Below are 56,761 nucleotides of genomic sequence, written 5' to 3'. Positions count from 1 at the left end.
CTTATTTTCTCATTGATGCTTTAGGCATACAAATCACATACGGCCCTACTGTCACATACACGTTCATTTCTGAATTTAAGTAATCTCAATTGTCATAAACCTCTGAAATTGCTAAATTCCCAGGTCCATTTTTTTACCCTCACTGGTAGAACAAGGAAAAGCCACACTATTTTTTTTTTTTAATTCCATCAATATCCTTTTTAATCACAAATAATTATTTTGTCAAATTAACTTGGATAATAATGTGGTTCAGATAACAATATTTTGAGTTTCTATTTATTAAACCAATCTCCTTTGTTCTATTAACTATGATTTATTATTTCAATGAACTCAGAATTTTAAGGCAACCAGGTAATTCCCTTTAAGATAAACCAACAATATATTTTTTATAATAATTTATATAATAAATATATATTTTTTTATAGTGTAGGCTTAAATAAGCTGGAGTAGATTTGGTCTTTCTCGTAGGTCTGTATTGACACCTTGATCTATTCGTTTATAATCGCCCTTTTGCTCAAATATTGACACTGCATATATGTGCATCTAGTCCAAAGTTTCTGACAGGACACATTCCACCAAGGCAAACTTTAAATCAATGTTGATACTGAAAGAGGCCGTGGTTCACTTTTGGAGGATGAAACTGACATTTTACACAAGGCACATATCCCGAATACAGTACAGTTTGCTGACCCATTAGCATTAGAGGCACAGATCTTATGCTTTTTTGTTGTGAGAACTATTGAATGCATTGAACTAGTGTCTAACACAAAACTTTTTACTGCCTTTAAATGGTGACTTTGGCCTGTCCCACCTCAGAGGTAACAGTATAGACTTTCTGGATTGTATCCAACAAACAAAATCATACAATATCAAAATTTGAGATTATGTGTAACTGATATTATTATTCAATGCAATTTATATAAACATTTTTTTTTAAATTATTAACTATTTAAATGCCAATTTTTTTATATAAATTGTCAATTGTGCTTCAGTTTTTTAAATTGTTCATTTCAAATTTTTTTTTTTGTTAAACATGCATAAAAACACTTTTCTTGACAAAAAACTACAAACAAAGATGGATGTGCTGAGCCCTTGAGCAATACTGCTGAAAAGTACAGAATGAGTATAAAATAATTATTGCTTGGGCCAGCAATTACCTTTCCTTAAAAAGACAAAAATGTACTTTAAAAAGGTTCTGAAACAAACAATCTCACAGCAAATGTTATGACTGAGAAAATGAGATCATCTTTATTTACAATTTCCAAAGGATCAGTTCAGTTAACAAATTTATCTATAATATGTACATGGAAGCAAAAGGAACCATGCCCATTTTCACAGCAATCTTCCATGAGTCCACTCACAGGAGATAGGCATCGACTCTATTTACATGGGTAAAACAATTTACAAGTCTTCAAGTGCACCTCTGTCACTCACAGTACATCATTATAAATACACATACACTTACGGGATGAAAAACATTTCTGTGACCTACCAATTTAAAAGTAGAAACTGATTATCAAACCATTTGTGCCACACAAATCCTAATTTTCCCATAGTTAAAAGTTTAAACTTAGCCAAAAAGACTATTAGTAGTAGCCTATTCGCGGAAAGAGGTAGAGATCTCCGTTACCTATTAGACGTGCTATTGGATGAGCGACTGATGCTGGGTATCAGAGACTCTGTTGCTGCATAGATGAAGTTTAACCCACTGACACGGCACAATACTCTAGATCTAACCTCACAGGTCACTAAAGACTACAGACTGGCTCAGAAAGTACAGCTTTAAGAGAGGTGAGACAGGGCTGGTTACAGCTAATTAAACATCTCAAGACACTATGATCATAGAATGTTTCTGATGAAACCAGGATTATTATGGGAGACTGATTTACAAACAAATATGTACATCACAGTATTTGTAGATAACAGTTTGGTTATAAAAACAAAATGGACGTGCTGAGCCCATGAGCAATTCCTCTGTAAGGTACACAATGTGTAAAACGCCTCCTTTAAAAGTAAACAAATGTGTCCTTGTGCCAGCGATAGTGAAACATTACCATTCATATTTCCTTAAAAAGACAAAAATGTACTTTAAAAAGGTTCTGATGATGGATACACACACAAAGTAAGGCTTTACTTCTTACACTATTAGAGGTTTGTCCAGCTATGAAGAAATAAGTTAAGACAAGATTAACGTCAAAGGGACCGTTATGACAAGTCAAAGGAAGGCTGGGAAAAGTCGCTCATGCATGAGCAAACATAACAATGGAGGCACTTAAAATGAATGGGATAAAAGGCAAATGTTGAGGCTAGAACCCAGCATGTCAGTGTTTAGCACAGTTAATGTATGTCAAATTTAATCTTTTGGCATCTAATAACCATAGCGTGTTGCCAATACAACATTGCTTGTAGGAGCAAAACAAAACCATTGCGAGAACAGTTTTCCTGTAACTTTCAAAAAGCAGTTAAATATCATTTGCATATTTTTGCATTCAACATTATCTTGCATCAAATCCCTTTACATTGTATTGCCATTTAAACATTCAAATTGTACTTATTGTGCTTAGTTCTGCAATTAATCATGTCAATGGTAAAATAATCTCTTTTCTTTACATACTTTCAAATGCTCCTTTTTTAAAATATAAATTAATAGGATTAAAAGAAAAAAAAAAACTTGCTATTATACAATCTAACTGGAGATAGAAACAAGTCTGTAAGTATTCAGGCCTGTCTTGATTTGATCTGACTCATTTGTATTTCATAAGACTTGAGAATGGCAGAGCCAGTTTTAGCAGCAATGATGAACAGACACAGTGTGGGGAATCTGGACCCAAACAGCTGCTACAATTAACACCGGAACACCAGGAGTGTTCATCAGACTTCCCGGATGAGAATGTGATTATCTCCACGACAAGTCAGACCTCTTGACAAGGTGTTATGGCCTTGAATCCTGAATCCACTATATGTCTTGTCATGGACTGCCCAAGCAGACTGAAAGGGAATTCCTCTCTAAATGTCCTTTTATGCCAAAGCCTGGATTTTAATGTTTAACCGAAGGTACCTAAAACTTTTCTCTGTACAGACGAGAGCATCATCAATGAGTTCTTTTGGACGACTTCTCTTGGATTTGGGTCAGAACGTCAGCCGTGTCTTTTAGCAAAGCATCAAAAATCCCATCAGCTAGCTGCATCTTCACAAAAAGTTCGTCTTCGTCATAGTTTACCCACTGGGATTCCTCCTCATGCAACTCCTGGACCTAGAAGTGGAAGAGTGATTATGGAGTTATGCATTTAGTATAAACTGCATACTATCCTTACCATAATTAAGCTTAAGTGGCAACATTAAAATAGATTTACTCCATGGTCAGCAAGTTTTTTGCAATTTGAGACACTAGCATTCTGAATGGGAAGTTAAAAAACACTTACCAGAATGTGGTCAACTCTGTCTCGCTTTTTCCGTCCAAATTTGATCATTTTCTGCCAGTCTGTTTTCTGGTTCTGCTCTTTCTTTAGACCACACAACTTTAATACCTCAGTGGTGACAAATTCCTGAAATAAAAAAATAATACATCAACACATTATATAATATAAATAAATGAAATAATATACAATTATGTAAGTAGGGTAACACTTGTGTCCTTGTAATATTACATGTAGTTACTATACAAGTAACTATAAATTATCCATAACTACAGCCAATTAACCCTAACACACACTGTGACAAGGACACCTTAAAATAAAGTGCAACTAAGTAGTATTGACAACTAAAAGCAGTATTGACATCTTGCATACCTGGACTGTTGTGATGTCATTGGGGCTTTTTACCCGATGGAAGTAGGTGGAATTAAGGCGACGTGGCTTCATCCATTGTGGCAGATCAACTTTCGGATCTTCTGCATAGATGTCTTGAATGACCTCCCATGATAAATCAAAGACGGTCTGTAAATAAATACAACAGCAAACATTTTTATTGATTTTCCTGGAAAAGTTCACAAAAACCTTCCCCAAGGCTAAACAAGCACAAAAATGTCAGAATCTCACTCCCTACCAGTCTGTAGCTTCGTTGACATTGAGCCTCCAGGTCATTGGCTTCGGCGTCTCCTTCCAGGAAACTATTAGAGGGTTGAGGTTTGGGTACTGCAGTCAGACTTGGTCGACCATGACCCAGTTTGCAGCTTTTCCAGATCTCTTGAGTAGCAGCGATGACCAGTTTCTCCACCTCCTGGACAGTGTGAGGAACAACCATGGCAGGCTCCTCTGGTTGCTTCATCTGAACAGGAAGTTCAGGCCTGGGTGGTGTTTTGACCTGTTCCCCTGCACCCAAACTCAGGGAGCTAGAATTCCCATCTTGCTGCTGTTGAAGTTTTTGCTTTTGCTGCTGTTTCCGTGAACTGAGACCAAAGTCCTCATCGAACCAGTCCTGCTCGTCACCAAGGACATCGAAGAGCTCTCGGCTCAGCTCCAGCTCTGCCAGACGTTTAGCTAACTCTTCCTGTCCACTTGTACCCAGGACAGGACTCTCCTGTTGAAGAGGCATAATTAACATTCATCAAGATCACCTCTTAACAAGCTTCATCAAGAGAAGATCTGATTTAACTTTACATGTTCTATTTGAACTTTGAAACACACTGCAGGCCTAAAAAGAAGGTTCCAAGGTAACATCAGTCTTTGTATATCTGTCAGTTCAGCTGGAAATGTCCACTTAAGCATTACACATCAGCAATGTTATCAGTTTGTTGGGTAAATCATTCACTTGTTTTGAATAACTTTAAAGACTGTTTTTCTTAACTAGTTTCTCATTTTATTGAGTTCTATAGGATCTTAAGATTAATCAAAATAGTCAAAGTCACTTACAGGTCTGTTGCAATGCTCTGGAGATGAAAGTTCTTCCTGATCATCATCAAAGAAGGTGCGGAAACTGTCCGTCTTTGTTTTGGATGCAGACCTGCTCTGAGACTTGAAGTTGTTACTTCTAAGTCCATCATCTTCATTGATGAAGTCTCTTTTCAACTGATTAGCAGCTGATAACTTCCCCTCTTTGTCTTTCTTGATCTTCTGAAATTGCTTCACCGCATCACTTAAGAAGTTTTCCACAAGTTTATCTGCGAGGGTAGTCAAAGCTCTTTTGTTATTCAAGTCTTCTCTATTGTCTAGACTGGCCTCCTCGATTGAGATGTCAGTGGATTTCTGAAGACCATCAATTCTGGATTTATCACCCTCAACCAAAAGGTCCAAAATGACTGCTGTTGGTTCCTCTTCCTGCTTTTGGTTTTTGGATGTCCCTTTATCCAAATTATTGAGCAATGGAACGACTTCAACAGATGCGTCCTCGAATTTGAGAATGACGTCCCTGTCTCCGCCGTTAGGCACTGTGTGCGGACCTTTGTCACAGTCCTTAATGATATTGCAGTCAATATCGTTAAAATCCAGGTTATGCTGAGATTTAATAAAGGTGCTTTGCCCAGTGGAAAGCTGTTTGATGTTGAGTTCCAATGGCTTTTCATGCTCATCTAAGGGCTCTCTGGCCTCAGGATGTAAATCTAGGTCAGATTTTTCTCCTTTCATTTTGTTTAGCAGATTTATGTGCTCCAACTGCTTCTCTGAGCTTTTGTTTTTTCTGTTTGGATGGTCATCACATGATGAATCTTCATCTTCTGTGTCTGGACTAGCCTCAAACTTCTCTGGAAGATGAGAGATCTTGTCCGGTGGGGCAAATAAACCATGTCTTTCTCTACACTCGAAGTACACCACCCCATCATACGTTCCATTGTTACTTCCCTCAGGGTTGTCCAGTTCAACCCCAGCCCAGAATCCATTGGCAAAGTTAGTTTGTCCCTTGAATCTCAGTGTCCCTGGTTGTATATTACTCACCAGAACCCGGTCACCAATGCAGAAGCTTGGCAATTCGTCCTTTATTGGCAAGATTGGCATTTGGGGCTGGGGTGAAGTTGGACATTTTGATGGGCTGGTGATGTCTTCTTTGGAGCCTTTACCAAGGCTATTCAGGTCTGCATGACTTTCAGTTTGGAAGCTAGAGTTAGAACTTCCTGATTGGACACTTAATTCTTCTTCAATTTCCTCTTCACTACTGTACATTGGAGACTTAAAAGATTTTTCTTTAGGCTCTGGGGCAGAAGGTGATGTAGGCTTTGATTCATGGTTATCCTCCTTGAATGACGACCCAAAGGAAGACTCAAAGTCATCGTTATAGCCATCACCTGGGGGTGACTGTGAATCTTTCATTTTTGGTAAATCCTCCCTCTTGGACAACAAGAAGTCAGGGGTATAAGAATGATCTATGACCGAAGGAGTCTTTTCAGCTGAAGGGTAGACTATATCTTCTGCAGAATCTCGAAATGCTGGCTTGTCATCAGCATCCTGCTCAGACAATCTTTCCTCTTCAAATTTGGAGTTCACATCCTTTAGAAATGGGATCTGAAGCCCAAGATCCAGTTTAAGCAGAGGATGGGAGTGCTGGTCAGATTGGTCATTCTCAGACCCCTCTGTCTTTGCATATTCCAGTTCCTCCATAATCCCAGACTTGTGGCAAGAGACCATACTCTCATCTCCTGAAAGGAGGTCTTTGACCTCTGGCCTAGCAGAATGCTCTTTGATTGAGGGGGCATCTTCTGACTGGTGGCTTGGATATTCTGGACTATGCAAGCTCCTCAAAACGTCCATATGTTCTGGACTTCCCATAACTGGGGTTGGAGTGACTGTAGGAGGATCTTCATCTGAGGAAATGTCATCATGTTCTGATGTATACTTATGAAGTCCTGATGGTGCAACATCATCTGCAAACAAAACCAGACACCATGCAAAATTATAACATTATGTATCCTTTTATTCTGTTTCGAAGCAATATTCTCAATTTCAGCATGTATGTGCTGTAGTCTAAAAGGCATTGCACCTTTTTCTGCTGACCCTTCCGTGGGCACAGTCTCTGATTTCTCGGTTTCTGTGACAATCTTCCAGTTCTTGCTAGTCTCGGGCCTGTGAAAGTAAACATGCATCAACCGTTATAAGCACAAAAGACAAAACAAATTTGAATGAAGAGTGAATTAAAAAGGACTGGTAAATGTCAAGGCTGACCTCTGAAGAGGAGGGGGTTTTATCCGAGGCTTTTCAGTGGCTGACGTGGGAGTTTTAATCTGGGGTTTGGTAGCTGGAGTGCTGTCAGGCTCTTTACTCAACTCAGCCTTGGTCTTCTGAATAAAGTCATTATATGACTGGGAAACCATAGGAAGAGACAGTCACAAACATTAACACATACAGCATAATAAGAAAGTTATAGTATAGCCAATTAAAATAATATTGAAAAATTGCAAGAAAAGTCATTTATTTTAAAGGAAACAGCATAATGTTCTACAGAAATAAGTGAATATGGAAGGTGCTGGTCGCTGACCTCCAACTGTTTCAGTAGACTCGCTTCCTGAGCTTTCAGACGCTCTTTTTGCCTCTTTTTTTGCTCTTTCTTCAGTTGGTACACCACTGATTTGCGCTTGCGGAGCTCGTCCTTGAGGGCACGAATGCGACTCTCAATATCACTCTGATCAGATGTGGTCTCTAAGGTAAAAGTACAAAAATATTACACAACCTCAGCTAAGAAATATGAAGTTAAACCATTGTCATCACCAAAAACATTGCCTCATGTGGCAATAAATATTTTATAGTCTCTATAAAGATTAGAGGCTAAATAAAATATTTAAATATTATAGATGGACAATGTTTGAACCATAAAAGGAGCACAGAGTCTCTTTCACACAGATAATCAGTGAAAGGCAGGTAGACTCATCTGTGCTTCTACAACATGACTAAGCTGTTTGAGCCAGAGAAGTGCACACACAGAGCTAAACTCTCCAATTTAGTATAGATGTAAAGAATAAACCGGACCTAATTAAACTAAACCTAAAACAGACGGGCCTTAATGAGTAATGAGAACTATGATTTGAAATGTAAATAAAGCACGGAAAAAGAAAGACCAAGTATTACAAGTAAATAAGAAGAGGTAGTCAATTTAAAAGATTAGGAGAGTCAAATGCTACATGAAACTGAGTATTCTGGAAGTTACAATCTACAAGGAAAACAGGCCTAGACAATAGAGCAAATCCTGATTATTTCAGAAGTCTGCTGGGTGAAGCAAGGATATTACCGGATGGAGTGGCCGAATGAGGGTCACAGGTGTGGGCCTCACTGGTCTTGGATTTGGAGCACACCTGCATCTTGCTGCTTCCACTAGTGCCAGGCTGGCTACTGTCTGAATGATGAAGAGAGCTGACTTTCCCTGGAGGAGACTGCCACACACACACACACACACACACACACACACACACACACACACACACACACACACACACACACACACACACACACACACACACACGAAGAGGGATCCAAGGTCAGGACATGTAAATCACACTCGCCAAAGAGAGCTATAATCAACCCTGTGTAATGTCACAACAGTCTGTCAGTCATATAATGCAGGTCTATGGTCACTGGCTCAAAACACAAGCACAGAGTCCAAATTAAAACAATTCCCCATCGTCCAAATTAAACAATTCCCCATCATAAGTACACATTGATGGCCTAAGACACGAAACGAGCGGTTTGTGTGAGAAAACGAACAGTATTTATATCGTTGTTATCTCTTGAAAACAGCACACGTCCAAATGATCTGATGGCGCGGGCGGGTATAGATATATACATAGATGTCGCCTTGGCTACTGCAGTTCATTGGAACGAAACCGTAGCCAAGCGACTTCTAGTGTATATACCGGGCGGGTATAGATGTATACACTAGATGTCACCTTCGCTACTGCAGTTCATTGGAACGAAACCGTAGCCAAGGCGACATCTATGTATATATCTATACCCGCCCGCGCCGTCAGATCATTTGGACGTGTGCTGTTTTCAAGAGATAACAACGATATAAATACTGTTCATTTTCTCACACAAACCGCTCGTTTCGTGTCTTAGGCCATCAATGTGTACTTATGATGGGGAATTGTTTCATTTGGATGACGGGGAATTGTTTTAATTTGGACTCTGTGCTTGTGTTTTGAGCCAGTGACCATCGACCTGCATTATATGGCTGACAGACAAGAACGGTTTGACCTAAAAATATCAAAATTGAAACTACTGCGGAAACAAAGACACCTACATCTTGGATGCCCTTGAGGTAAGCTAAAACATATCAAAAATTAATTTCAAAGTGAACTATCCCTTTAATGCCTTAATTTAAAAAATTAGGAAAAATCCAACCTTTAAGGACACCAATTTTCTTTGTGAATGAATAATGTATCGTAAATAAATAAATGTTCTTCCTTAAAATACAGGGTGCATAAGTTTGGACACCCCTATGTTAAATTCCCATAGAGGCAGGAAGAGTTTTATTTTTAAGTATTTTTTTTTATTTTATTTTTAGGATACTATGCATCCTGATAAAGTTCCCTTGGCCTTTGGAATTAAAATAGCCCCACATCATCACATAGTCTTCACCATACCTAGAGATTGGCATGGGGTACTTTCCATAAGATCATCTCTCAATGCAAATCAAACTAGCTATTAGGCTAACTGAAATAAAACCATGCCAATCTCTAGGTATGGTGAAGGCTATGTGATGATGTGGGGCTATTTTAATTCCAAAGGCCAAGGGAACTTTATCAGGATGCATAGTATCCTAAAAAAAAATAAAAAAAAAATACTTAAAAATAAAAATCTGCCTGCCTCTATGGGAATTTAACATAGGGGTGTCCAAACTTATGCACCCTGTATTTTAAGGAAGAACATTTATTTATTTACGATACATTATTCATTCACAAAGAAAATTGGTGTCCTTAAAGGTTGTATTTCTCCTAATTTTTTAAATTAAGGCATTAAGTTCAGTTTCCAAAAGATGATTTTTTATTCCTCTTTTTAGTCAACTTTAGTATGGGTGTCTAAACTTATGCATAGCACTGTAGGTGTAATCTAACTGAAGGAACAAAACAAACATTAAATTATACTATTTTGTATTCACTCAACTAACAGCTGAGCACTCTAAATAGACAATGTCACAAACATTGGAGGTAAATACTTTTATTTTTTATTTTATTTTTTAACAAAATTATTTGCTCTGCAGGTTCCATTCACCTGTTTGCTGTCTGTGGAATTAAACTCAGGTGAATAGAGGGTATCTGGGGCAGGGCTGCTTCCCGGCTGAGGAGAGTGGAGCTCAGAGACAGGCTGGTCTGAGGAAGGGCTTGCCAGCTGCTCTGGAACAGACAAATCAGTGTGCACACTGGACACAGACAGCGCTGGAGAGTCATCTTCACTGACTGCTTCTGTGAAAACATGGATGAAGATACAAGATGTACCAGGTGGTCAATTTATAATCTTTGCTTTGACGCTCTTAAACACCAACCTTCAAAACAAGTAAACAGAGTAAACAGAACACAGTGTGGAAAACCTTTCCAGGGGCTAAAAGAGCACATTACCGTATTTTCCGCACTATAAGGCGCACCGGATTATAAGGCGCACCTTCAATGAATGGCCTATTTTAGAACTGTTTTCATATATAGGGCGCACCGGATTATAAGGCGCATAGAATAGAAGATACTGCAGTCAAACGTTTGACTGGGTTTGCGTTATGCAGTGGTCACCAACCTTTTCAAGCCTAAGATCACATCCAAAGTCCAAATGTAAACCAAGATACCTTGTTTATACTAGACGCGTCCGCATGAGCGCGAAGTTAATAAAAAAAAAAAAATCCGTCTGCTCGGGCAGATTCGGCTTAACAGCGCGCGCGCCTCTGAATCCGAAGATGCATGACTTTGAGCCGAATCTGCCCGAGCAGACGGATATTAGTAGTACATCTCATCACACCGGCACCCAGTTTGCACGTCTAAATCAGTTATATGGTCTGGTGTTCAGTCTAAAACAAAACAGTTGCGTCAAGTATAAATGCCTCGTCTGTTTGGGGAGTTGCGCGCGCAGTCAGCGGAGGCTCGCGCTCCGGTGTCAGGCGAAAGTATAAACAAGGTTTAAGTCAGTGGTTGTTTAACAGACGTTAACATAAGGCGCCAGATTCATATATAAGGCGCTCCGGATTATAAGGCGCACTGTCGTTTTTTGAAAAAAATAAAGGCTTTTAAGTGCGCCTTATAGTGCGGAAAATACGGTAATAAAAGACTGTGCTGTACAGTGACTTTACCCCAATAACAGATGTCGTTACACACAAGGTGAAGTTCCTAAAACCCCCTTAACCATGATATTAAAACTGTATCAAAACTTCTAGTGACTTTTTTATAGAACAGAAAAAGGGAAACAATGACAACAACTTTTTTTAAATAACAATCACAGTATAAATTGTAGAAAATAAGTTTTTTAACGTGTTTTGAAAGAAGTCCTTTATACTCACCAAGGCTTCATTTAATTGATCAAACATACACTAAAATCAGTAATTTTATTAAATATTACTTTAAAATATCTAATATCTGATTTGGTGCTCAAGAAACATTTCTTATTATCAAAGTTGAAAACAGTTATGCTAGTTAATTTTTTGTGGAAACAGGATTCTTTGATGAATAGAAAGTTCAAAACAACAGAATTTATTTGAAATGGAAATGTTTTATTCTTTACGATTGCTTTTGATTAATTTAATGTTTCCTTGCTGAATAAAGGTATTCATTTCTTTCAAAACAAATCTTACTGACCTACAACTTTTGAATGGTAGTGCATACGGAGTACAACAGATGTGCTGATATGAATATATTTTCCAATTTCACTTCCTCTAACCTTGCTCTGTGGGACTCTCTTGTCCACCGCTGGTTTTACTGTGCTCACTTTCCCGGCTGCGCTGCTGCAGTGGTGTTCTGTTGCGTGGCTGCTGCTGTTTTTCCCAGGCCGCCAGAGCCTGCTTCTCCATGCGGCGCACTTCAGCCTCCTCTGCATCCAACCGCTGCCTCCACTCGAGAAGTTCCTCCGCGTGTCTGCGCCTCTGCATCAACTGCTGCTCCCTTTTAGTGAGAAATCTACAGGACAGAGAGTGAAAGAGACAAAAGAGAGACAGAAAAGGCAGAAGGGAGAATAAGATTGTTTAAAGCAAAGTGACACAATTTGGAGACATCCCACCACAAGAGCAGGCAAAGCAGACGTCCAAATAATGCCACTCACCCACCTTCTTCAAACAACAGATTAGTCTCATTTCCAAAGGATGTGCAAACAAACAAACCCAGACAACACACACACACACACACACACACACACACACACACACACACACACACACTCCAAAACATGCTTCCCAAAACAGGCACGCCTCCGATTGGAGACCTGCATTCATTTAAATGGGGGAAAGTGGCAGTACTGTGCCTTTAATGTCCTTATTAGGGTAAAACTCATGCACATGGTACAGTTCATATGTGAAACACACAGAGATGACCACTTCACAAACTGAAACACACAGGTTCCACCCAGGGTTTGACAAAATGTTATGCTTTTGTCTCTGTAAGAGCAATCCTGCAAAGAGCAATCCTTAACTATATTTAATTTGCACTAAAGAACCGTTTGTGATTTTTTTCTTTATTTTGAGTGCGAATCACAACAGACTTCCTGCTATCTTTGTTTTGCACTTCTTTCGCATAGCGAATTTTCAAATGCTTTGTCAAATTATTTGAGATGCTAACAAAGCACATTAAACTGAATAATGAGCATTTCATATGCTATACTGAATATTATAATATATTAATCATTTTTAGCAAGCTGCACCAGGTAAAACTTGTGCTTCACTTAAGGCAGATCATTTTTTCAGAGGAAAAAAAAAAGTCCTCCATGCATCATGACTTTGGTCTGGGAGATCAAACCCGCCTGCCTTCTTCATTGAGGTTTAAGATAATTAAAAACATGTTAGAGAAAAACAAATGGCTTTATCTAAAAGCAATCGCCTTGCTTCGTGAATACAACGGCCATCTGCATCTAACCATAAATTCTATTATGTTGCCTCAGTCATATATACTCATTAGCTCATCGCGGGCTACACTTATTTAATCAGGGGCTGGAGTTAAGATTTACTGTGGCCATTGGGCAGATGAAGAAGTCCTAAACTAGCATTATTCAGAAGCATACAATATATCAGTCTGCCCGGGCCTGTCTGAAAAGAGATATTCCTTCTGGTCTCCACTCACCACAATACCAAGTTCAAGAACTGATTTAACAGAGACAATTTTTCTGTGCAGTGCATGGGTGAAGCTCACGAAAGTTGTCTAGATTGTATTTAACTACAAAATCAGGAAAGAAGAGAAAATAAATGCAAATGCAAAATGATAATGAAGCCTATTTTTTTAGGATAATCAACACTATTTGTATAGTGATTTTCATGACAATTAAGCTACTTCATCTACTCCTCATTATTTCTATAAATATTTTTTTCTGTTACAGCAATGACAATCTAATATAAAAAATATAAATTAAAAAAATGACAATATAAAAATAAAAAAGTAAAGCATTGTGGCAATTTGTTATTAAATGTCATGAAAATTCTTGCAAAAAAACGTTACTGGTCATAAAATAGGCTTCATCTATGCAAAATATATTTTATTGGTTTCCATTTGAATCTGAGGTGAAATGTGTACATTTTCGTGAGATTCACCATATATATATACAAGACAGACTGGCAACAAGGCAAAGACTGGATTTGACAGGATCACACCACAGAGACAAAAAAAACAAAGGACCCAGAAATCACTCATTTAACCCACCATGATTTAAACAAGTCTGATCTTTGGCTTTGGGATTGACGACGGTAATCAATTTCAAGAGATTTGCCTGTATCTGTTCAACAAATAGGCTCAAAAACCAATCATGAAGGATTTCGGTAAAACATTGAGTCATTAGAAATTAAAGATAATCTTCCCCAGTCAGATAAATAACTATGATTGATATTTAACTTGCTTTAGCCAAAGAATCAGCTTATTTCACCATGGTGTAGCTGGTTCATTTTCATCCATCCATTCATCACTGCATTCCTTTTTTCCTGCTTGTATCCCCACCAAACATTCCCCCACCCACCCAGCTGTGGCAGTGGATGAACAAAAGCATGCTCCATGGGAAATAGGTGCTGAGAGAGGGGAGGGGCGGGTAGAGGAGGATTGTGGGTAACTGTACCTGACCAACTGGCTGTAGATAAAGAGCTGGAATTTGGGGTGAAGTTTTGGGAGACAGACAGACAGAGAGGCCCAGTGATGAGCCGTAAAGACAGAGAAGAAATAATGGACAGGAGAACAGTGTCTAAAAACAAAGGAAGAAAGAGAGGAGAGGACAGTCAAATATCAAGAAGCGCAGAGTTGGCGAGAATGAAACAATAAAAGAGAAGAGAGACAGACAAAAGAAACACAGATATGGAGACAGACAGACAGAGAGAGAGAGAGAGAGAGAGAGAGAGAGAGAGAGAGAGAGAGAGAGAGAGAGAGAGAGAGAGAGAGAGAGAGAGAGAGAGAGAGAGAGAGAGAGAGAGAGAGAGAGAGAGAGAGAGAGAGAGAGAGAGAGAAAGAGAGAGAGAGAGAGATTGAGTGTAAACATATGTAATGTGTCCTTATTTTCCTCTTACTAACGAGCAAAAAACAAACCAACCTGTTAGTGACTGTTAGCATTTAACTACGTGTTGCAAATCCTTAAACCACTGCTGTGAGCGTCATACATAAAAACATAAAGTCAAACTTTCAAAAATGATCAAAGACACTATGCTTTAAAAAACAATTTTACGAGTAAGATGAAAGGCCTTGGTAATTACAAGCTTTCCTGGAAGAGCAGCCTGGAAAAAAATAACAGGAGCCTCCAAACAGCAGTCTGGGGAATCTCACAAAATGTCTAGTTCATATTTCAATCTTCCCAAAATTAAAATTAAGATTTTATTTTATTTTTTCATATTGAGACATTTAAAAGTATGACAATTTAAATCCTCAATTCTCATTACAGTGACTGCAAAAAAAAACTAATAAATAAATAAATATTTAAATAAAATAAAATCACTTACTAATGTAAAAAGGTGGGTAATGAATATATATGCATATATTTGCGAGAAAAAAAAACTATTATTATTCAAATAATCAAATTCAAAGCAGTCCAAATACTATTATGTACATTTACAAGTATTTATGGTGATATAGAGCAAGTGTGGAAGTATACTGTATATAGAATAATTAAGGATATAGGATATTTATTTACAAGTACAATTGTGAGGTATCTTTGTAAATATACATAACAGTAGTATTAATTTATGCTGGCCATATAAATTGTTTATATGGATGAGCACTGAATGATTACAGCTGGAAGTTATACAAAAGAGATCATCATGCTATTAGTCAGAGTGAGAAAAAGTTAGAAGCGTGTGAACGGTGCTCCAATCCCAACACAGAAAGTGATTGAATCAGACACGGGTAAAATCTCCTTCTCTCTGTGTACCAATTTTATTCGCAGGTCAAAAATATGTGTGTCAGTACTATGAAGTTTTTAAACAATGGGACGACCCTCACCAGTTGCCGAGATACAATACTAAACAAGAACCTGTTGTCAAAGCTTGAGTGGCTGAATATGGGAGAATGATATCACGTACAATGGACAAAGAATTTAGAGAACATGTGGAGCTTTTGAAATGCATTAGTGAAACCTCATAACCAGCTGACTGTTTCAGAAATCTGGCTGACAGAATGTACTTCTTGTTAACTAGTGGCATAAGGAAGCTGCTCTCAATTTAGATGTGAAAGATTCCTCCAATCATTAAGGGAGATGGGTGTTTTCCTACACAGAGCACACTTCTGTTCAAACCAAACACTGTACACAGAAATAAACAAACACTTTAAAATGTCACACAGTCAGCAAGCTGTAGACAAACCTCAAGGAAATGAATACATGTTATTAGTAGTATTAGCCAGTCAATAAATGATAAGAAATCGCCCCTGAGCACACCAAACATACATTGTTTGTTTAACCTTTTTGGAAGAAGTTTAAAGTTAAAGTTCTTTAAAGTTTCATTAAAGTTTGATCAATATAATCAAATGGATATCTTCACAAACCAATGCATCACTTGAGAGGACAGAAGAGGGATAAGATGGAAGGATAGAGAAGAAACATGCGTGAGGTTGTATTTACTTCTCGTCCATTTGAGAGCGCATCTTTTTCAGTTTCTGCATGATGCTGCTGGTTTCGCTGCCCGACACAGACATGGGGGAGGGACTTCGGGTCTCTGCGTCTGTCACTATCACACTGGGCGGAGCTGACTCCTCCGCTACACCCGACACAGGTGACTGCAGATGTTTGATAAAAAAATCAAAAAAAAATCAGAGAAATGTACATTGTGTCTTTATTCAGAAGAATTATAAATAAATATTATTGCTATAAAAACAATCATTCAGAAGACTGACCAGCTTTGTGTCCTCAGCGCTCTTGAGCCGCTCTTTGAGTTTAAGGGTTGTGTGTCTTATTCTCTCAATCTCCTCCTGCTGTTTGAAGAGCAGCTGTCTTTCTCTCCTCGCTGCTTTATTGGCCTCCTGTAGCCGTTTAATCTCTGCCTGTGGGACAAACCATACAGCAAAGTTTGAGCTTTTATTTCTGTGCCGTACACAAGGACTAGTGTTTGAATACTTCAACAATTGATGAACATTTAACTTAATATAAATTCATTTAGAAGTCTATCTTAGAAATAATTTCGTAATTCCACATATAGTTGTAACCTGTTCCTGCTGTAGCTTCATTATCAGGCCTCTCTGTTTCTTACGAAGAGGTGGCATCTTATCATCCTCGCCTTTATCTCTGAGACGCCTGGTGGAAAGGAAAGATGATGAATAGCATGTCTCTATAGTTCACTAGTATACAGTCTTTGAATGTATGGGTTTCTATTTGAATGAGATTTAGCAAAAATTGTATATTTTTTATATATATAAATTTTTTTTATTATATATATATATATATATTTTTTTTTTCACCTTTAAAGGTGCAGATATAACAATACGCAGATTTAAAAATATCAAAGCTGACTTGAACACTGATGAGAATACTGCTTCAAAATAAATTATATTTACAAAACAAAAAAATTCCGGACAAGCAACAAGTGAAAGACAGATTTACTTAATTACATAAAAAGGCTTAATGTTGAGCCCTGTATGTATGTGTGTGTGTGTATGTTTTTTCAGAAGTAATATTTTCTCCCCACCTGTGTAGCCTTAGTTAAATAAAAAGTCATAACTTTCAGAGGCAGTACAAGTTATTAGGTTTTGATGAAAATGTACGTAAACAAAGCGCTCTGCTTGCTCAGTTCACTCAGGGCCACTCGCTCCGAATGCTCGGTGATATGCTGGTTCGAGAATATGTGAAGAATATATGGAGGTTATGGAGTTCAAATAATATTTTAATGGAGTTGCGAACCTTATACATAGCCTAAATGCACAGTAAACATCAAAGTTAGGAACGAAGGAGGACAAGAAATTGAAAGGGAGTGTGGAGAAACTGAGTTAGCGAGATATACTAAAAGCGAAGTTCTTTTAAATTTTTTGCTTATGGATAAAAAGAAGTTTCAAATACCTTTGCAGCACTATACTGTAAACAAACATCCCGATGTCCACACTGATGAGAGCACAGTTTAGATGAATATGTGCCAAGCATTTACCTCTCAATAACAAAATAAACATACAAGAAAAATAAAAGCGGTGAGAAATAGGGGTGTTGAAATTAATTGTTTCTACGGAGTTCATATATCTGACTGCTTGCATTCATTGACGAAAACGTAGTCATGTGCAGTAATAGTGAAAATTGAGGATGTAACTCATCGTGATATTGAATCAAATCGTTGACATAATTGTAATCTAATTGAATCGTGAGACCAGTGATGATTCACAGCCCTAGTGAGAAAACAGCAGTTAAGAAATCATCTGATCATAGTGATGTGGATATGTTTGCACGAGCTCTGCAATTCAGCATTATCCAGTCAAGTCACGTCACGTTTATTTATAGCTTTATAAAATATTGCTTTAAAGCCACAAATATCATAAATGTTATCTATAGGCCTACTGTAATTGAGACATTTATTCAAGAAATTCATTAAATAGAAAGACGTATAGTACAGATAAATGTAATGTCGGGGTGAGATTTATGGGAACGTCGTTATACCAGTGAGCGCGATCGCGGCCGTGAAGCGTTCGCTTGGGCCGTGAGCGAATGAGGGGAGCACATTGGCATAACGCGAAACATGCTCTGGTCCTGATTCAACTCAATTAACATGAATGTTTGTCCTGCCTCTTTTGGTGTTCCAGCCAGGCCAGTTCAGTCTTGGTCTTCTCTCGGAGGGCCTTCTGACGCAGACGCAACAGAGAACTCTGATGCTGAGCTCGAACTTCCTCCTCCTTCATGTACTGACGCACCAAATCCATGGTGAACTTGGAGAAGCTGTCCTGGCCGCCGGAGAAGGGCATGCTGTCATCCTGCTGTGTATCCCGTGATAAGGAAACAGAGCAGGGGGCACAAGGGCACAAGAACACAAGGGCTGAGTCACGTATCCATCACATACTTCTTATCAACAACACACCAGGAAAACACAAACAACCTCCAATTATGACAACCAAACAGAAAGAAACACAACAGGCCCGTTCATACTGAACAAAACTGGAGTCAGAGACATGTGGCATGAGGAGAGCTGACAGGAAATTACCTTTGAGCTCACTCTAGGGCTGGATCTGTCATGGCTGTGATCATCATCAGACTCAGGGCGAGGAATGGGCTTCCTGTCCAGTGATTCGCGACGGTGGGCTTCAGATGGTAAAAGAGAGCGGAAAGATCTTTCTTCGATGTCATCCTCTGTCATCGAATCATCAAACTTCACAGAGTACTCTGTGGCGATGGAGGCACTGTCTGCTGATTGGAAGAATAGACAGGAATTGGTCAAAATAACTAACATTTCCTCAAGACAGACTGGACAGACAGAATGTCCTCAAAAATGTGAGTTTTACCTTTCTCTTCAAGCGGGCTGCGCATACTGTCAGAGCAAAGGGAGTCATCAGCAGCGGTGTGAGCCTGGTCCTCCACTGAACTACTGCTCCTGTCTTTCCCTGCTGTCCTCCTCTCCTTTTGATCGGAACGAGGTGGACTCAACTGAGTACTACTGCTGCCACCACCACTAATAAAGAGACAGAAACGAGCATTTACCGACTATGTTCATATAAAACCATTCATTTGTGCTATAAAAGGAAAATCATCTCAAAAGAAAAAGTACACGTCGTTACCTGATGGTGGGTCTCCTGGAAGGGATGGACTCTGAGAGGCTGTCTGGTGGCGTCTCGATCTCTGATGGACTCTGATGTCTCTCAGGAGACAGCTCATTCTTCCAGCTACTGGAGAAGATCCAAAACAGCATCAGTACTGATGTATAGATAGCAATCACTAATATGACAAATTTGAAAAAATCTTTCACTTTAGAAAATACAAAGTGAAAGCACAGTTAAAATGATAGTTCACCCAAAAATGAAAATGCTGTCATGATTTACTCATCTCCATGTTTTTTCAAATCCCCTGCCGTGGCTCTCATATCTCATCTGCACTTTTGCATATTTAAACTTTCACATAAGTTTTGGAACGATATGAAATAGACAGTTTCGTTTAGAAATGAATTATTTATATTAATAAAAAACCCTATCTAACACCAAGCTGAAGCGAGCATAGTACAGGAAGATAAGACAGTTACCTGTCCGTGTGGGGGTCTGGCTGGTGCTGTTTCAAACTGCGGTTGTGCTGTCTCTGTTGGTCATAAGGGCTAGTGATGGAGGGTCCAGGAACACTTAGCGCTCCCGCAATCTGTGAACGAGCCAGCTCAGTCATCTACAGGGGAAGTGAGAGAGAGACCATCAATCCGGACTCATTTGAGAAAAAAATAAATAAAATCACAATGCATCTGTGAATTGTTTTCCTGTACCCCAAAATTTAGCTCACCTCTTTAATGTGTCGTGCCGTTTCAGCTGTGTGGCGTGCAGCCTCAGCTTGCTGGCTGATCATCTTATTTGTGGTCTCATGCAAACCTCCTAATGCCTGCTGTTGAGAATGGAACAAACTCTCCTGCAGCTCTGCATGGGCCTTGAATCAAACACAAGCATGTCACACATTATGTCTGTGCATTAAAAAAATACAAATCATTTAACTAAAAGCTGCCATTTTTAACTTGGTCTGAATTAGATTTAGATTTTATCACCCTCTCCTTTTTTTACATGTAAAATCCTCTTCTCATTAAGTTATCATACAAACAACTTTTTATCCTAAAACCAAATTCTGATATGAAATGCCTTCAACAAAGGTCTTAAACTATTAGCATATTGTGGTGTAAATACCCGTGCAGCTTTCTGTCTGCTTTCTTCCAGCTGCCGTTGTGTTTCCAGGGCTTCCTGCTCTGCCTTCATCCTCAGCAGGTACAGGTCACGTTCATGCCTCTGCTGCTGGGACTGCAAGAGTCAAAGGTCACCCTCAAATACATGGCCACATGACCACAGAAGTTCAGATAATTGCTTTAGCAGATTTAGAATTTCACCTTAAGAATCTGAGCGAGCGAGACGGTTTCTTGCTGAGCGAGAGACACGCCTCTCACTCTCTCCACATCACTGAGCTGTCGCACTGACTCCTCCACTGCGTCCAGGTAATTGAGCTCAGCAGACAGGCGCTGCTGCAGGACCCCTGGAGCAAACTGGAGCTCCGCTGAACCTGCAGAGTAATTCAAACAATTCCAATTCTGCACTAAAATTCTCCATTATCAGAGTAGACTTCTTCAGCATTGCAGTTGCTTACAAAAATCTAGACATAGTCAGTTTACCTGCAGTCCTATGCTCTGTTCTTCCTGGGCTTTGAGTATGGGGTGAGGGGTTGGATTTAGCCCTGGCAGCTGAAGAGGAGGATGAGGAGGAACTGGGAAGAGCTGTGTGAGGGGAGCCAGAGCCTTGGGCAGATTCTCTGATTGGGATACGGTCACCTGGAGACAACCGGGAAGAACGAGAGCTGGCTGGAGAACCAGCGGCAGGAGTCGGACCAGGGCTTTGGGGAGATTTCTTTCCCTCAGAGCCAAAATGACTAATGAAACAAAATAGAGAGAGGAAAATAAATAATAATAATTATTATTATTTATTGACAATTTAAAAAAAGTATTTGAATACATCAATAAATTTTAATAATTGTTTCTTATATTTTTTATAATTGCTTTTAATATTTTTTTCAACAAACAAAATGATTTAGCCGAGATTAGAACAAGACATTTTCATTAAAAGTTCATCTAAAAGGTAAGCATCTTGAGTTGAATTGACTATACAATGACCATCTAAACCTCCAATAGTCCAATAACACTGAACAATAAGGATTTTGTGCTACTGTGGATGGAAATTATGTCAGAGAAGTGTGCTGATGATAGGAGTAACTTAAATGAATCCAGTTCAAACTCTGCTGCTGGATAAACCCATCCAGAGACCACATACGGCCCTCTGAATGCTGAAAAGACAGGAAGGCATGAGGGGAATCTGACTCACAGGCTTTAACAAATGCCACAGGGAGGTTCGAATGTCACACTAGAGGGAAATATCTGCTTGGCAATGAGCCTGACCTGCGGCGCAGATAGCCAACTGAACAAAAGAGCCAGTGTGTGCCTGCACGTTGCCTCCTGCCTCGTTTTCAGAAGGGCAACAGCAGGCCGAAAACTTCTACCCTCCACCTGATATTTAGCAGCACTAATATTGACACTGGCTCCAGTGGGCTCTAATAATTATGATAAACAGGAACAGCAAGGATATTGCATTTAAAGATATTTCCGGTCTGTGCTCAAAATGTCAGAGTTCATGTCCGGTAACTTGCTGAACAGCAGAATGGCAATGAAAGATGACTGGTCTAGTAAATTAAAATAAAAAAAGACTAGCATGAAGGTACAAGCAACAGGTACATGCAGCAGATGTTTTTATTCAAACTATGGTGGCTTCAAGTATACATTTTTATCAGTGCCAGCTAAGCAACAGAAAATCCCTAAAGGCCCTGATATACTTGGAGTGAAATCGAAACTGGTGTGACTTCATTTACAACGAAATCTGGCCAAAAGAAGTTCATTAGGAGTTTGTTTCGGTAGTTTGAAACAGCTCAACAAACCAAACTTTTAAGAAAGCTTTGTGCGGCTAGTAAACACCTTCAAACTTCCACTTCTGTGGTTCATTACTTTTTGAGTCTGGTGATTTAAGTCATGAACACACCAGATAACTACTTCATAGTGGAAAATGAAGCTGTAATTATAATTTTGCAATATTTTATAATATAACTCTGTGACAATAACACTGTTTTTTTCTGTGCAACTAGCTCTATAAACAAACATGACTTGACAATTTGCAGTGTTTCCCCTACCATTATATAAGGGGGGCGCCCCGACCTCCTAACGGCTCCCCCCGCCCCCCTTGGAGGTCAAGTAAATTTGATTTGATTTTCTTTATAGCGACAGATTACAATTTGTTATTTTATAAAAAAAAAAACCTAAATGGCCCTTAAGTAATATGTTATTTATCTTATTTCCACAATGGCATGTCTTTTCTGTCTGTGTTTACAATTATCCCAATGAGTGCGCACACTCACACACAAACAAACACTTGCGTCACATACAGTTGAGCACTAGCGGACAGAGAGCGCGCGGCTGGAAATGTGTCGCTGAACTGAAGATGGCAACACTCGCTCTACTGCGAGTAGCAGCCGGAGTAGCTCTCCTGCTCCAAGTCTAACGCCCGTTTCACATATATTTCGTTTGCGGTGAGTATTTTTTTTCCGTACCCATGTTAACAGAGCTTTCACACTGCATGAGGATGCAGTCCGTCGATGATCGATCTGTTCCAGTTGCGGTGCGTATACAGCAGTGCAGCGATCGTTTCCGCACCGAGTCTATTTCTGCTGTGCTGCAAACGCTGAATTAAAGTGACAGCGCATGTTTCGTGGTCAAAATGAACACCGATTGACCTGAAAATGTAGTAATTTCACCATAAGTGCGATTAATTAAATAAAATGTAGTAATCTCACCATAAATTTATTTAATTAATTACTACTTTTTTCACTTTAAGACTGAGTTAAAGCAAGGAAAACTACAATTTACCTCAACAAGGCGACATAATGAACAACACTCGTCTTATTCGTGGAGGTGGAAAAACAAGTTGTTTGTGACATGCAAGATTTATTGAATTAAAATTTAAATACAAAAGATTTTAATATAAGTACATGGTTAAATATTTTACCACTTGCTTGAGCAACTTAATATATAATTATATAGAAGTAATGTATTGAATAATACATTGTTTAAATTGTGTTTACGTGAACGCGCGTTCACAGCAGTGGTGCGTCTGACAGGATTATTCTCTCCAATAAATGCATCATAGAAATAAAAACTTCTCATAAAAAAAGCCCATTTAAAATTTATATATATATTGGTTAGTATTTATAAATCTTTTTTTAGTTGTTAGTTAAAAAATAAAACTATTTAAGCTCTGGTCCATTAATATTAACAAATACTTCTATAAATTTAACAAAGGTTATTTGCAAAAGTCAATTTTAAAAAGATTTAAATATGTTTATTTAATTTTTTAAAGAGATATCTTATGTTAACATTTTTTAACTTTTACAAACCCTTACCCTCCCAGACAACCAATTTATGTGACAGATAGATAGATAGATAGAGATAGATAGATAGATAGATAGAGATAGATAGATAGCGTCTGTGTCAATTTTCCCCAAATCAACCAACCAACCAACCAACCAACCAATTGAATATTTATCTAAACGCAAGCGTGGGGGGTGTCAGAATGTTCGCAAACAGTATAATACCTCTTTTGACCCCTGAGCAAAGACTGAGAAAACAGTGATATCAGGGACTCAATGTGTTTAAAGTCACCATGAAATCAAAATTGACTAATCTTATTTTTGTTTCATGGAATATGGTAGTATTTATTATAAATGATTTATTTGTGCACATCATTATTATTATGGTTATTTCCCAATTGAATAATCAAGTCCTGCCATAATTTATTTCTTGTTCGAGAAACCATTTCACTTGGATATAGATCACAATAGGGGGAAAAAGACTTTTGCAACTTCCGTTTCAAACTGACTTTAACAGGCCCTTACCTATGGTTGGAGTGGACTGAGGCGCCCCCCAGTGTGCTCTCTGTGTCCACGCTCCTGTGAGAGCTGCGACTGGATGCTTTCTCTGAGCCACTCTTCTTGAAGCCCTCAGCAGGGAGATCAGAGACTGCAGAGGAAGTGTTTCTTTGTCCCTCCAGCAGGCTCCTTTCTGAGGCTGTAGGAATGTACACAGAGATAAAATTTGCACTGTAATCATGATACAAAAATGTCTGTTCAAAACCAACATCAGTGAAATTGAGTCTGTACTCCTGATACTGTAGAAAGACTGGTTCCTAAGTACCAGTATTTCTGAAATCCCTATAGGAATGTACACAGAGAACAGAAACTGATTTCACACTGTATCACACTCAAGATCACATGATGTGGCCCTCTATAATATATCTGACCTCTTTTGCTGCTTGAGCTGGCTGAGTGCGGAGAGGAGAGGGGTGTGAGAGCTGGTGAACGCTGAGATCTCTCTCCAGCTCTGTTACTGTATGCAGATCTCCCACTTAGCAACTCGTCTAAAGGACTGAACCGACCATGGCCATTACTGTGGAGAGAAGGCATCAGATATTATATTAAACTAATATACACACAGATATGGACAGTATAACATACTATGATTTTACATGGAGCTTATGAAATGGGAGGAAGGGCTGGTATGATGATAGAGCAACACTGCCCTCTTCAGGCTGATTACTAAAAATTGTTAACTTCACCCTCTTCATCCATTTATATATACACAAGGCAGTGATCTTCTGAGCATTGAAATAATTGTGTTTTACCTGAGCCCATTGGGACTTCTCTTGGATGCTGATTGGCTACTGCCACGCGAGGAAACAAAGTCATCTTCATAGACCACGCCATCCAATGAGCTGGCACCAGACAGAACAGCGCGGATCGACGGAGCACTCTTACCTCCCCTCTCCTCAAACGCTACACAAACAAATATATGCAATGAATATATACACTAACATTCAAAAGCTCAGGGGTCTGTAAGATTGTACAGGAATTTTTAAAGAAATGAATACTGTTATTTACCAAGGATGCATTCAGTTGATCAAGTGACAAAATATTAAGCAGCACAAACGGTTTCAACATTGATAACAATAAATGTTTCTTGAGCACCAAATCAGCATATAAGAATGTTTTCTGAAGGCTCATGTGACACTGAAGACCGAAGTAATGGCTGCTAAAATTCAGCTTTGCCATCAAAGGAATAAATTACATTTCTATGTGTATTATAATAGAATGCAGTCATTTCACATCATTACTGTTTTACTGTATTTTTGGCCAAATACAGTCAACATTGGTGAGAAAAATTTTCAAAAACTTTTAACCCCAAACTTTTGAAAGGTCATATAAGTGCCTTATACATACATAATGTGACAGTCTTGTACACATCAGTTATTATGTTAGACATAGTGAAATGTTAACACAGGTCAAATGTTACAAAATGTCTCACCTTTGCCGTAACTCATGTTCTTTGTAAATATATTAATAACACTGTGTGGGCTTCCCTTGGCCAGTTCTTCCCACGGTCCATTGCTTCCTCCTTGTACCAGACTAGCCGAACTATAAGGCAGGTGCTTCTCTGCCTCTTTCTGAAAGCGTGAAATTGGGTTCAAACTGTCTCCATTCAAATAGGCTGCACTGTATCCTGTGGTTCTCAGTCTGGATTTGGGCAGCTCTTGCAGGTCTTCGTCAGACATACTGCCCTCACTCAGCAGAGGACCCTCGCTGATAGAACCTCCGCTGGAGTCCAGCTCAGCTTCCTGAACAACAGGCTTTGGAGGAGAATGGGTCTTGCGTACGTTTCTAAAAGGGAGGCCGGAGGACGCAGGTGTTTGTTTGTTCCAAGTCTCCACCCTCTCCCTAAAGCTTTGCAGGTTGCCCACACCTGGTAGGGCCTCATCATAGGTGCTCTGACCCTCAGCAAGCAGTCTTTCAATCCTCTCGACCAGGTCATCAGTCTCTGTCGGATTCTCTCTGACTGGTGGACTGACAGGTTTAGCCCAGCGGTCATCGGTAGGGATTAAAAGACCTGTGCCCATATCCCTGCTGCAACCATAGTTTATTCCAGCACCGGCTAGCTTGCGTGCCTCGCTCTCAATACGGCTAGAGAGAGAAGCAGCGGTGGCCTTAAGAGCCTCAATACGGCTCATTTTGCGGCCTGTGGCTGAGGGCAACGACGCATGTGCAGTTCGGGACTCTCTGTTAGGTAGTGAAGGTTCTGGATCGAGTTCTAACAGTTGAGAGAAGATTTGACCAGAAGGGGGCGGTAAAGAGCTGCTGACCCTCAGAGCGGGACTGCGCTGGTCGGATTGAAGCCAGGGTGATCCTGCAAATCCCAACTCATTCCTACAAAAACAATACAAGACAACAGATTATTAAAGTATAATTACCAGATGACCTAAAAAAAAGAAAAAAAAAGAAAAGACTGCCACTAATGAATATACAAAAAAATACATTACAAAAACCTCTGAAAATGTATATCTTAAAATTCACATACTGCATAAAGCATATCTTCATGTAATTTTACCAAAATAATTCATTAGTTTAAGGATTCAGTTTAGGAACGTCTCAGTGTCCACAAACTTAACATGCAGCAGACGCCACCAACTACATGCACTTAAAAGTGGCCATGGAAACCGATACAGGCAAGCAACAAACACTTCTCACTAAGCACTGAGCTGACGCCTGACGGATTAATCTGTTCTTACAGAACTACTTGAAATAAGAGCATTTTGTCAGTGTAAGGGAATATAAACGACTTCCCATATAGGGAAAGCGGATATTTTATTAATCTGTTCAGTGCTTAGAACAGATAAACACCAAAAAATGAAGCTCTTTGGTGGAAACAACTGCTAACAATTTCAGGGTTTTCTAGATGAAAAAAAACAAACATTACATTATGACACAGATGATGTAATGTAATGGGATTCTGTGTGCGTTTACCTGGAGAAAGGAGGCTGCCGTTGCTCCGTGAGGGACAGATCACTGCTGGAGGTGGCACTTTGAGGTCGATCATGTCTTTTGTTTTCTTTATCAGACTCTCCAGACGGCTGGTATACTGGTCTCGACTGCAATGTCACAACAAAAAAAGCGTACAGGAGTGGCCAATCAATATGGACTTAGTCAATATCTAGACACCAGGGTGTCCAATGGTAAATAAAAACGTGATATTTATTTCATACAGCCTAATACAAAGACAGCAAAAGAGACTTTTAACTGAACTAAAATGACTGAAATTAAATGTTTTATTTACACTACCATTCAAAAGTTTAAGGACGGTAAGTCTATTATGCTCTTGTGAAATATTATTACAACTTCTCATGGTAGTGTAAATTTGATCACCTAAATAAAAAAATATTTTAATTAATTAATTCATAATTATATACTATAATAAAAAAAATACTACAATATAATTAATGCTATGAAATATAACAACTTCAAGAAGATGTTTAACTGCAAAAAAAAAGGTTTACCTGCTGGCCTATGTTTGTTATGTCAGAAGCATTAATATCTCCTCTGAGCTGAGTCTGTTCCAGCAGCAGTTTGGTGTATGTTTCCTGGAGCCGCTTCTTAATTGGAGCTTCAGGTGCAACCGGGCCCTTTGCAGCCCCTGCTCGTTGTCTCCTGTACAGCTCCTGTAGGCGTTTATTCTTGTTCTCTTCCTCCTCCCTCTGAGCTCTCTTCTCCTCCGCTTGCCGTTTTTTCCGTTCTTCCTGTTTTTGAGCAATATACATTCGCACAGCTTCTGAGTCATAGTGCCGTTTCTTTAGCACGGGCTTCTCAAAAGACTCTGCTCTCTTGGTAGTCTTGGCAGGGCTGGCACTTCGGGAAGCTCGGGTCGAGGCATGAACTCTGGAGCTGGACGCTGCCGCCCTTCTGCTGATGCCCTCCTCCAATTGCAGGTCATCTAGGATGCCCTGGATGTCAGCTGAGAGGAAGTCTGTGCTGGGAGACTTTCTTCTATCATCCCCTGCACATCTGGAGGGTCCAGCTGGCTCATCCCGAAGAACATGATTGCGATGTCTTTCCACACTGCTGGGCCTTGAACGCCGGCTACGCTCAAGACGAGGATCAGAGCTGGAACGGGGGACAGGGCCTGCAGGAAAAGATAGAGAGGAAAACAGTAGACGATGAAAAAGAGAGACGACATGTGAGATTATTACACATCTAAACAACCGTCAAATGTTGTAATAAATAAGTCTCTTCTGCTCACCTGGTCTGCATTTATTTGTTCAAAATCAGTAAAAACAGTATTGTGAAATATTACAACTTAAAAGAACAGTTTATTATTATATTATTAAATATATATTAAATCTAATTATATTTTAATATATTTTAAAATGTAATTGATGTCTATCATAGCAACACTGAATTTTCAGTCTTCAGTGTCACATGATCCTTCAGAAATCATTTTAATTTGCTGATTTGGTGCTCAAGAAACATTTCTTACTATCAATGTTGGGACGGATTTTGCTGTTTTAATATGTTTTGTGGAAATCATTTATTTATTCCAAAGAATATTTAATTGAAATATAATTTTTTGTAACATTACAAACATCTTTACTGTCACTGTCCTTTCATTTACAAGAAGCTTCAGCTTCTGTGACTCAACTCAGCAGACAAGGTAGATTTTTGTTTCAGACTTGCCAAATGTCAGAATTGCACAGTGCTTGAATACAATAACAGTTAAAGTATGTCTTCTGTTTTAATCAATCTTTTTTTTTTCTTTTAGCCACCCAAACACAAATTTAATGCCACATGCCCTGTAACCCATGACTGAACTGGAAAAACATCCTCTTCAGCGGTTGCTTGCATATAATGTTTAAATCAATATAGAATTGAGCATTTCCGTCTCTGCAGTCCAATAAATCAGTACTGGAGTGGCTGTATAAAGTCTGGGTCCATCCCTGCATGTGTGGATGGCAGCAGGACTGTGAAAGAAATCAGGTCGGCTTGTGCAGTGAGTCAGAAACACCAAGTCGAACCCTATTCATTACGGTCACTGGGCAGCAAAGTTTACCAATGCGGGGAGGCTGTCTGAATCTTTATTTATTAATAGACCTGACACTTGGAGCACTAGCTGCTGGAAGACTAGCACTTCACAACAATGTGGTATTTAATAACAGTTGGCATTAAACTCATTTAAAACACCTCAAGAACATTTGGTTGGGTATCCAAAATATGAGAAGCCAAAAACCAGGTATCTTGTGACATTTAAGGCTGAATAAATACAGATATTTTAAGTTTGGTTTGTGGTGTGGCCGAGCTCTAAACTGTCTGCATGGTGACAGGAGAGGAGCCTGGCAGATATCTCACCCTCTCACCTGTTCTCATCTGTGTCTCCGAGGACTGTGCCCGAGGCTCTCTGTGTAACCGTGGCGGCGGCCCCAGCATCATCTTCACCAGCTTTTGCCCATCTCGCCATGATGACGTGCTGATCGCTATGGAGACAGGTTACATAGATGCCTTGAGACTAACAGTTGTTCCAATAATTAATTTGTACTTTTTTTTAACCAGATGTGATTAAGGCAGAGAGGAAAGTGTGACAAAAGTAACTAATAATAAAGAGACAGAATAGCTGCTCTGAATCACATTCACACAGATTTAATGATCTTTCTCCAGAGAAAACCTCCTACTCGCATTTAATGTAACACAGATAGCAATTTAAAATTGACAGTATTTACTTTATTAAATGAGTCTGGTCTTACGATGCATGATTCATCTGTGCATGGTATTTTAAAGAATACAAATGGTATCAAGATATATTTCTCAGCCTCAAAAACTGGGCTTTTATGTTTACGTACTCAACACCACATGGAAAGGGAACAATATTAACCAATGCCCATATTTCACAATCCAATCAAATCGAGGTGGATAAAATCAAAATACTCTTTATTAATTTGCAGCAGAATATGGTTTCATTTTGAAAAACAACACATTTAAAAAAAAAAAAAAAAAAAAAACCTTAATGCTGCCTTTATTAAAATAGTTTAAAAGCCAAATATAACTGCTGACGAAGAATGACAGCATGCTTTAAATTCCCTAAAGTATAGTTATCATATCATAAGTCATGTATAGAGTAGGCATAATTTATTGCTAAAAATGTAAATTTAAAAATGATTTATTATTTATTTGTAGTAATTTATTTTGTAATGAAAATGTAAATGTGACATCTATAAATAAATACACACACATTTTTAGCAACATATTTTATGTGGCATAAAATGTTTAACATTATTTCTGCCACATAAAATATGTTGCTAAAAATAAAATATACTTAAAAAAAATGGCATGCCCAGTGAAAAGGGCAAATAAAAAATCTGAACAACTGGTCCAACTGGGCCAGGAGAATAAAATCCTTACTGTTGAGCCCTGTATTAGTGGGGAAAGAGTTACCTTCAAATGTCTGTACCATTACACCAGAGTATTAAGTAAACACTTATAAAAATGACAGAAGTTTAACTGTTCTCATCAAACTGTTTGCTTGTCAGTCGGTACCCTAAAAGTGAAAACTGACAGTTAACGCTAATGTCTGCATGCAGCACCTCTTGCAGCGATGTTAAGATTTCAATAGCCGTGTTCCCATTACCCTTCAAATTGCGCAAACTGAAACTGCGAATTGAAATTAAGCCCAATGGAAACACGTAAATTTAGCCAAAACTCACATATAGTGCAAAAAGTTTACCGCTTATTGCCTTTTTCAGGCAATTCGAAAAAGGAATATTTCGCAAAACTGCAATGGAAAGTTTGTTTCGCATTTACAGGTCACCTGGCGTACGTAAAACTTGATCATTCTTTAAAGATGACGCAGTATGTATGGACAAAAGACGAGACAGAGTTCTTTATTAAACTCATAAAAGACAAAAGAATTACGGAAATACTAGATTCTAAACAAAGAAATGCCACAATTTATCAAGACCTTGAAGCAGATAGGAGGGAGAAACACACAGAAACACCTCATACGTGCCGCTCACAAGTATAAGGGGCTTTTCTTGCCATTAATACTTAGATAACACGCCTACGTCTCCTTCGATTAAAAATAATGGCTAGTGCGGTGGCTGCAATATTCATAAACCTACCAACATCCGTTGCCATGATTTTTGGAATGTCTTATTGCAAGAAATTATGTTTTAGTCGCATAAGATCGGTTAAATGGAAACGCCGTCATTTCGCAATAGTTCTTTATCGACGTTTAGAAAATATCGCAACGGTTTTGCACAAATCTGTAACGGAAACACGGCTAATGTACTTGAATTGTGTTTGGCATTGCACTCCAAAACATTGCAGAATGCAAAATAAAATCTAGCTTGTATAACTAGAAGCAGCCTTCACTTGGGTTGTGTTACACTAAGAGAGACAACGTGAGAAGAACTAACAGACTTCAGACATCTATTTCTGAAGTTAGGGCTGCACAGGGTAAACTAGTGGAGGGGTGGAAGGAGGAGTCAGATGTCACTTTTCTATTTAGTCGTGACAAGAGTGACACCTCTCCAGCTGTCAGCGAGGCCACAACGGCTTGGAGCATTGTCAAGCATTTCTGCGTCAGCGTCACAGCACAGCAATCCTGTTAATCTGCATGCTACACATTCTAGAAATTTCTGTGGAGATAAGAGACTTAGCTTGTGCTTGCAGACAGACATTAACACATGCCTGTTTCCAAGAAAGCCCCGCAGAGAACAGGGCACAGTGACGCTGGCAGGTCAAGAGAGGATCACACAGGCTGCCAGGACAGTTTGTGGGCATGTATGTGTGTTGAGTGGAACATTTGCACATTTTCAGAGCAGATTGTGATCTTCATATGCAAAACTACAATTAAGCACTATAATATGTGCATTCATTCAGATGTTGAATTTCAATATCATTTGCTTAAATAAGCTACAGTTGTTTGCTTGAGAGACACACAGTGTCCAAAAGACAGACAGTGAGAAAGTAAAAGAGAATTCAGACCTGGTTTAACATTTGAGTCTGGTGCAGAGGAAGATCTGTGTACTTTCCTAACAGGCTTTGATGGTTTCTTCTCTTTTACCCTCTCTCGCTCTCCAGGCCTCTGCTTTGGCTTTGTGCTCGCTGCTGTGAAAAGACAGAGTTCATCACTGTTCATCGTGGTTATTATTGTTAACTAAAACTATTAAAAACATGCTAACTGAAATAAAGCTGAAACGAAATAAAACATAAATATTAGAAGTAAAACTTTAGAAAGTTGAAGAAGAAGAAAATTAGAAATGGTGCTTTGGCAACTAACTGAAAAAAAGTTGAAGTTGAAGCACTAAAATAATATGAAATTATATGAAATTACTATGAAATACTAAAATACTAACTGGAAATAAATCAAACTAAATCTGACCTAAAAAAAAAAAAATTAAACCTAAATAGTAATATTTAAATATACAAAACTAAGATAAATGACAAAAGCACTTAACAAAATTACTAAAAATTAAAATGAAACAAAGCATAAAAATAAAAGCAAACTCAAAATATTAATAAAAACTATAGTAGTATATAAATCATACAAAAAAAAAATAACAATGCTGTTCATTACATTACACTCACAACCATGCACATATTACCCACTGATCTATAATAGATCAGTGATATTACCACAACTGCCCACATTTACACAACAACTATTCACCAATTTGTCCCCTAAAGTAGCAAACAAAACAATTTAAAAACATTCATGATTTATAGAGTATTCAAATAAAAAATTAAACAACAAAATGATATAATGGACTTTTAATTGGCCATCAAGTGTCCTAAAAACTGTCATTACGTTAATTTCATGTCTCACAGGTATGAGAGCATTAAGATTTAATTAATTCCCATGAATAAGCTCAAACTGCATGTTTCAATCTGTTTAAGTCAATTCAAAACAAGGAACAGACAGAGGGTGGAAAATGTACATCTAAAACTAAATTCCATTTTGTGAAATAAGAATACATATAATGATAAAATAACTAAAAGGGACTTTCAGGAAAAAACAAATGCAACAAATTTGTACCATATGGCCATATTACCATATTATCATTTAATGATAGCAACTCAAATCTATTGCATGCCGACAGGGAATAAGCAGCATTGTTATGCATACTATAATGAGCTTGTTCCATAATGATTTTCTAAGGAACTGTGGAGCAAACTGATGCAATCCTTCCCAATAACCTTGAAGAAAACTCCTAAGAACAGTCAGGGCTGACATGAAAACTTGTAACTATGGCTGTGGCAGTACGCCTGGAAACTCTGAGCCAGTTAGGAGCATTTAAGTCAGCGTCCAAGAGCGGTTTGGATTAAACATGCTTTTTGACCATACTGCAATCCAGTAGAGAAACATGAACTTTGTGAGCTGCATTCAGTGGCTGTTAAAACAGTGATGCTGTCCTAATTCCTGTTCATTACTCATGCTTCATGACTCAGAGGGCTTGCAATGGGGAGTAAAAATCATTTGAGCTCCTTCACATCAAATGGATTAACATTTTAATTCCAAATAAATAAATGCCCCATTCACTAACCTGCTAATAGGCTGAAATAAAGAGGAAGACTCAAATCACAAAACATAATTATAGCACGAGTAATTAAGATGACAACCAGTGAGATGTTTATGATCACGATACTGTAACATTTTTGTGGGTACCTTAATTATACCACTTTGCTTTAGAAGTATTGGTAAGACTTAACAATAAGTTTGCATTTGTTAACTACATTAGTTGTTAAGAACTAACAATGAAAATACTTCTATAGCATTTTTTAATCTCAGTTAATGTTCATTTCAATTTACTAATACATTATCAAAATCAATAGTTGTATCTATTAATATTATTTAATGGTCCTGAGCTACCATGTGCTAGCAATAAACAACTTTAACTAACATTAACAAAAATGTATAATGTAAGAAATGTATTGCTCATTGTTAATTAATAAATTAAATAATGCAAACTACATTATAACTAATGTGATCTTATTGTAAAGGGTTACCAAAGCATTATTCATTGTTATGTTCATGTTAACAAATGAGACAAAATTAAAAATAACAGTCTGGAACACCATGTATACCTGTGAGCTGTTGCGTCAGGTCTTTGTATATTTCCCTGCTTAAGTTCTGGAAGTCGTCCTCTGCCCACACTTTCCCATCAGGTGTGCGAATCTTAGTCTCAATGGGGTTGAAGCCTAGAAAACACAGAAGTGAGCCACTTCTCATTCAACAACCTCATAAAACATTTAACTGATGCTTTTATATTGAGTATCTTAGAAAACAACTATTACTGGGACTGTAGAACTGGAGCAACCTGAGGTTAAGTGCCTCGCTCAAGGGCACAATGGTGATAGGCCTTATCGGGTCTGAACTTACTACTACACAGTTACTAGTCCAACACAAGGGGGTCATCTTTTCTCTCTGGAGTCAGCTTACCTTTATAAATAGGTGCAGGAGGGGCTGGGGCCACTTTTCGGACTTTAGCAGTAGGAACTGTGGTACCGTGTCCTGCTGCCTCAATACCCACAGGTTGCTCCAGGTATCCCAGCAGCTTGTTTCTGTCCTCCGTCTCTTCCAGATGTTCCCTCTGTCTGCGGATTCTCTCTTTCAGCTTCTCCAGCTTTTCATCAGGTTGCCGTCGTCGCAGGTTCTCCAACCGTTGTGAGGATGCGATTGAACCCGGGCTGGACCTCAGGGACGTTTGGGATGTCTCAGCCTGTAAGTGTGTTCTGGGCCTGACTTCTGACCCTGGTGTTGCTTGGTCAGGCTGGTGAATGGCGTTGAGAGCAGACAGATCGTTGAGGTAGCGCACAGATGTGCTGTCTACAGCCGAGGAGCACAGGCTGTCCAGGTCTGCAGTCTGCATGTCTCGGGTGTCACGCTGATAGACCAGCTGGCTTAAAGCAAAGTCAGGCTGAGTAATTGCCACCTCTGTTGGTAACGAATGGGCTTCTGGTTCAGAATGGGTCTGGGACATTGGCAGCGGAGATGCTTCCCTATAAAAGAAAGACATGATTCCGTTTAAACTGAAGATCACGAGACTAGAAGTCATGTATACAACAACTCAAAAACAAAACAAAAAAAGTAGGCCTGTAAAGGGAAGTATCAGCTACATGTGTGCTGAAGTTACTGAAGCCAAAATGATGGTTCCTTGTTCAAATGTCTTGTATGAGAGGATCAAATAGCAAACTTAACCTTCAGACACAAAACCTACACTCATTGACCTCAGCATACTCCATAGTCTGCTCATAACTTTCATTCCTTTATCATTCAGACATGCTGTAACCAAATAATGAAGTTATTACCAAAACAAATATTTTAATCTAATTCCTTGAACTTTTTTTTTTTTTTTTTTAAATGAAAAGTAATTTTTCCCCATTCTAAACTACTTCAATGGACCCTTTTCACATTTACGGGGTTTTTAGAAGCGGAATTCGTCATAGTTGGATAAACTTCTATAGTGGTGGATGGCAGATGACAGCAATATAATTTCTGTATTCCCATTTGCTCCAATAGCAACAGAAAAAATCCATGATAGCATCGAGAGAGTGATCACATTGGTCAGAAGAGAGAAAGAGGTCATATTTGCCATCACTCCCTCAGCTGTTGTATCAGAAACACCATAGCAGCAGCAGCGTTAGTTTGTGTTTTATTACTTTGATAACTGTGTTGTTTATGTTGATAACTGTGGAAACGTGTCATCACAGTCTGTGAAAAGGGTCCATTCCAGCTACAGCCAATGTGTAGCATTTCTGTTTGCTATTACAAACTTCAGCTTTAACACATTAATTAGTTTGCAGCTTTTACCTGAATGAAGCGAGTGGTTCTCTGAACTCCACGCCGCTGGGTTTCCTGGCATTACTGTCCAGAGTGCTGTTCCTCAAGGGACTGCGGGAACTTTTGTCTGGACTGCGCCGACTCCGTGTTCTGGATTTGGATCCACTTTCCTCCGCACGATGACCATCTGTAGTAAATACATAGAAGACACGTAAACAATGGAAGAGGCAAAACTTTGAAGAATGTTATACCATTTTATATATACATACATATATTAAAGAAATATATAAAGGTGTGTGCGTGTATGTGCATATATGAAAGTATTATACATTTTTTCAAAATAATAACTTTATTTATAAATTTGGCTGTAGTCACTTAAATAGTCCTGCATTGTGACAACTGAATTTAAAAAGTACAATATTCTTATTATCAAATATGAGGTTTATACAAAAATAATGTATTACTGTACAACAATTAAAAACATTAAAGTCAACATTAAGATTAGTATCAATTCTTTTGATGAATCACCTAAAACTCATAAAGCTGTTAGTAAATTAACATACTGTATGAATCACTGAATTCCAAGCCTTTAGTTTTAGTCATATATGACTTGAAATAAATCAAAAACAGTGTGTGTACTAAATGTTCATGTATCTTCATTAACAGAATAAGCAAAGCTAATTTAAATAATAAATGGCTTTCAAAAATGTACCATTAAAAAATTTACCTGCAAATTAAATAAACTAAATAATGACCACATATAAATTATGAAAATACAAACAAACAAACAAAAATGTACCATTCCACAAAACATACATACTGATCTAGTACAATAATATATATTAGGTGACATTAAAAGCGCGGATGTATAATATTCTCTAGTGAATTTCCTCTATATGTGCTCCAGAGGATGTGACTGTCTTACCTCTGCGGCTTACTTTCCGACCGCCACTAACAGATGCTTTCTTTGTGTCTAGCACTGAGTCCAGAAGCACTCCAGTGCCTGGTGCAGCCTCCAGACGATTCTCAATGTGTCGTAACTGAGACAAGACCACAATTAGCCATTGAGTCAACAGATCTTGTGGGGATAATGCTACAGATAGTAAATCATCTAACAAAATATCGCGCTATTCAATTATATCGTCTACTCGAGCCCCACCCCACGGAGACAACACTGCCGACAAACAATGTAAACACACATCACGTTGAGTTTGGCTGCACTTTATCTAATTGATAGCTTGCGATTCAGTTAGTTTAATTTGATTATTGAAACGTTAAAAGTTTTACGTTTTACTTTGAGCTTAAACTTACATAAAACAGTAGCGTTGCTGTTATGTTAGTGTTGCAAATAATTTACACATTGCTCTTATCAAATTTGTGCTTGAAATTAATTTTGTTTCATGAGGAGCACTGTTTTCTATTCCTAAGCCTACTAACTACTAGTCTATAGAAAACATTTAATTCATGCTATTGCATGTGAATAAATATGTGTATGGTAATTATGGGGCTATGTGAAATATAGCTGTCATTTTTCCCTGAGATTATCGATGATCATCTGGTAACTGACTGTTAGAATCGACATCGCGATAATAATGAGATATTGTCAATATACGATAATTTCATCATATCACCCAGCCCAGCCCTACAGAGTATCTTACTTTTTCACTTATTTATGAACAGCTACTTATAATTGCACTTACTGAATTACAAATAACAAAGTCTATGTAACAAGGTATCTGTTTTGGCATCATAAGTAGGTCAGAACCTGAAACACGGGTTAAGAAATACTCACGGCAGCTTTGGTCTGATTTAGACTGTTCCAGGCTTGAGATATCTCTGTTGAGAGAAAAACATTAACATAAGAAATCACGCAAATACGCTCACATTGATGTTTAAAGTATAGAATTACATAGTTGGACGAACCTCTCCTGTTGTCTTGCCCAGCAAGGGCAGGCTGGGAAGAGACCGAGGCTGACGGCCCCGCCTCACTTCGCAAGCGACTCCACATCGCTATGCCAACCTGAGAGGAAAGGGGGGGGGGGGGAACAGGCAAACAATGTGAGAGAAGCAATTGTCTTGTCAACATCTGCTGTCAAATATTGTTTTCTTTGGCAATGGCTTATTGCTAAGAATATCACTAAAACACATGACTTCATTGACAGTACTCTTTGTGCTAAATTCTATTTGGCCAAACCACAAGTTTAACTGATTGTTACTAAGATAGATTGATCAAAGCATATCAGTATTAGGTTTTAATGTCTCACCCAAACGTCTCAGTTTTTTCATCAAAGCGAGGGTTGAAGTAATGGTGTACAATTTGTTAGATTGCCTGAAGGCCAGACATATGATGGTCTCAGAGCTTTTCAAGTCATCTGAATCACCCGGTCTTCCTCCAAGCACTACCCTTATAACACAGTGTCCCTGTCCTCGAACGTCCCCAGAGCAAACAGATTCAATGGTCTATTCTAGAGTAAAAAAAAAACAAAAAAACAAGTGTTTTGTGCAGACTGTCTGAAGCACTGCAACAACTCGCACTAAGTATTCCAAAGGGACACTGAAATCACACCCTCTGCGCAGAACCTTGAATTATATAGTATTAATAAAGCATGCATAAGACATATCTCAGAGGCCTACATGTATATTTCATTGAGTGAATTTCAGACCTATGCTGGAAAACAGAGGTGAAGAGGCATTTAAACACGCTCTACCACTTCTCTAACAGCACTGAATGAGGTAACGGAGATACCAAATGTGTCTGGAATGAGGAAAACAACAACACTTTAAAGTCAGCATGAAATTCTAAAAGCACATAACAGACTTTATTGTGAACGAATCATCTGCATACACTTAATTTTTTTGACCTCGTATTGTTTAATTAAAATTTCATAACAGGACCTTCCAGTGAAAAACACACTTCTCTCTGGTGAAGTGTGCAGGACTTCTCCAATCATTTAGTCCACTTAAACCCCAACCCTGCAGGTTTGTGTTCATCATACGGCTCCACTTTATAATGCACATCTCAACATCCAATCAACACATATACCAAGTCCTTGCCTTACATTTTTGTTTTTTAATTATGCTACACTGGGGTGTGCATATAAAATACGGAAGAAAAGATCTGTCACTGCTACCCTTTATTTAAACCAGTTTTAAAGCTTGTACACATTTCATGCTCTTTGTTTGCATGTTTGTTAAAGTCGCAATGAAACAGAGGCAGCAATAAGTCTTTTCTTTCGCATTGTTATGAACAATGAAACAGTTAAACAGACCATCGAGAGAGAATTTTTTTTTTTAAACAGGGACTTGATTCTATCCATGTTAAAACAACATGCTTTGGACTGGAGATACTGACAGAAACGACAATATGATCTGATTCCTTTTGAACTAATCAACACTTGTTAAAACGAACAAAATAAGCACTGCAAAAGAATCAAAGCTTTATTCGCCTCAAAGTACAAAATAGGCAAAGTAACTGCCAAGAAAAGCATAAAATATCCTTTGATTTACCCATAAAAGACCCACCATTCTCATCCATATCCTCTCTATTCAGCTACTCATAAATATAATACACTTCAATATCACTTTCTAAAAATGTGTAACAAAAACAAACACCAGACAAAGAATATCCTCTTCCTGATTCAATTTCATATCACATTTTGGGAATTGAAACTTCATCTAACCTTGTATGCACAGCACTCGACAGTTATGAGACTATAGTTTCATTTAAAAACTGCTCACATGTAAACAAACGATGAATAATACTAATTAACAAGACTAAAGAGAAGGATGCATTACATGCATAACACATAATGGACCAGGACTCACTTTCCAGCAGCTTTATTCAGAGAGACATAAGTCCACCTTGTCTTCTGGACAGCTGGACACATCGGACAGCTGGCGATTCTGTCACCTCTACCTGCACCCAGACCGAGTAACGTTACAAAAAAGGTGATCTGACAGTGAAAGCTCAAAGTCTTGAGTTATTAAACTAGCAGTTCATAAATCATTATACAAATCTAACTCACAGCACTCTTATATTCACACTTATTATGTTCACAGCGTTAGATAGATGCTGGAATCAACACAGCTAATTACTGAAATTGATTAGCCTCTCAACAACTATTCATGGGCATTACTCTGAATTAAAGGGAAAGGGAAACAACATCATGACAGATCAGCAGCATCAGCTGAGAGATCAGCTGACATCGCATTCAAAACCAGGATAAAATATCAAGCGAACGCTTCTAAGGGACTCACAGAGTGTCCGATCGCATAATACATATACTCGACATTGTTAGAGCTTAGCTAAAAAAAACACATAAAACATAACTTAAGTGGACAAAAAGGATATAAGAAAATAAGAACATAGCCTACATTACAGTTGAAGAGACATAAGCATTATATAGACCTTTATATTTATACAGAATCAGACCTTCATTACGCTAGCAAACAAACAAAAAATATGAGACAAGAAAACATTCATATGAAATAAGTATATAAAGAAATACAGATGACGTAAGTTATAAGTGTCAATCACACAAATACAACTTCACGCGAACTACCTTACTGAGGAGAAATCCAACAGCGAACTAAATCAACCAAACAACCGACTCGACGTCTAACTTGAAACAATAATGATGTACCTCAGAGAGTTTCACAATATTACAACGAAACTGTAGGTCTATGATTTTAAATTCTCTGACGAAAGTTATCGCTAACAGATGCTGCTAACCGGCTAAACCATTAAAGCTCGCTAACAAACTTTTTTGCGTTTGTCTGGGATCAGGTTGTCTTTCGTTAAGCGTCCAGGTCAGAATGTGATTGGTTAATACTTACCTAAAAGTTTATTGTATCTGCTACCCGCCTTTCGGTGTATGTTTCCCGGCTTTAATGATAAGTTAGGACGGCCGTTGGCTAGATTTGACGGTCCGCCATTATCCAAACAACTGTTTCAGGAAGTTCACGTCTGAGAGAAACTCGCGATACTTCCGTAAAGAACGTGTGTTTATTTCGTGGCCGTGTTTGACATCTAGTGTTTAACTAATGGAATTGCAACAAAAATGTGTTTTTTTTACTTTGATCCTTGAGATATGGCACAGATATGGCATTACTTCACCAGTTATGGGTTCAGCAAGGTCAACACTGGCTCTGACGTGTTTTTATTATCATCATTATCATTGTCATTATAATTATTATTATTGCGGTTTCAAAGATATGTCAACAGTCACATAAATATTAAAAAAATCGTTTTCATAAGAAAAATAATAGTAATAAATGATGATAATAATAATATAACATATTTTTATTGTTGAGGTTATTATAAGAAATAATAAAAAGTAAATAAAAAATATGTATTATTATAATTATTATATTATGAATTATAATACTTTTTTATACATTTGTAACATTTGTTGATGTTACTAAAAAAAGTTAATACAAATATGAATAATAATAATAATAATTGTATTGTTGTTGTTATTAGGCATATTATTATTGATAGTGTAATATGGGATGTATAGCCTACACTAGTTACAACAGGAACTGCTGTCACTCCACTTGTCAGTATTTGTCATGTCAGTGAGGAGCACAGTTGTGATCTTGCCTGCATGGAGCAAAGAGCAGGATTTTCGAGAGAATGAGCATCTTTTTTTCTTTAGCTTCAGGATTGCCTAGAGCATGGTGAAGTGGATCCTTGAAATCAAAGGATAGACAAGAAGCCTAACCACAACAATTGGTTTTTCATTTCTTTCTCCAATAAAACCCATTAAATAAACCATGTAACACACCACTCATCCAAAACATAATGATGACCAGACAGAAACATTTTATATGTTCAGCTTCTGCCTCAAACAATGCAAGAAAGAATGAAAAACTACGGAAAAAGCCATTTTTAGCATATATTTCACCCAAGGTGGGTCACACATCAACCATAGGCAAGCCCTTATAATTAAACACTTAATAGAGGAGAGGTAAATATCAAGTGTTGAGCAACAGAAAACATATTAAATAAAAACTATTTAAATTACAGATATAACCTACATCTTTTGCACTCGTTTGAGACGTTGAATTTACATAAAAACAGAAATGTAGAACAGATATATCGACAAAATCAAGAACAAAATGGAAAATATTGTTCAATATATATTAATAAAGCTCATCAAATGAATTTCCATATGAAGAACCTGAGCAACAACTCAACACAGATTGATAGTTTACAGTAACATAGCAATTGGTTTGAAATTTCTTTCTCTAATAAAACCATTAAACAAGCCATGCACTAAGTGTAATAATGCATGCATGGGATTTCACTTACCCAAAAAACTAATATTTCCAGATTAGACAGTCCTCTTAATAATAGCATGTAAACCGAGCTGCTGACCATTGTATCACTGTGTTAAAAACCATAATGTGAAATATTTTAATAATTGATGTTTTCTAATTACCGAGACAGTTACTCTCGCCCCCCTCTGGTGATCTAACCTGTCGTACTCTGTTTGAAACTGGGTATTTGTGTTCAGCACCCGCAATCTCTCCAGTACATTAACCATTTTAGTGCTGTATCAGAGAATGCGCGCGAGAGAAAGACAGATGTACTTACTGGCTTAACAGAAACATATTTTCAGAATACGGGCACGGCAGAAATGGAAAAACGCCACTCAGTCGCAGGTGAATGTGAGGAACAGTGAAGGAAACTCTGCGTTACGCTATTGCGGTGATGGAGCCCAGACTCAGAGCACTTGTAGCTGCGCTCCGTTTATCTGATGCTGGTAAGCTTATGTTTTTATTATCGCTCATTATCATTATACATAGCCTAGGTATTAGCTTGATGTGTTTAACACTGCCACCCACTCGAGATTTATAATTGCAGTTCTTACAGATGTTTTGCTGGACGTGTAGGCTAATTTACATTAGATTGTCGTTAACTTCTTGTAAGTGTTTTGATAAAATTATTTTTGATTCATTTATTTATTTGTTTGTCATTTTTGTTCATTTTAGTGAATCTACGGGATGTGCCTTGTTGAATCATTAATCAAATCAAGATGTCAAGAAAATGATATTCTTGTTTGCAGAGACGCGTCAGTCGTAGCCTAGGCTATTTAATGAACCTGCGTAGTTCCGATTCCAATTCCTCTTTAACAAATCTTTTAGCTGTCCAGGCTACTTTTGAGTAGGCTATAAAATATTTTAAAAAGAAGAAAAATTCTTATTGCATTACTGCTCTTGAAGCCTTTGATGAGTTTAACTGATCATTTGTGAGTTACAGGTTTAAACAGAAAAGATAACACATTAGATGCTTTTATTTAGTAAATACAGAAAGTTTTACTTTTTAAATGACTTTTCACTGACTTTTTAAAGGCGGCATATTGGCCCTATAGCTATATAGCCTATTGAATTAACAACATTAAACAGACAAAAATGTGTTATAACATTAGTTAAATCATAGCCTATTTGTTTTTATGAAACGATAGCCTACAAAAAATCGCGTAGGCATACCTATATTTAACTACACACAACCAACCAGTAAGTAAACACCGCACTGATTTAAATGTCCATTTAAATGCTACAACATACCACTGTTAATAATAACTCGATTCGAATCGGACATTACGAAAGCAATTGCTTATGGTTCAGTAAGAAATAGATCATAAAGAACCGGCTCGAGTCAAAGGTCATTTATTCGTAATTGAATGGGATTCGCGCGATTCGAGTCACCAAAAAGAACCGCTCACTAGAGTAATTTGTTCGAGAGTCGGACTGGTAGCGTTGTATGTTTTTGATTCACTAAAAAGAACCGACTCTGATGAGTCATTCGTTCTAATCAGACTACCCAAGTCGCGTTTTATATTTCACGCGCAGCGCAGAAGAGTAGGAATGTTGTAGTTCAGGCAACGCTTACTCAACCCGAACGTTGAAAATGCAGTTTACAAAAGTAGGAAGAAATCAAATCATGTTAGAATGAATATTAACGAGACAGAATGCATTTGTAGTTGCCGATATCCGGTTCGACGGTTAAATAAAAATGGCGTCTGATAGAGCAGTTGAGTAAATTATTTCGTATGTGGATACAATATTAACTGAATGTTATTTTTTTTTATTTTTTTTTATCGTTCCATGTCACCATTTGCTTTACTGTTGGCTCGCTACCCCTCCCCAACCCCCAGTAGCCTACTCAGTACCCTAGTACCCTACCTGACTAATGGATTAATGTGACTTCCGCTAAAGTGTTGCTCCATGTTTACAGCGTTTTGCGCATTAAATGCCGCTAAAAATGAACATTCTGCCGGGAAACGCTTTGTATTCAGTAAATACCAGTAATGCATCATATCAAGGATTGACAAGAATCATTGATTGAGGCCATATAACTTTATCGCTCCACGTTGTATAATTACTTTTAGTTACACACAATATTGAATAAAGATAAGTAGTTGCTTTAGTAAGAAACTATTCATTATACAAAAAGAAAAATTGTAAGTGAATATTTGTAAACCAAATAAATGGACATTAAAAGAATAAAAGCCGCACCTGTCACTGACCATGGTTCAGTCTATGTTCATTTCTAGATAGCATGAGCAAGGGCCTCTCAGTGCACATTGATTCTTGGTTAGGGGACGAGGTGTTAGTCAATACAGGTTCTCTGTTGCAAAGTAGATAACAGACATCCCCGTTTTTAGAGTCTGCACCCCAGGTGGTGCTGTCAATGTCTGTGTGCATTATGTAGTGCTGTTTGGAAAACTACAGAACTGCCACATCACTCATTAATTGTACTGACAAATGGCTTTCCCCATTCAGTTATCACTGCATTATTTATTACTTAAACAGTTACTGGAAAAATGATGCAATCCTCATTGCAATGCATCTTAATAGCAATTCAATTCACTTTTGTTTTTTACTTTTGAGTCTTTACAGCCCAGCAAAAAAGTGTCCTTGGTACAAATTTCACGATTTAATTTGATCTGATCTCAATTCATAAGCTTTCAATTTTATTTCAGTTGCTAATTGAATTCAGTTTGCAATTTGGAATACAATAAATGCGATAAAAAAAATAATTTTCACCCAATGCTGCAAATTAGAGACCCTGTGGTTTAAAAATGAAGTTAATGACCAACTGATTTGTCTCATCACTCGTGATTGCACTCAGCTGTTCCCTATCAGATTGTTAGTTTCTGTGTATATATACCCTGTCTGGTCAGTGTTTGTCACGGAGTCGTTGGTTAATGTCACTTACACTTCTGAAGTCTATTTTCTCGCCTGTTCTTGTTTTGTTTCTTGTTTATTTGTTTATTGGATTGCTAACATGGAATTTTAACCCTGCATGGATGACTACGAATTGGATTGGCCAATTTGCCCTGATAATAAATATGCTGCATTTGGATCTACCTCTTTTTCCGTGTGTTCCCGTGACAGGAATTGTATAGAATATTATAATAAAATGGGCCCATATACTTTAATGCTGTGAAAAAATATTATAATACAATATAATAAAGTTTTCTGCCAGTATCCAAACATAATATAATGCAGTCAGAACACCTTTGTGAAAGGAACACCTTTGATTATCTTTGTGTACTTCACAACAGTGTTTTTTATGTTCTTTGGCAAAATGTGAAATCAATTTAAACTGCACAATAATTGCGGTTATCTTAAATAATTGTGATTAAATCGAAAAACCACAACCAGATGATTAATCAGTAATCGTGACAGGCCTAACACTAAATAAAACCGTTAGGCTATCTACTAAGACAGCTCAGGGTGCCAGCAGTTTCAGCATCAGAGTGATTCTATGTCTGGGTATGTCTCTTTTCCACTTTGATTTCCATGAAAGCTGCCTGTGAAGTCACCAGATGTCAATGTGCCTGGAACTTGTCGTTCTGATGTGCGGAGTTAAAGCGGCTTGCACCAGACATGCAAAGGGCTTCAGAATGTTTATTGAAGTCCATGCCATTTATCCAATTTTCTGTGCACATGTGTATACACCACAGTTGCGCTTTGATCCAGATTCCCAAGTGCACAGAGTATGAAGCAATGTGAATTGCTCTCTTAGACACGTGTATGTGGCGGATTCTTTGTTTGTTGTCATGGAGACGAGGGTTGAAATTCAAGTTCATTGTTGTGTTCCACTTAAGTTTTAATTAAGGATTTTTAGCTTTCATGGATCGAGCATCATTTGATCCCTAGAATTGGACTTTTGTCTGTTCTTCATGTGACTGTGAAGGCATGACCTTGTTGACAACAACTTTCGTGTGACCTCAGAAATGTTGTTAAGACACGTTGATATAATTAATTAATATCCCACAGGGGCATCTGTTGTTTATGAAGACGAAAATCAGGCAAAAAACCTAATTAAAATGAGATGTGTTTCAAAGGTATTTTGCTGTTGGTGCTCTAGAGAAGATATTTATATGTGACAAAAGATGAGCAGGAATATATATGACTTAGAGGACAAAATTAAGCTGTAAGTGAACACTGTACAGTGCCCATCACTCAGACCACAGTACAACATTTGCAGAGAGTTCAGAAGCAGCTCTCTTTTCACATTCACAAGGCTTTATTGTGAGGTGGTGACTGCACTAGAAATTTCTGAGTAAAAAATGACTAGCAGAGAGGATTAAAGGTGCACTAATGCATGAGAGAGGCTGTAATTCAGAGTCTGGCAAGTCATTGATTAAAGCATATTTTCAGCATAATTAGCCCCTGATTAGTTTTGAGCTCGTTCTCTCCGTCTGTTCTGTTGTGAAAGTCTCAGCTCTGTCCACTGGGGAAGTTACATACGTCTTGAGCTGTTTAATTCGAATGCACCTCAGGTCTTCAGCACCAGCGTACAAGAACTTAGCGTGACGTATATGGAGTCTCATTTTCGAAATGGGAGAAGCCGTCACGGTGACACAGGCCATTTAGGTGACTTGTCAGGGCTCTCCGGAATTCAAACATGCCTTGTAAACGAGTTGTTTTTCCATGTTTCTAAATGACTATCCTATACTGGCTTTATTACACCCCAGTAATAGAGTCCCTTATCAATTCACTGGATGTGATACCTCTTGCCACCTTGAGCGTGGCGATCCTTTGATAGCGACTCTCAGAGATAAATAAGATAAATTGACTTGTTATGTGCACGATAGACCTATTTTTGAGTTAGACAATAGCATTAGCAACCACATGTTTATTTATCAGGGGCTGTTCACATAGGATGTGTTCTTATGTCCAAAAAGCCTCTGCAAGAGTCTCGAGGTGCATTTTTACAAGTTGTACAATTTTTAACGTAACCCGCAACTCGTGGCAAAAGATGTGGAGAAAACAAGCAGATGCATTGCAACGATCAAAGACATCTAGTGCAGGAGTCGGCAACCTATGGGATAATCACTGGCACCTGACAATAGCAAAAGAGGTGTATGTATTTAAATAAAGTTCCTCGAACTTGCATATGGATGTACATTTTGAGGTAATCATTCCTCATAGTCACACAGCTAGTTAGAAGCTACAAACCTGTGCTAGTCAACAGAAGCACACAGCTCTGAAAAACCATTCATGTGACTGGAGGATCTAGTGGATGCATATTAATACCAGGGGTTTCCAAACTTTTTTGACTGCTCAGCTCCTTAGATGTAAAATATTTACTTGAAGTACCCCCTGATATTATAAGTTAATACTTCAATAATGTAACAACACATTTGCATATTCACGGTTTTCTGATGTTGGTTAATGGTCAAATGACATGCAGGTAATAATTTTCAGTAAATGTTTTTATTTGGTTGTTTTTATTTTAAAATTAATATGGTAGGTTTGCGCAACTTTGCAAAACATTATATTGCAATTATTTAGTCATATATGAAGATATTAACAGTGATATGACATTTCATCTCATATGAAAATGTTGCATATTGCTGCTGTTGACATCAACTAAGACTTCTTTCAGGGTCTTTATTATTACAATGTATTTATTTTTAACTAATTATAAAAATGAAGACATAAATATAATACTGTTGTAAATTACTATTGCTCTGTAAAACAAAAAAAAAAATTGATTGACGCGTTGGAGATTAATATTTTGTAAATAAAGTGGTAAATTATGTTTTTTTTTAGCAAACAAAGCACTCGCGGAGTCACAAAAACTGGAGTCACAAGGATTACTTTTATGATGTCTTTACTACCTTTCTAGGCCTTGAAAGTGGTAGTTGCTAGACTGTCAATGGAGGGACATAAAGCTCTCAGATTTCATTAAAAATATCTTAATTTGTGTTCCGAAGATGAACGAAAGTCTTACGGGTTTGGAATGACATGAGGGTGAGTAATTAATGACAGAATTTTCATTTCTGGGTGAACTAGCCCTTTAATATTCTTATATCTTATATTCTTCATTTTGAAATGCTCAAAGCCTTGAACTTTTATTTTTGGGGGAATACTGGTGAAGTTCTGTAAACTTCTGCCCACAGAAATGTTGGAAATTATGCAAAAAAATAAAGTGAACCAAGTGCACATTGCATTCCAAAAATGCACATTAAACTCACAGCACATACAGAGATGGAGTTCGTGAGAAGCAGCATTTACTGTGAACCGGAACCATTTGCGTCTGGCTTGTTCATACTAAGTGCTGTAGCGTGTGTTTTTTTTTTTTTTAAGCTCTTACAAGCGAGTATTGGATCTGACTGTCTGCATAACAGTAAATCTCTGCTTTCAGGCCCTTGTCTTTGAACCTGGGACCATGCTAACAAATACTCATGACCTCATTCTCCCTAAGAAACTATTTCCAAGGGCACTTTATGCCCTCGCCATATTACCCAACTGCTCTCAGCTGTTTCGTCATGCTTTTTGAAAGGGAGTAAGGGTAGATCATTATGTGTTTAGTCTTGCTTTGTGTTCACAGCAAAATTGATGCTTGTTGTTCAAGGCAACCTGGGCCCATTCTATTAACAGTAGTGATAATTAAAAAACATAAAGTGCAAATGAGTGTAATTTTCCGTCGTTGATGTAGTAGACTAACAGCAGGGGATGGGCAGCATTCTTTAACACAGGCAATTTACTTATATTTATGTTTTTCCCCCCCGTCTCTATTTAGGATTGTCTTTATCTAGCTTAAGTATGAAAATGTGAACAATATGACTTGTATATGTAGTTAGTGTGATTACAATGTATTTGACTTACGCCAAAAGACACTTGACGATGTATGATGTTGATGCCTCTCGCGGTTCAAACAAACAGGGCTGGGCAACAAACTCAAGCTCCTCCAACATTTCTCTTTGAAAATGAAAAAAGGTATGGTAGAGGAGCGCTTCCTGGACTCCAAAGTTTGGTTAAAAACGAGGTGCTCTTTGGATGGGAAACTAAATGCCAAAAATCAAAAAGGAAAAAGGAACTCCAAGGCACTCTCAATTGCAAAAGTTAAAAAGCCTTTATTATTATGGCTTGGTCACATTAACCTTCTAAAAAACTCCAACGCGTTTCGGCTACATGCCTTCTTCTGGGAGTTAAACAGATCTCAAACAAACAAAGTTTCTTATGAACTAACAGTCCAGACTTCTGATTGGTGGACTGTTAGTTCATAAGAAACTTTGTTTGTTTGAGATCTGTTTAACTCCCAGAAGAAGGCATGTAGCCGAAACGCGTTGGAGTTTTTTAGAAGGTTAATGTGACCAAGCCATAATAATAAAGGCTTTTTAACTTTTGCAATTGAGAGTGCCTTGGAGTTCCTTTTTCCTTTTTGATTTTTGGCATTTCTCTTTGAAAGTTCTTGTTCTAGACTTCTAATTTGTGAATTGCTCTATCCTCTGCACTTCCGCGTTCGTCAATGCGTTATGCGTCAGGTCAAGTGTTAGCCTACTCTTTCGCCGTAAATCGATGCGTACGGCCCGGCCGTCTGCTGGATGCTAGTTATTTTAGTCGATAACGTTTTAAATATGGATATTTTTCTTACACCAATGCATTGCTTCGCTTCAGAGGCTTTTATTAACCCCCCAGAGCCGTGTGGAGCACTTCTATCATGGATGGATGCACTTTAATGATGGATGGATGCACTTTTATGGACTTCAAAACAGAAACGGCCATTCACTGCCATTATAAAGCATGGACGAGCCAGATCATTTTTTAATGTAACTCCAATTGTATTCTTCTGAAAGAAGAATGTCATATACACTTAGGATGGCTTGAGGGGGGTAAATCATGGGGTAATTTTCATTTTTGGGTGAACTATCCCTTTAAGTCCCCATTTGCTTGCCAGTTGAATCATTGCTGTCTTTATTTTAATTGGGTATTATGATGTATCATTGTTATAGTATTGAACATAATGAAAAGATTCCTCTGTCATTTGTTTTTAGCTGATTTAAGTTTTCATTAAAATTATTCAAAATATCATGATATAACTCAATGCTAAAAATGTGCTGTATGTATTATTTTTTTTTACTGTACTAAAGCACAATAATAGCATAATGTGTTTGCAGAGATTTAGAAAACGTGCCACGTTCAAATACTTGTTTCTCTGAAAAACAATGCCACAGCCAGTTATTTGAAACGTGTGTTCCGTCTAGGAATGTCTGTTTTTGTTTTGGTCTTTGTGATCCCGCCGACTGCCAATTTACCCAATAGTATTTCGACACCCCAGGTTACCAGTTGACTAATTTGCAGTCATGGAAGCTAATGGAAGCTACAAATCCTCGGCAATAAAAAAACATTACAAACGTATACATTAGCTGATTAACTGGTTTGTCACTTTCCATTGTCAGTTCGGCTCGTTCCTGTTGTGTGTCTTTAATCTTGCAACCCGTAAGCATCAAGTCTGAGGAGGATGGGGCAGGGGAACAACTCTCTCCAATATTTTGAATTTGGACTGAAGTATTTCAACCACTAGCTCTCAATATAACATACTGCACTTTCCAAAATTTGTTTTTACTGGTTCAGTTTTTCATTATTCAGTTGTAGTTGCTGAACAGCATAAGTCTGCTTGGCAAACACATCATTTATATTTGTGTGGATACTTTTTTGGCTCCTTCAGGACTCCATAAACATCTTCTTCATCTTTTAAGTGATGTATTTCATTTTCTTAGTAACCTCAAAAGAAGTAAAGTGTATAACTGCAGGAGGTCAGGCTACATCTGGCTGAAAGCTTTTACGTCCTGTGTTGAGGGGCACTGAAACCTTTGTGACTAACACTGAATTTGTCTGTCATGTAGCTTTCCAGGAAAGGATACAGCTTTACCAAGTACATCTAGGCAGTTTTATCATTTTAAAACATTTCCGTCTCTGGCAGTGAATTTTTATCTTTAGTTGTGTGTATTGATACATTTTGTTAGAAAGTCGGACACACAACGGTAATTAATATGATTAGCCTTTGGCTTGACTATCAAACAGCTAATAATGTGTTGCAAATGTTACACAAACCATGTTCCCATTCGCCAATAAGCAGAACAACTCAGAACGTCAGTGGAGAAAGGCATTTAGTTCATCATAACATCGCAATATACATCTGTCCGCCCGCATGTTGACGTGATTAGTTACAAGTTAGTTTGTGACGTCAGAAACACCAGTGATTTCAAACCGCCTTTGGTTCACTGCGGTTTTAAGGAGAAAATTCTCAGCAATGGTGTTGACTTCGTGAAGCATCGCAGACACGTCGTCGGTTGTCGTCCACTGTATGACAAACTATACGTATACGAGATGAAGTGATCGATTCTTGCATCCCGACGGCCATTGTCGGCTACAAATCACCACGACACCCCACGTCAAACGGATCGTGCCAAAATCGGGCTGATATCGTGTAGTATGTGATTATTTTGAGATTAATCTCAAGGGTCAGAGGTTTCAGTGGAGGGAAAATGGATCCCTGTCTCAAGAATGTGTCTGTTCATTTTAATGGGTGCTAAATGCGCAGGCATTGAACCTTATAACGAGATTCTACACTTGTCCAGTCTCCACCACTGCTCAGTAAAACGGCAGCTGTAACACGCTGTGAAGGTTTCAGTGGCTATTCTTATCTTCCAACACAGTGGCCTTCATTCCAGTGGCTCCTCAGTGCCATACAATATCGGTGGGCATTCAAAGAATTGTGCTGTTTTCTTCTTGTGAGCATGCACTCAAAAAATAAAAATGTTCAATGAAATTAAATAAATTCAGGGCTTTTTTTTTTACACACAGTTAAATTAAGCCTTTTAAATGGATTTTTGTTTGGATTTGTTCTAGTCGTGTCATGTGAACTTGAAATTAATTTGCTTATAATGCAATAAAAATGTGAAGGACTGAGTGAGATTTGAATGCAAGTCCCTGTCCCACCACTCATTGTAGACCATGTGTGCTCCACCTTTACCTTTTTGATGAAGAAGTATATATATATTTTTATTACTACTGTACTGAATGATGGCTGTGTCTTTGTATTACTGGCACTTCTTGTGTTTATTGCCTCTTTAAGATGAATTGCTTGCTGTATTCCTCAAAAGTCACTTTGGATAAAAGTGTCTGCTAAATTAATAAATGTAAATTTACATTATTATTTTAATTTTTTTTTTACATTTTTAGCTTTTTTTCAAACAATGGTATGGAAGTTTACATCAGCATACATCAATAAATGAATTAATTACCATATTTTAATTTAGTAGAGTACTTCATTAAATAAACACGGGAGGATGATGTTTGTTAAAAAAAGGCACTCAAATCAGATTACATTGTGAAATTACAGCAACTTACAGCAAATTCCTGTAAGCGCCAATTTTAACCCACATGTTTCCTTCCCTGTGCCTGTGGAAGACACCATTTTCTTTTAATCAGTTTTTTTTTTCTTAACCCTGAGCTCTGTGTCTTTCCTTCCGTGTGTTTTATCTCCCTTTCATTATCATTTCTTGTTTACTTTCCTCTGCGCACAAATATATTCTTTCTCTGGTAAATAAACCGCCTCCTCTAAACAGCACGGGATGAGCCGTGTTCTCTTCATCGTCTATTTCAGCTAAGCGAGACACGCACAGACACGCTTCAGTCACCATACTACAGTTATTAGACACATGCTCACTGCTGTCTCTTTCCCCCAAGCTCCATTGTTTAGGGACTGACAGGTGCTGTGGCCCAGGTGAACGTAGAGATGAGTTCCCGCAGATGGGTCGTTGCCCCGGCTGACGTGAGCACCGGCCAGACTTTAGGTTAGACTCGTTTCTACTGGTCTGCTTGTCAAACAGACAGCACTTCATACCGTTTCAGTCCGCCAGCAATGAGTCATGTTCATTGTGAATGTAGCAGAGGAGACAAAAAAAAAAAAATCCTCTCCATACAAGGCTGTTTAGTCTCTCTTTATTCCTCTTATGGAATATAGTTTTACACAAGAACAGAACTGCAGAGGAGTTAAGCTTGCATGTGCTCGGATTTGGGATTCATAACAATTCCTACTGAGCTGACTACTTATTCATCACCATCACACTTGTAATCTGGATGTTACAAAGCAAAATGACGTTATGTTATTCTGAGGCACTGGTGCATGTGTCACACTCACAACTCAGAAATGGCTATATTTCCATATCTATTGTTGACTTCAAAGGCTGTCAGTCCAATCAAATTATAGACCGGTTGAGTGACACCCCTTAATCTTCAAAAACCATTAACCAAACTGTGTTAGGTCAAAGAGAATTTTTCTTCAACCCTAATTAAACACACCTGGATTAGCCAGTTGTCATCTTCAGAGTGTCCCAATGTGCATATAACACATCCGAAATAGTATGTGACATTAGAATAAGTGTGTCTGAAAGCATAGTGTGTTGAAAAGAGTATACCAAAAGCCCTCGGACTGATTTTTGGTAGATTTTGGAAGATCCGTGGATCTCTAACGGCTGATATTGCTCGCTTTGGAGAAGGATTCAGTACAGATCTACAAATATGGTGGATGTGTGTGAGACCGACATTTAAGGAGAGATGGCATGAAACTGAGGGTGTGATAGTCTTTGGGTTCGTCTCAATTAGCATTCAGTGGTCAGGAAACTGATCAGGTCCTCCATTTTAAGGGCTGTCTCAATTGCAAAATCTTTCCATTGCACTGAAACGTTCACTCCCTAAAAAGTCCTACAATGCACTCATTGCACTGTGAAAACTAGGGAGCACTCACTATGTTGGAAAAAAGAAGCGTGATGTCCGCACGCTGAAATAACTGCTCCAAACAACTCTTTTTTATTGATAGCGCAATCCAATCATATTGTTATTTTGTTGTCCTGCACCTGAGCCCAATTTGGGTGCATGTGCACACCTTCTTTGCATTTTTGATTCACACACTATGTTCCCTTGATGGATGTTCCAAAGCGTGAAACATAAATAACGTGAGCCAACTTACTTCTCAATTTGCTTAAAAGCCTTTGTGGTGAGAAGTGCTTTTTAAGGTTGACAGTTAAAATAAAAATCTTGTATGTTGTCAATTTATAGTCATAGTTAATTCAAAGCTATATGCAGTGTTAAGTTTCCTACTGACTTGCAATCGGACTGTCCACTTTGAGAACGTAACTGCTGTGTGATGTGATACAATAACAGATTTAAAGTCTACTGTAACTGTTTTGTGGAGCAAGTAGCGTTATGTGGTGCTTGTAATGTTAGAGAAAATACAGTAAAGTGCTCTATTGCTGGCTACTACCCAACTTTAAGAGATTTAGTAAATTTACTTTATTCAGTCAGTCAGGTTTTTAAACAGTTTATCTGAATAGAGTTAAATGTTAGGACACCCATTTCCAACTAAAATCATGGCTGTCCTATTTAGCCATGTGAATATGTAGTCTGTAGATAGTAGACAGTGATGCAGTTAAATAGGGTTTGGAACAGAGCTTATATATTATTCTATTCTAAAGTGTCTTTTGACATTGATGGTCTCTTTCTCACTTTTCTCTATGACGATAATAATAATGAGGATGATGATGTCGGTGATGCCAATCATGGCTGATAAAGCTATGATTAATCCTTCACACACTGTAAAGTACCAGACAAAAAAGGACAAAAACAATCCACAGTCCAATGATTCAGATAAGAATTTGAATAAAAACCTCTTCTTTTCACAGCCGTTTCATAGCTGACACACAATGCAACCAAAGCTTGTGTCATCCAAAGCATAGCCTATTGCCTAGTTGTTTTAGTGTATATTTTCAGCGTCTGCCATTTGTGGAAATTGCACCAACACTTAACCTCACAATTTGTTTCCTGGTGAATCATGATAATTCCCTCTTACCACCTCAGGCTTGTATAAATTTAACATGTTTACCACCTTGTCATGTGAAAATAACGGTATTGTATATACATAGTGTAATCGTGTGGTATAATGCAGTAATGTCTAAAAACATGCTTCTTCAGTGATCGAACAGTGAAGCTGTTTATGAAACTGAAATAGTCTTTTTATGGTAATCTGAATTGCCCACTCATGGCATGGTGAAATGACGCCATTGAACACAGTTGAACAATTCGGAGGAAGCAACGTCACCGTGCTAGAGTACCTCAGCTGACACATTTTGACAGACTCATTATAGCTGACGGAAATGGTGCTTGAGACCATTAACACTGACCATTTTTTCCTCACTCAGTGGTTGTTTGAGAAAAGTTCTTTAATTGTGGTTTAAAACACTGTACTTGGAAAAGAGCTTAGGCTTTTTGCTAACAAGCATGAGAGAGAAGATAGCAGACTTTTTTTCCATTTACGTATTTTCTGTAAAATAACAAATGTACAATGTTTTTACCTTGATATCCTTGAAGTGCATGTAAAGAAAAAGTGCTGCGTCTGAAATCTCATACTGTATAGTACGTAATTGGTTTGAAACCGACAGTTAAAAAAGTATGTTCTATAAAGTATGAATGTGTGTAGAATTAATGAAATTCGAACGTACCTACATCCGCCATGTTGTCATTGTCATGTAACCTACGGCGTCACCACTTCTCCTTTTCATAAATCCTCTCCAATGGCCTCATGGGATATAAAGTGTCCATCGAAGTACAATAGGTCACCCCAGTGCTTTCCGCAATTGTTTAGTACAACTACAATTACAGACTAGTTGAAATATTTTATCAAATATTTTGTGTCATGTATGCTACCTCAATTCAAATTAAATTCAAATTCAGGAATTGAATTGGAATTGAAAAGGTATTCTCACAACCCTGGTAAATACCATGGTACGTAAACATGGTAATCATCCAGTGCCATGGTATATATCAAGGAACTTTTTTGATATCCTGAAATTAATGTTTTTTTTTTTTTCAGTAGTATTCACTTTCTGCAGAGTGATTAATTAAAATATCAAATGTGTGATTGTGGTCTTTGTAGAATTGTAGCTTGTTTTTTAGCTGTATTTGTGTTCTTTTGCATGAGATGGAAATGATTCTAAGAGCTGTGGAGGTTCAGAAGTTCTCATTAATGAAATAGAAATGGTCCACTGCTGATGCTCTCTTCACATCCTGTGGTAAAGCAATAACGGGAAATCAATTTCATCTCCTGTATTTCAGGCTATCTCTGTTGACTCGAGCTCTGATAATACCACCAGACAGGCTTGCTAAGTGTCGCAGGTGATGAAAGAGGGCAGGAAAAGAGGGGGAGGACAAAAAGGGATTTTAATGCTTAAAAGGGATTTGTTCAGGGTAGCAGGTGTTTGCAAAGGTTATACGCTCTTTTACCCTCACCTTGAATTATCCAGCGCTGAGGGATTCGAGTTCAAATTCCTCTGAAAAGCGTAAGGGCATGCTTCCGCTCTCTCATCCTCGCTAACACGTCCGGTCCACTGTTTTAAGTGTTCAAGGCTCTAAAATGGTTCTCTTTTGTCCGTTTTATTTGAAAGGTCTTGAGTGAGTTTGGATAATATCTTGTTCCCGTTCCCAACCCACCCGGGCCAATTCAAAAACAGGACATTTCTCATTATTGTCTCTCCCTTCAATCTCACTTGAGTAATTCTTTCTT

General features: G+C 38.0%; 1 protein-coding gene across 9 annotated transcripts; it reads right to left on the bottom strand.

The window, feature by feature from the left end:
- Positions 1–1,220: 1,220 nt before the first annotated feature.
- On the bottom strand, positions 1,221–40,857 carry cep350 (centrosomal protein 350). Of its 9 annotated transcripts, none has more exons than XM_084389202.1 (40): positions 40,726–40,857; positions 39,715–39,805; positions 38,154–38,354; positions 37,813–37,909; positions 37,682–37,725; positions 36,815–36,929; positions 35,920–36,076; positions 34,549–35,108; positions 34,194–34,307; positions 32,094–32,216; positions 29,471–29,587; positions 27,620–28,242; positions 27,090–27,214; positions 25,597–26,492; positions 24,917–25,067; positions 24,536–24,681; positions 24,132–24,303; positions 20,815–21,068; positions 20,536–20,705; positions 20,339–20,449; positions 19,947–20,087; positions 19,702–19,835; positions 19,244–19,351; positions 18,971–19,137; positions 18,673–18,875; positions 18,261–18,448; positions 16,703–16,790; positions 16,394–16,540; positions 16,122–16,276; positions 11,772–12,007; positions 10,128–10,318; positions 8,149–8,290; positions 7,402–7,562; positions 7,089–7,225; positions 6,907–6,989; positions 4,851–6,790; positions 4,045–4,518; positions 3,789–3,935; positions 3,423–3,545; positions 1,221–3,253 (listed from the first exon to the last, which is right to left on the bottom strand). In XM_084389202.1, the coding sequence occupies exons 4-40, from the start codon at positions 37,895–37,897 to the stop codon at positions 3,092–3,094; spliced, it is 9,090 nt and encodes a 3,029-aa protein (XP_084245328.1). In that variant the 5' UTR covers positions 37,898–37,909; positions 38,154–38,354; positions 39,715–39,805; positions 40,726–40,857; the 3' UTR covers positions 1,221–3,091. The 9 variants fall into 9 exon arrangements, with proteins under 9 accessions (XP_084245328.1, XP_084245334.1, XP_084245330.1 ...); XM_084389208.1 differs by having other exon boundaries at positions 18,261–18,445; XM_084389204.1 differs by having other exon boundaries at positions 18,673–18,872.
- Positions 40,858–56,761: the final 15,904 nt, after the last annotated feature.

This window comes from Rutilus rutilus (genome assembly GCF_951802725.1).
Source record: "Rutilus rutilus genome assembly, chromosome: 19".
Classification (NCBI taxonomy): domain Eukaryota; kingdom Metazoa; phylum Chordata; class Actinopteri; order Cypriniformes; family Leuciscidae; genus Rutilus; species Rutilus rutilus.
This window is presented reverse-complemented; position numbering and strand designations above follow the sequence as displayed.

What these genes read in the sequence shown, in the direction of transcription:
- cep350 (XM_084389202.1), bottom strand. Translation starts at nt 37,897, where the DNA reads ATGTGGAGTCGCTTGCGAAGTGAGGCGGGGCCGTCAGCCTCGGTCTCT. An exon ending in GCGCTGAGGACACAAAGCTG is followed by an intron (nt 16,277 to 16,393) that starts GTCAGTCTTCTG and finishes AAACATCTGCAG; the next exon opens with TCACCTGTGTCGGGTGTAGC. An exon ending in TCATTCGGCCACTCCATCCG is followed by an intron (nt 7,563 to 8,148) that starts GTAATATCCTTG and finishes CTTTTACCTTAG; the next exon opens with AGACCACATCTGATCAGAGT.